This window comes from Callorhinchus milii, unplaced genomic scaffold (genome assembly GCF_018977255.1).
Source record: "Callorhinchus milii isolate IMCB2004 unplaced genomic scaffold, IMCB_Cmil_1.0 Scaffold1, whole genome shotgun sequence".
In the NCBI taxonomy this organism is placed as follows: domain Eukaryota; kingdom Metazoa; phylum Chordata; class Chondrichthyes; order Chimaeriformes; family Callorhinchidae; genus Callorhinchus; species Callorhinchus milii.
Window position 1 is genome coordinate 45,089,677 of NW_024704742.1, and position 72,089 is coordinate 45,161,765.

A 72,089-nucleotide genomic window follows, 5' to 3' on the forward strand; every position below is an offset into this window, starting at 1 on the left:
TGACATATGCCATCAGTTCCACATAGGGCTGGAATGCCCCTCTTTGAGTGCCACATTGTAACTGAAAAGGTCACTAATTGCCATGAACTTCTAAGCCATTGGGCCCTCCAAAGCTCCAGGGAATGATTTTACAGGCATCTTCCAATCAACCATGCCCAACAACATACAAGAGGTCCCAGATGCCATGTTAATGAGAGTTTCCCAATGCATTTATTCCCTGAAATCAGGAGGACATTAGATGGTCGCTTAAAATAGCTGTGATAGAGTTTTGAAGAAAACTTGGTACAGAAAGCAGATAGGTGGAGGTACACAAATCTACCCACAATCTACTTTCCTACACAACATTCTGGGATTATTTTCAATGAATACGTAGTGAATGCACAATAACATCAACCATGAACTCGTCAATTTCCTCAATTCTTAAAAGGATCCTTTTATTTTGTCTCATTCTGCTTAGCCCATAAAGTTTGAGAGAGATGACCGATTACACAGAAACTATGCATAGAATATTAAGATTTGGCTGATGACTCCATTGGATAATTTACAAACTTCTATGGTGTACAGATATAATTAAAAGCGTTAAACTATGAGTTGGGGAACTGAAAGGTAAATTTGAATTTTCAAAGCATATTTCTGATGCTATGATCAGTCAGGAGATATATCACAAAACAAAATGTTGCAAAACCTTCATGATACATTAAGTATCACATATAATTTGTCATCAGCATGGTTCTACCAATGAAAAGATGTATAGTTGTGGAATAGCTGATTCCTCTAACAATGGGCACTGTCTTTGTTGATGTCCTCTGCAATATGTATAATTGAATGTATTTGCAACTGATGTTGTACAATCTTTCTTTCAATAGGAGAAACAGAACCAATGGACCACTTGTGGTTCCACAAAAGTATTCCACACCTGAGTGTCAATAGTTCAGATACATACATTGTGGGAGAATTAGATGATCTCTAGTGGAACCGCAGGGTGAGCAAATGGGTGGTAATAGTGGGGTGATGAAGGAATGGCCTTGGCACAAGATGGAGGATCAGAAAGCTGAGAGACATGGAAATTCATACATTAATTAGCTTCTTCAAATGGACATTTGTAGAGCATGACAAAAGTACTGAGGGATAACTGTCCACATTCTCCTTCCTTTTTTTTACAGAGAGGAAGTAAAAATAGAAGACACAAACACTCTATGAATGGGGTAGATCCACAACAGGGAAGCATTGGAAGAGAACTAGGGATATTAGTTGACTTATCATTCTCCATGATGTGTGATGCAAGATAATAATAATAATAATAATATTAAGATAGTCTATCCTTAGCATACCCACAATGAATACATATCCAAATAATATACCACAACCAAGAATGAGGTGCTACGTGTGGGAAGAGTACTATATATATAAGTTTGTATTATTCTATTCACTGGGGGTTGGGAGCGCTGGATTGGCACTGGCACTGCCCAACTTGAGAACACATCCAGCTCCTCCCCTAACATACATCAGCCCAGAGGGACTTGCTTAGGAGGTAGATATTGATTATTGTATTAATCTAAGGAACGTTTTAGTTATACTTTTGATGTCTGTTTCTATATCTAGAGGGAGTACTTTGCATAACAAATAATCTGTAGCTTTTAGTTCCCTTTTGATCTTTGATCTGTACCACACCATGATAATAATGTTAGCTCTTACATTTGGTATATTGCTTTTAACATTGTGAGGACATCCCAAAATACTTCACAGGATATACTGTAAAATGGAGTGACTCTGTCCAAAGTCAATGTTACAAAAAAACCTATCTGATCCTTAGTGTTGAGGACAGTGGTTCTGATGACTTTCATAAATGTTTATGGCATCATGAGAACCGCTCAATTGAATTACTGCCATAACTCACTCCCAGTCATTTCTCCTCCGAAACATAATGAGCAAGAATTATAGATAAAACTTTTTTTAAAACATCCTCAGTTTCCTTCCTCCTCACTAGTTAAGCAAAGGTTCACTCATCAACTTGTTATCGTGAATAAAAGGCCTTCAGAATGTATTCCAGGTTCTTTTGTCAAGACCCTTTGCAATCACACTGAAGTTCTTATAATAAGGCATGGAAATGCCTTGGGGCCACCTCCAGCCTTTCCCCCATTACAATAAATGTGTAGCTAATCAAGCACAAACCACATTCAAAGAAACAAAGCTGCTCTTTTCACCTGCCGGGCACAATCTTAAATATGACTTGGCCTAGAACCTGATGGTCAGCTAACCTGACACATAAACAGCTACAATGTGACATGTTTCAGCTGCTCTGCATCTAAGATATCACATTGCTTGAATCCTTTCGTTGAGACTCTCACGTCACACTGATTTGCAATAAATTAGATGTTTAGATGAATTTTATAAAAAAACAAATTCCAAACAAACAGCAGTTTGAACTTTAAAGGTATAGAGCATACTTTTCTTTGAATAACGATGTGGGGACTGACATGTTGCCAAAATTGGCATCCAATTTATGGAAATCTGTAACCGGAATCACTGATATGCAGTTACTTTGAGTTATCGTCAGGGTTCGTAGTAATGACTGCCATTTAGTATCAGTGCAAATTTCAACTTCAATGATATAAGTAGAAACGCATAAACAGTATTGTTTATGTCTTGTTTATTTGAAGAAAACAACATGAAATGCAAAAATGTTAAAGAATAAAGTATTGAAACAGTTTCCTTTTTGCTATTTATACTTCGTAACAATGTTTAGTCAATAGCCAATTGTAACAGTGCAGCTAGTAATTATTCCATCAGGTACTTTCAATGCTCATGGTGAAACTACATCACAGAAATAACAAAAATTGCCTGACCTTATGCGACTGTTCAATCTCTACACTTTCTCAAATATAACAAAATGGTTCTGTTGTAGCTCCAGCTTGGAGGATTCTCACTCTGGCTATAGAGTTAGAGCTATCTATCCTTTCGTAAACCTTTGAATTACACTAACTTGTTTCTTATGATTCAGCTAGATCGTCAATCTATTGCTTTCTGGTACAATAAAGATATATGGGAATGCGATATCCATTCTCTAGGACCTGCATGAAGGGCACTATGTAAATGCAAGTTGTTGTTGATAGGAATTTGTGGAGTCCTGCAGCTCAGTGGTTAGAGCACTCGCGTTGCAAGCGAGAGACCTGAGTTCAATTCCAGGCGGGGCAAAACCTTGGGCAAGTTTCCTTACTCCACACGCCTAATAATAATCCCTCCAAAACCAAAAACAATAATAAATTGGTCATTTTCAATCTACGACTGTTTGTGGGACATTGCTGTGCGCAATTGGCTGCCGCATTCGCCCACAAACATACAGTCAATTCACTTTACAGTGTGTTCTGTGAAGCGCTTTGGGACATCTTCCCGACGTGAAAAGCGCTATATCAAATGCAAGGATTATTATTATTATTATCTTGCATTACTGAAGCAAGATTCTATCTGAGTACAAATGTTTCCACCTAAAAGTACTATTTCCAATTCTAAATGATCAAAATAGTCCAATTTATCCTGGAAAAGACCATCGAACCCTCTCTACCCCATTCAATGAACCTATCACATTCAAAGATTACAATTGTTCACTCTGTCAAGAACATCTTGTTGTGTTTCATAATGCCAGTCATTAATAATGGCTCAGAGTGATAAATAGTAACTCCGGCCAATAATTGGAACTGTGTCACATCGACTCTCAGGAAATATGTTCCAGAAGTAGATTGCATCAAAGGGGAGTTGTAATGGGTCAGCGAGGCACACAAATAATTATTGGAAGGAATCCTTCACTATTTACAGCTATGAATGGTTATTAATGACTCCCATTACAAATCTTTACATATGGTGGTACAGATTGCACAAACATTTTAAATGTCAGATGCTTAGAAAATGTTGTAGATAATTTGCTGCACATTCCCCGGCCCCATGCCACCATGGTGGCCAAGCCTTCAGTCATTACCCCCCAAGCCCATGGAACTATCCACCTCTATTCCTCCACTTACTTCGCCCCCACTTCAAAGCACACCTTAATGTGTACCTTTTGAACTATGCCTATGGTCACCTGAAGGGAATAGAGAAGTATTGGAAAGGGGAAAAGAGAGGGGGAGGAAAATATGAATATAAACCTCATCAGGGTTTAGTTAGACTTAATGGTCTATTTCTCAACAAATGTGATTGATCTATCTAGTCTGTGCACACATCCATATATTGCATACTTGTGGAGTCCACAAAATATACAATCTATTCACTTTACAGCGTATTCTGTGAAGTGCTTTGAGATGTCTCAACGACGTGATAAGGTGCTATATCAAATGTAAGGATTATTATTATTACCTCCAGCATTCTCTTGAACCTTTTTTTTTAGAACCATAAACATTTTGAAGCTCCCAAGGAGGCCATTGAACACCGCACCCATGCTCTTTTATCATGATTTATTTTAGATATTATTTAAATCTGTCCTAAACATTAGTATGCATTAAATTTGGTTTCAGTTTGAAAGCTGTATTTTCGTGGTTCTTTTCGAACAATTGCAATGACAAATTAGGACTCTGGCCCTTTTACAATGAAGGGTGAGGGAAGTCTGGATCGCTGATTAAATAGGTGCAGAAAGCTTCTTCTGAAGCAATACATTTTCATGGTGTATGATCCCTTTTTCATATCTAACCCTGCTCTGTGCACAATGTTACTGCACAGCTGGGGTCATCACGGTCTATATTTTCTACCTTGGAATTACTTATCTGCTTTATTTGGTCTTGTCTTCAATAAGACCAGCCTCAAACCAGCATTAATTCCATCAGTCATTTGCACAAGTCAAAAAATTGAAACATGCCACTTGTAGCAGAGATTTAGCAGCAAAAGAAATGACTAGTTTTATTCAGGATTGTAAATATTACATGGTGGGCAAAGTCGCAGTGTAGATGAAAAATGCAGCACACCCTCAGAATACTTCATGCAATAATGCTTCAAATTTTGCAATACAGTACACTTGCACAAAGGAGAACATTTTACAAGTGTGCCAGTCTGGATCAGCTGGTAGCATTGTCACCTCTGAGTCAGAAGGTTTGACTGGAAAGCACACAGGCTATCAATCCCAATTGTTCTTATTGATACCTGAGGGTTGTGGTGGACATCAACTTTTGCCAGGACATTATCCTGAAGGAGTGCGCAGAGAAGGGGTGAAGGGCATTTTGGTCATGCTCGTCTCTTCAAGTTTAGCAAGGTCTGAAAGCAGATCAGGTTTGTAGCATATAACAGCTCTGTACAAACAGTTCTCCTATAAGGATCTAAGCTTGGCAGACACCGGCCTACTTCAGTCCCCCACACTTCCCACCCCACCATTAGTGGTCGGACATTCAGCATTTCTGCCCCCACAATCTGGAACTCTATCTTGCAATCCCTCTGCCTCACCCCCTCTGTTGCTTCCTTCAAGTCCCGTCTGAAGACCGTTCTCTTCAACCGTGCCTTCAGCCACCCTCCCACTCCCACCACCTACCCTCCTGCCTTTCAGATCCCAAATCCCAGCTCAGGTCTAAAATCTCTGATTGTCCACCACCCTGGGATGTCTTTCCAACATGAAGGGCACAATACAAGTATCATTTGTTGATGTTGTTCTTGTCATAGCTCCTCGGGATGGAGTGGAGGGGCTTTTCTGGCCCATTTGCAATCTCCAGGATCAAGCATTGAGGTGGATTTGTGCAAACATGGGAAGCAGCTACAGGGAGGTAGGGCTTTGGCCTACACTGACCTGACACTGAGCACTGTTCAAGGTGGAGTCGAATTCACAGTGGACATGTCTATTTGCCAAAGCGTATAGTCATAAATTCTAACCTGATACTCCAATGCAGTGCTGGGAGAGTGGTTCATTGATGGAGATACTGTCCTTCAGATCAGATGTTAAATCAAAGCCTTGTTTTCATGTTCAGGTAGATTTAAAGATCCCATGGCACTATTCAAAAAGAGAAGGAAGTTATCTCAGTGTCCTGACCAACCATCGCCCAATCATTCACAGCAGTTAGTTGTAGGTCATTGCTATGTGAACATTGTCTGCCATGTTCACCCACAAAACACATAGTCAATCCATTTTACAGTGTGAAGCATTTTGAGACTTATTATGGTATTATGAAATTTATTATGGTAAATTATTCTTGTGTATATGCGTGCATCTAAATGTCAAGGGACAGCATTATTGGGTTCAGTAGGCCACCTATCATAGTTGGACAATATGTTGACACGACCCACCTCACTTCACACATTAACTGTGGTTATTTGAGTGAGGCACCAGAGGGACATCAATAGCATTTGTATTCAGCGTGAATCATCACTTCTGGGAGCAGAATGGAAAACAAACATAGATTTAAAGCATAGCATGAAGTTCCATTTCCATTGTAAATTATATTAATAAATCCAAAGTACAATAAACTTCCAAAGAAAACCTGGCACGCTTCTTCATTTTTCAACTGGACCTTTTATGCTATTGTTTCTGTGAACAAATAATGAACAAAGAAGGTCAATTGTTTTTCTTTAATTATTTTAGGAAAGAACATTCATTTTAAGTTATCATTCTCATTAATTTGGTTCTTCACTTAGCTGGCATGATAGGTGAAGGTAATTGACAGGCAGAATTCCATTGACTGACTGAAAGTAGACAAACATGTGACATATTGAGGACTTATATTTACAGAATGGCCTGAAGATCAGAAGAGGAAAAGTAAACACACAGTTTAGATTCAATTACTTTACACAGAGAGTAGTGAATATATGGATTGGACTACTGAGTAAGGTAGATCAATAAATCACAAGATTGGTTTGGATGAAGATGGCCCTTTGGCCCATTTGATCTCAATCTTCCAAATTACCCATCCTTCCAACTTTCCATCATTTCAATGAGTCCAGAGTCTTAGCATCAACCGGCCTTCCTCATGATCTGTTCCGGTCGTTAATAAACTTCTGGATAAAGAGAAACTTCCTTGGAACTCTAAACATATGTCCTCTTGTTGTTTTGGTATATTGGTGCTTCCTAATGTATTGTTCTGAGTTTACTTATTCAATCCCATTTAAATTTTGACATAACTCTATAAGGTTCCCTGTGAGATATCTCCTTTCAAGATGCCTACCTTGTCTAATCATTGACTGAGTCAGCTAACTGATAAGAAAACTAATTGAAGGGTATGAGAGGTGGAGCAATGTTGATTTTGTTTTACTTTGGGACAAGCCAGATGGAATCTTCATGTCGAAGGCTAGTATTGTAGATTTGTTTAAGGGAAGTGTTTGAGAGAGCAAATTGTGCAGAACTATTTCCAGTGGTGGAATAGTTGAAGACAAGAGGGCCTTAAATTAAAATGTTAACATGGAGTATGAAAGGAAAATAGCAAGAATTCCAGTTCTGTGCATTCCTATATTCCTAAATTCTAACTCATTGATGCCACAAAATAAATGCCTCTCGAGATAATATTTCTTAATTTGTAAACATTGATAGAATAACAAATATTCTATTAACAACAAATTTTAAAATACTAGTGTCTGAAATACAGTTTTTTTTAATGGTATCTCTTAACAAGAAAGCTGTGTATGTGACTGTAGGCTGGATTTTATCTGGCAGGTGCATTCCATTGTCAAGATCCATGTGAGAGTTGATGGGAGACTTATTGAGCGTATCCCTTTTGTAAGAGGCTGAAAGCCAAATTGATCTCTGTTATCCACCCAATTTCACGTTTCCATCAATGTTGAATTGGATAACATTGAGAGAAATGGATTTGGTTTGCCTGTTCCAGGCATTTACATAGAATTATGGTGCTTTTGCTATCAGATGATGTTGTACCAATGGCATGAAGTCTGCACAGCTGGTGATGTGGAATTGACATGGCTTCCCAATGGCTCACTTCACGAAGCCCCATTGGAAGTACATATGTGGAATTTGGGTGAGGACAGGATTGGACTTGGCTCTGATGACTACCACAGTTGAGTTGTTTGCCAACAATCATTTCAAAGCTCACAAAGGAAGAATAATTACTTGTGTGTGGTAGTGGAACAGACAGTGGAATCAGGATGGATGCAAGTAACAATATCCTCCAGTAAAGGGGAAAAAAGAGTCAAATACCTAATGTGAACGAGTGATGAAAATCATCAAACAAAAAAGTAATTTGGAAACTGGAATTTGACTTTTAATTACTTCAGTTAATTTTGCGATTATCTTATCTTCAGTTATGCACTATGCCATGTTGTCAGTATGGTGAACTTGAACCCTCATACCCCTTCACTGAAAATGCTGCTCCAGGATAGACAGTTGTTCAGCTGTTGAATTAATAAATTAAGCAAAGGGGGAATTTCTTCTGCATCTGACAATCGTATGCCTGGCGTTGGAGTGTACTCAATGCAGACACTGAGTGATAGAAAAAATAGATGCTGACAGCACTAAAAGGGAATGAAAATCTTTATTATGCATGTTTTTGCAGATCAGAATCAAACATAAAAAAATTCCTTTGGACAACGAACATTTTCTGTGACTCTATGAGCCATTGAAACTAAATTGGGTCAAATCATAAGGAAAGGTTCAGGATAATTCAGTTCAATCGACTCACGTTTTGTCTGAATACAAATGTGCTGCAGATCTCAAATACTGTCCTACTATAATGTTAGATCACATAAAATATAATGAAATCAATATTGATTCTTATAAGAATTCAAAATATGAAAACAACAACAAAAGAATTACAATTGTAAAGCGCCTTTCACGTCGGGAGGACGTCCTGAGGCGCTGAAAGGTCAGGGATCAGGACCCGAGTGTAGGGAGGGATGGGTTGGGATGAGGGAGGGCAGAGGGGGTAGAAGGGTGGCTCAAGGCATGGTCGAAAAAGATGGTCTTGAGTCGTGCCTTGAAGGAGGCAAGAGAGGGAGTAAAGCGAAGAGATTGTGGGATGGATTTCCAAAGGGTGGGAGCAGAGAGGGTGGGAGCAGAGAGGCTGGAAGCCTGGCCGCTGATGGTGGGGCAGGTTGGATGGGAAACATGGAGCAGGCCAGAGTCTCCTGAGCGGAGGGAGCAGACAAGTTGATAGGGTTTAGCAGGTCAGAGATGTAGGAAGTGGCAAGTGAGGGCCTTAAAGATGAGGATGAGGATTATGAATTCTATCCTCTGAGGGATTGGGAGCCAGAGGGGGAGGGTGGGGGTGATGGGGTCACCGAGCCTGGTGTAGGAGAGGACATGAGCTGCAGAGTTCTGGATAATCTGCAACTTGTGGAGGGAAGATTTGTGGAGGCTGACAAGGGGGGAGTTTCCATAGTTGAGCCTTGAAGTGACAAGGTGAAAAGAATGTTGTTCAGAACCCCTTTTTACAGGTAGTCTGTCATGTACATTTGAGTGCAGCCTTACTTGGCACACACCTTAGAGCTGGAAGAACACAACACACATCTGCTAAATTAATGCACTGGAGTCATTTTGTTGTCACTTTCAATTTGACAGCAAAAAATCAAAGCACAATAAGTAAGAAGTGACAGTAACAGCACTTTGGTCCAATATAATAGAACTTTACTTTATTATAAAATAATCAAATATAAGTAGACATATTTCAGAGTGATCTTAGTTGCTTCACATTTCCAGATTGTATTCAGCTTGGAAATGAATAAATTCAACTACATTTTTTTTTAGGGTTTATTACACAAACTTTCAAAACTTTCTGGAACAAATATCCTTCAGATGTGCAGTATGTTACATGTAAGTGCTAATAATAATAATCCTTGCATTTCATATAGCACTTTTCAAGTCTTCTAGCCGTCTCAAAGCGCTTCACAGAATATGCTGCAAAATGAATTGACTGTATATTTGTGGGCGAAACGCAGCAGCCAATTGCGCCCAGCAGTGCCCCACAAACAGTCGTGGATTGAAAATGAACAATTTATTATTGTTTTGTTTTGGAGAGATTATTATTAGGCGTGTGGGAGTAAGGAAACTTGCCCAAGGTTTCGCCCTGCCGGGAATTGAGCCCAGGTGTCTCACTTGCAAGGCGAGTACTCTAACTACTGAGTTACAGGACTCCACTATTTACAATTGTGTCATGTTTGGCAGTTTTATATTGGTTATTCACTGTATGAGGCTCACTGGACCATCAGCAATAGGAGTTGTGCCCTTCACCTTCCTTAGAATACTGGGAAAATTAAGATAATGCTGTGTGTTCTAGGAATCCCTGAACTACTAGGATGTTGGTTCACCACTGAACAATCCATAGGCATGGAAATGGTTAGACGGAAAGGAGCAGAATAAATCCAGAAGCCCATCAAGTTTGCTCCCAGGAGAAACTGTTAATCCTATCAAAACACAGAGAGGTAGACCATCACTTTATTAGATTGTTAGATATCAGTGAAAATCCCATTGGACTACCAAGCAAGATTACAATGAGCCTTGCTGTAATGGCTCCAGCTAAAAACATTGTCAGCTTTTCCATCATCCATTACAGGATTACAAAGGATATTTATTATTCGGGTAGGCATAAAACAATGTAGAATCACATTTTTGTTCTTCACACAATTGAAACACAAATAAATGAAACTGGCAATGACTTTTCAGTTCTGAGGCATGACTGGCATGAGACAAGCACTCCAGGACACTACCCAGTCTGAAGAGTGCTATATAAATGAAAGTTGTTGTTGTTCTTGTCTGATTCTAAGAGTGATGAGCTGACAATCTCCTCTGCTGTTGGACTCTGTAAGTATTCTATTTGCAGTGAGTTTCAGCAGTCTTAATTCGGTTCCCTGTGGAATGGCTACATAGGACAAAACTACCCATAATATGAATCAAAAAATCAAAGAGTGTTACAGCACAGAAACAAGCTACCAAACCATCAATGGTGTTTTCTCCACACGCTCCACCGAATCTAAGCCTTTAATCCATAATCTACACTTTAATATTCGTCTTTTTTGATCATCTTTCTAATTCCCTTATAAAAATCTTTTCATGGACTCTGATTCAACTTGTTTCAACATGCTTGGCACCAAAGAACTGCCCATTCCACCCACCCTCTGTGTAAAGACATTTTTGAATCTCTTTAATTCCTTTTGCGATTACCTCAAAGTTATGGCCTAATTCAGCACTAATCGGCATAGAATTAGAAATCTCACACCAAGAAGCCATAGATCTCTGAGGCTCGAAAAAACACATACTCAGCCTTAGAGCTGTCCACATGTTGCATTTGGCCATGAAACACACAGTTACTCACTTTTTCCTGTGCAGTGTACTGAGATGTCCTCCCAATCTAAAAGGCATTATGCCAAAAGTAAAAATAATAATTATTATCATTGAAGACTGTTGTCATTCAGATCAAAACTATGGATGCGCGCCCAAGAAACACTCACAGTCACTACACTTTACAATATATTGTCTCAACGTGAAAGGCATTATGCCAATTATAAATCCTCATCCTCATTTTCAAGACCCTCCATGGCCTTGCTCCTTTGTACCTCTGTGACCAGTTAACCCCATATCAATGTGTCCGCTCCCTCCACTCAGCATGCTTTGGCCTGCTCCACGTCCCCCGCCTGACCCCCCATCCACCATCGGCGGACAGGCCTTCAGCTCCTCTGGAACTCCATCCCAAATTACCTTCACCTCGCTTCCTCCCTTACCTCCTTCAAAACACGTCTAAAGACGCTCCACTTTGACTGCATCTTTGGCCACCCTACTACCGCTACCCTCCCTCCCGTCCACCACTCTGACCCCAACCTCTGTTTGTGTTGAAATCCCTGACTGTCCAGCGCCTTGGGACATCCTCCCGACATGAAACCTGCTTTACAAATGTAATTTGTTGTTGTTAGAAGGATTTATACTATTAAGATCTTGCAGAATTTTGGAATTGTTTTGAAATTTAACCTTAGTTTGGAAGTATTCTCAATTCTTTTTGGGCACTGTGAAAAACCAGCTTCCAAATCAAAACTAAATTTAGAATTTTTCCATTAATTGTTTACAACAACAACAACAACAACAAGATTGCACTTATAGAGTGCCTTTCACATCGGGAGGACGTCCCAAGGCGCTGGACAGTTGGGTCGGGACCCAAGCAGGGGGAAAATGGTCAGGGTGAAGGGAGGGAAGGGAGGGAGCAAGGAGGGGGTAGAGAGTCAAGAGGGGAGGTGAAGGCATGGTTGAAGAGAAAGGTCTTGAGACCGGCCTTGAAGGAGGAAAGGGAGGAGGCGGCGAAGGCACTGGGGGATGGAGTTCCAGAGCCTAGGGTCTGAGAGGCTGAAGGCCCGGCCACCGATGGTAGGGCGGTTGGGGCAGGGGATGTGGAGCAGACCGGAGCCAGAGGAATGGAGGGTACAGGCAGGTAAGTAGGGGGATAGTAGTTCGGAGAGGTAGGAGGGAGCAAAGCCGTGAATGGACGTGTAGGTGAGGATGAGGATCTTGAATTCGTTTAATAATACTTTATAAAAAATTATCATAAACATGAGGCTGTTTAGAAATACAAGCATGGTTTGGTGAATGAAAAACATCACACTGCACTGTGAGTGGTCCTTGTCTAAGGTTAGAGTTCAGGTGCATTTCAATATTACAACACAGCGGAGGAGGCAGCTGACCTGGAAGTACCTGATGCCCAAAATGGAAATTGTTCCATTATTGAGCATGAATATCTCTCACCTCGATGAGCAAGCAATTCACAAATGAAAGTAGAAAATATCAATGCACTTCTGCATTTTGAATTGGGTAAATTATAAGATTATTCTCCTTGAAGCAGAGAACATTGAGAGGAGATTAAATAGAGGTGTTCATTATGAGTGGTTTTGATAGAGCAGATAGGGAGAACCTGTTTCCAATGGCGGGTGGGTCGGTAACCGGAGGACACAGATTTAAAATAATTCGCAAAAGAACCAGAGAGGAGACGAGGTGATGAGTTGTTATATTCTGGAATGCACTGCCTGAAAGGGTTGTGGTAGCAGATTCGATAATAGCTTTCAAAAGGGAATTAAATAGGTACGTAAAAAGGAAACATTTGCAGGGCTATGGGATAAGAGCAGGAGAGTGGGACTGGTTGGTAGCTCTTTCAAAGAGCCGGCATGGCACGATAGGCCGAATGGTCTCCTTCTGTGCTGTAAAATTCCATTATTCTATGTCAATGTTATTCATTGAAATTCTTAACTAGATGCAAATTAAAAGCCAGAAACCATATTTATGAAATACCACAAATGTCCCCATATAGAATGTGAAGTATCGCATATCAGTAAATTAGAAACTTTTCACACTTCTTTTTTCTTTGTCTGCAAAATAAGAGAAGATTGACCTGAGTTCAAGTGACTCATTCTACTGTGAGTTCCATTGTCACATCTTCCTTTAATTGCAGCATCTTTACTACAATCTAAAATTAGAAGCCATCATTTCTTGCTGTTTACATTAGTAATTTTATTGTCAATCAGGCCCATGTTCATAACAAATGTGTATTTAAAAGTGGAATATAAAGGTGCAATGAGACTGTCTTTCAAAAGGAATCATTAGATTAATTGTGCTGTTTAATGATATCAATTGAATGATACTTGCTTTACATATATCAATTTTCTTTTAACATTGGTGCATTGCAGAATAATCCACAAAATGTAATAATCCCCGAAAATTATGAGAATTGGTGATTCATATAAAAATTCAGAACAAATGTCTCTTCATGATTCATCAAAAGTTTAATCCAGAATAGCTGCAAAGTGTTTACATTTCTCAAATCTGAATGGGAAGGTGCTAATGGAAAGTGCTAATAAGAAAGGGATTATTACATTAGAAAATAAATAAGACTTGAAACTTTAGTGAAATTGGCAAAATTGTGATCAAAATAAAAGGGAACAAAATTACATGCAGTCTTATTTGAATTATCTGTTTGTCTACACCCAGAATCGAATTTTGTGAAGTAAAATAGCAAATTTTAATATGAATTTTAGAATCTAAATTTTAGAGTTATTAGTTCCATGTTATTTCACATTTTAATGGATGGCATTTTGTGTTCATTTCCTTCACTTGATTGAGGAATTGCTGTAACCATGCATTCACGGGAGGGAATTGACAATGAAATGACTTAAACATGTGAATGTGGAAGGGTCAATATGGCTCATTATTGGCTTCAAAATGTAGCAAGACTGCAGTACTTCAGAAGGAGGGGCTGAGTTATGCTCCTGTGATTTGAAAGATGAATGGTATCCTCAAATCACTGTACCTGTATCTCAAAGCAGATGTCAATGCATGCCATTAACTCAGTCAGCTCTATGCTTACAGCTTGTTTGCACAATAACATTGAAATCAGCTAACAAATAAATTGGGTGTATGTATAGTTCTAACTGAAATTGAATATTCAAATTGAGTAAAACAATTCCTGTTACTTTGTGCATAGCACTGCATAACACCAGAACAATAATGAATAATAAATGAAGAGAATAATATGAATGTTAAGATGTTTAAAAGGCTTGTAAATGTATAATATAAAAAAATGCAACATTATCCGATCATTAGATACTTTTATAGATTATAGATGGAATTAAATATAAGCAAGAGGTTTAAGTTACTACTGCACACAAAATGTTTTGATATTGAACTTGCTCGCAGTGCAATGCAGAGAAAAGTATTGTTGCAAACGTTTGCATCAATCAGCACTAGCTGCAAACTAATATTAATTACAGGAACACCGTGTGGAACTCTGAATGTAACACAAAATTAAAGGTAGAAATTAGTAATCGGTTTCATGTGGAAATTGATAATATATAAGTATTCTCACTTTCTCCATTACTGGAGATACTCAATGTCTTCCTCGAAAAAATAATGAAAAACTGTAGTAACAGGTTAGACCGTGATATTAAACTAGAAGCATCAAAGTGATTGATTTAGGCTATGCAAATTGTTTAGGCTTGATCGACCTTTCGATTGAAAAACCCCACATATTCACAAAGCAACTTTAGACGATTTGTAAAGAATGGGGTCTGAAGAATAAGATTCTCTAGTATATATTGGATATCAAGCTGTATCAGTCAATGAAATATGCATTAAAGTATCATGGAATGAATATGCTTCATGAGGGACAAGTTGTTGGTCAATGAGATTTTAATGGGAGGAACACATTTAACTGAGCTTTAGCCTACAATACTAGCAGGCAGAATTTGTTTTTGGGGGGAAGCGATATGTTATAATATTATTTATCGCTTCAATAGATTAATTTGCCAATCGGCACCTATAGTTCAGAGGTTTTAAAATTCTTATAGGCTTAAGCTTGAAATCACTGCAGTAAAATTTAAGATCATAGACAATTTTGGAAAATGCTTAAATTCATTCTTGAATTTGAAGTCAGAACTTTGATCACGTTCTTAAAAAATATGTAAAACTCGCTTGCAAATTAAAACTCAATTGAAGAATTTTCCAACACTTAATGTATGATCTATAATACTAAGGCCATGCATTTTTTTGGCATCAGCAGAAGTACTGACCTCAAAGTGTAATGAGAGCCAAGAACATATGAGTTACTAAATTGTTTATAACACTCATGAGACTCTCAGTGTTGGTAGAGTGAATCTAAATATTCTTCCTCTTGACTCTGGTATCATGCAATAATATATCATACAACTACACTACAGGGAATTATAGAGTTTCATTAATATGTCTATTACAGACATAGACAGAATGGTAAAATGGGCAGACACATGGCAGATGAATTCTAATGTGGAGAAATGCGAGGTAATGCATTTTGGAAGAAAGAATGAGGGGAAGGCAATATAGGCGAGATAATACAATCTTAAGGGGGGTGAAAGAACAGAGAGACCTGGGGGTTCAGGTAAATGAATCCTTGAAGGTGGCAGGTCAGGTAGATAAAGCTGTAAAAATGGCATGTAGGATACTAGGTTTTATAAATAGGGGCATAGAGTACAAGAGTCAGGAGGTTATGATTAACCTATATAAAACACTGGTCAGGTCTCAGTCAGAATATTGCGCCCAGTTCTGGGCACCACACTATAGGAAGGATGTTAAGTCATTGGAAAGGGTGCAGAGGAGATTTACGAGGATGGAACCAGGAATGAGGGACCTTGATTATGAGGAAAGGCTGGAGAGGCTGGGATTATTCTCATTGGAGCAGAGAAGGTTATGAGGAGACCTAATAGAGGTTTTCAAAATCATGAGGGGATTTGATAGGATAAAAGGGAAAAACTGTTTCCACTGGTGGATGTGTTGGTGACTTGAGGTCACATATTTAAAATAGTTTCTAAAAGAAGCAGAGGGAAGGTGAGAAGAAATGTTTTCACGCAGTGAGTTGTTCCAATCTGGAACGCATTGCCTGAAAGGGTGGTGGAGGCCATTTGGATGACAACTTTTAAAAACGCGGGACGGGTATTTGAGGAAGATGGGTTTGCAGGGTTATGGGGAAAGGGCTGGGGAGTGAGATTGACATTACATTGCTCTTTTCAAAGAACCAGCACAGACTTGATGGGCCGAATGGCCTCTTTTTATGCTGTACGATTCTATGATTCTATGATTCATTTCAGTTTCAGTATTAAGGATAACAATGCAATTTTGATACAAAACAAGGTTAAAATAGAAAAGCAATGCTTATGTTTTACAACATATACAAAGTTGTGTTTGTATAAATTGCTACATGAATTTTCTAGTAGTCAAAGCTTAGTTCAGCATTCGGGTGTCAGTTTGGTTCAACTGGTAGCAAACGTGCCTCTGGATCAAACGTCAATGGGTTCAAGCCCCATATCAGGTCTTGAGATTCATAGATTAGGCTGAAATTCTGTTGCAATGCTTGGGAAACACTGCATGGTCAAAGGTTCCATCCTCCAGATCCGACATTAAATTGAGGACCTGTCTGTCTGTTTGGGGAGACGTTAAAGATCTCATGACATTATTTGAAAAGAGAAGGGAGTCACTTCCTGTGTCCTGGTCAACATTCCTGCAGAAAAAAAATATTATTAAATTCAGGGCTGTTTGTGGAATATTGCTGTGCACAAATTAGCTGCTGTGTTCATCTACAAATATATTGTGACTGCAACTGCAGCTTTAAGACATTATAGATGCTATAACAAATGAAAGGATTTTTCTTCATTACATTTAAAGTGATAGGGAACCTTGATGTTCATGGAGATCAGTACAACCAACACCAGAGCTTCCGGTTTGTTATTGTTAATGAAATACCCAAACACAGCATCACACTGCTAGGTACAAACCAAAACCTCAGGGAGTAAGATAACAACACATTATTTGTGTATAAGAAAATCATATGCTCTTAATTGGTGACTTAGATTCTAAGTATGTAGAATTATAACATTTGCAGCACAAAGGGGGGTCATTCAGTCCATTTTGTCTGTATGGTGCTATTTCCATCATTGGAACTTTTTATTCTCATTTTCTTTTATTCCCCACTATTTTTCTAAACCCTTTAATGCCATTACTTCTCAAATATACATATAAACCAATTCCATTTTAATTCCTGTTATAGATCCACCTTCAATAGCCATTCTGGTAAATCATTTCCACATTCCAATAAAGCTCTGTATTTCTGACCTTCCTCTTTTTCTAACTCTAATTATCAATTTATGCCTCTTGTTACTGACTTGCCAATCTGCAGAAATAATCTTTCTCTATTCATACCTTGAAAATCATTCATAATTTTGAAAATCTAATTTCCAGCCAAAAAAAATAGCCTATTTGGGTTTGCTTAAATATTCGCAGATCATCAGGTCGCAAGAGAAAGACATAGATGAAGAAAACCTTTTGGCTTTTCCTTCCAGAAAACCCCATCCCTCCCGCCTTTCCATTTCAGCATCAAACTATTTCTTAAATTAGTCGGTATTCCTGACTTTCAAACACTCTTTCTGGTAACTTGTTCCAGATGTTAACTACCTGCTGTTCTAAAGTTGGCCCTAACAAACCTGAACCCATGGAATCTTATACTTCTGCCTTGTTGTATATGAAAATATTGTTCTGGATTTACCTTCTCTAGTAAATTGAAGAAAATGAGAATAAAAAGCTCCAATGATGGAAATAGCACCATACAGACAATTGAAACTATAGAAGGTTTCCTTAGTTGTCAAGCTTGTTGGAAAGACAAATAGTAGAGGTGATAAGTTCAAGCTATGTAAAGATAAATCAAGTTGACAGGCTTTTCTATAAATTATCACTAAGGATTTAGCATTGAAGTGGAGTCAAAAGCTCAAGTTCATAAAAATTTGACCAAAATCTGTACTCAACAGGACTCCTTTTAGAAAAGCCAGCACTATTCTGCCCAAAGCATTTTCTACTATGACAGTAATTGGCAATATGTGTTATTGAAGAATTCCTTCCAAGGATGAAACCCAACTGAACAAGTGAATTACATTTTGAATCAAATTGCTCAAACATAAGACTTAATTTTTGCTGGGAATTGAAGTCATAATTTAATATGAATGTTAGTCTTTATCCTTTTCAAACATGAGAGGTGGGATTTCCCCAAATTGCATAATGGTTAAGTGTCTACCTGGAATTGAGTAATTCAGATTGGGAGGGTCTCAAGTTCAATGCTTGATATGAGCTGTGATGGCTGTAGTGTTGTCTTTGGGATAAAGAAGAGATAATCAGGAAGATCTGAATTGCTTGATCCTCTGCAGCAATCTTTGACGGCTGAGCAGGTCTGCAGTACTGATGGAGGACCTGCCTTATTGTCAAGTCTTGGAAGAGCACATCAGTTGCTGGGGTATGGATTCACCTTACATGGTTCCAGGTAACTCTGCAAGCCAAAGCCATAAGAGATCCTAGTTGATAAAATAGTGGGAATCTTATCGGTGCTCTGAAATGATAGGCTAAACAGCTTTAGCTGTTAAAACTATAGCAGTACTCAATGCACACTCTGGGTTCTCAATCCATTTGCTTCTTCCTAACTGCACCTATTTTCTCCAAGATGAGGTAAGCAGTGTGCACTCTCTGGTGAGAGAGAGACAGAAATCATACACAAGTGGAACATTTAGTTGTTTGGTTTGGAGAGTTTAAAACATGGAGAAGGGTTTCAGAGTTATTATATACCCAGCTGATCAAAAAGTATGATTTCCTCTATTTCCTTCAAACAAGCAATGAAATTCTTTCTTACTTTCAGTTCTTAAGACACTTTTTCCATGTGTCCATAAATCTGATTGACAGCTGATGACTTACTTTCAACTGCACCATTTTGAATCCTTCTTCATCATTTGATTTCTATGCCTCATGATCTTCTCTTGATGTAATTCGTACTCTTGCATTCTCTCCATCACTTAAGGTGGCTCCAAGAAATTGAGTCTTTTTTTCAGACCAAAGACACATTTCACGTCAACTGGACTTTGTGATGAAAATCAACACCCATTGTAAGTGAAGTAGCTTCAAATCATAAAAGTGCACTACATCCATTGGAGTGTACCATGATATCAGAACTAAACACAACTTGTTAATGTTAAACTGGTAATGAAGTATTTTCAAATCATCTACTGAGGATTTAACTTGATCTGTTATCATTGCTGGTGTGTGTTTTGCACAGCTAATGCAATGACAACCCATTTGTGAATGTCTCAAATAACTAGTGCTTATTACAAATTATTAATAAGAATAATCCTTACATTTGGCATAGTACATTTTACATCAGGAGGATGTAGCAAAGTGCTTCACATGATATACTGTAAAGTGCATTAACTGTGTTTGGTGGGAGAACACGGCAGGCAATGTGCACACAGCAATATCCCACAAACAGCCACAAAATGAATGACACATTTATTTGGAAAGGTTATTGGACAGGAGCTGGGAGAATCTACCTTCTGTTTTCGAGTAGTGCCACTGAATCTTTAGCATTCACCTGAATATGCAGACAGGCCCTTGGTTTAACATCTCACCCAAAGAATGGCAACTCGAACCATGCAGCACCCTCCCCACACACCCCACCACTGCATTGGAAAGTCATCTTAGACTATGTGATTCCAAGTCCTTATATGGGGCTTGAACCCACAACCTTCTGACTCGGAGCAAAAGTGGTGCCAATTGAACCAGACTGAAACAGCTAATTAATCACTAATGTTGCACAATGTTACCAAACATTTATAAATGGCTTAGAATTCTTCACTTATAGTGTTATCCAATATTAATTAATTTTGCAATTGACATAAAACATGTTAATTATTCACAGCGATATTGCTACAGTGTTAAAAAAGTAAGTATTAACATTTTATAAGACTACAGATGTTCTGAACATTAAAGGTCTAGTTTACTGCAGATGCTTACAATGAAGTGTTGCCATTGTGAATGTATTGCAAAACGTCACACAGATGTTTTGCATCTCTTGAGGTTTTGGGACTCTACTTTGTTTCCATCAGTGTTTATTTTATTTAATTGACGATTTCTCGCTCTCTTTCTCTCTATCCAGAGGGATGTATCCTGCTTACCAATCTCAGTGAATACAAGAACCTCATTCTCATTTTTAAATCACTCCACAATGTCACCCCACCTTATCTCTTTGACCTCCTTCAACCCTACCAATCCGACTGCTCCCCTCGCTCAATAAACACTAGACTGCTTCATGTCCTGCTCCTACCCACCCCACCATCAGAAGTGGCCTTTCAGTCATTTTCCCCCTGGTTTCTGGAACTCCATCCTGGATAGCCTCTGACTTTTTCCTCCCTCAATTCATTTAAGATCCACCTCAAAACATACCTCTTCGATCAAACTTTCGGTCATCTTTCTGCTCTCTAACCCCTTTGGCTTCCACCTAAAACTTCGGTTCCCAGCCAATGTGTTAAGGGCTTTGAGATATTCTTATGACATGAAAGGCGCTATATAAATGTATATGTTATTGTATTTATGTGTAGGTATGTGTAGATAGGCAAGAGCAAAAGTTACTGGAGTTACCCAGCTAAACTTGCTTGGCCTACTATTGTAGTTCATTGAAATAAACATTCTCACTACCATAGCTGATGTTCCAAACAAGCATGGTCGCAAATCTGTAACTTGAATTTCAAACAGCAGGATTAACCTTGGTGTCTTTTGCCAACCAAGTAAGTAAATGCTTGTTATTCAATCCATCACACAACTAAAGTGAATACAGTAACCTGTTATGTTTCATACAATAATCACACTGACCACACATTAAAAATAGATTCAAACATCAATGTGATCAATGGTGTAAACTCATTGGAATTCCATTCAGAAATATACCATTTGTATAACTATTTTAAATTTACCATGTGGAGAAAGTGATAAGGAGCATGAGAGAAACTCCAGGTGTCTTCTCTAGAACCCACAAAGTGCTTTGAAAATATTCTGCATTGTTATTTTGTTGTAACTTCATGTGATTGTTACATCGTTTTTCTTCCAGTTTGGGAAAACAACAACAACAACAAGATTCCATTTATAGAGCGCCTTTCACGTCGGGAGGACGTCCCAAGGCGCTGTGCAGTTGGGTCAGGAACCGAGCAAGGGGGAAATGGTCAGGGTGAGGGGAGGGAAGGGAGGGAGCGAGGAGGGGGTAGAGAGTCGAGAGGGGAGGTGAAGGCACGGTCATAGAGAAAGGTCTTGAGACCGGCCTTAAAGGAGGAAAGCGAGGAGGCGGTGAAGGCACCGGGGGATGGAGTTCCAGAGCCTAGGGGCTGAGAGGCTGAAAGCCCGGCTACCGACGGTAGGGCGGTTAGGGCGGGGGATGTGGTGCCCAAAACTGTTCGAAGAAGAATCATAGAACATTTACTATTTCCTGACATGTCAAATAGCATTGAATAAGACTAACAAATTTAAGTTTGTAGCTGTGACCTTGATTACCTCAGGGGATGAATTTTAATGAAAATCTTGCAACCATTATTTCTATATTTATTAAATATAAATTTCAAGAGACTCAAGAATAAAGACAACTGCATGGATGAATAACCACTGAATTACTTTAGTGCCAGTAGCGCATTTCAAAATTGTTTCCGCCTTACCCAATGCTGTAGGAGTGAAATTCAGTGAATAAGCAAAAAGATCTCCAAATAGAAAATATGGTCAAAAGGAAAGATATTTTTGTGTTGTTCAAAAACCCAACTGCATTAGCTTCTGCTTTTACACAGCATGGCTAAAAGCCACTAATGTTCTTTGTATATGACTGGTTGCTATTGCTGTTCTCATTCAGCTATTTCTTTGCTTTGAAAGGACCATATGTGCCTCCCCAGGCCCATTAACTGCTGACAGACTGTAGGACTAGAATGATTGAATGCTACATGGTTACTATCAAAATCACTACAATAACCTAATCCAGCCCATGGGGGATTAGGGGTGGCAGACATGTGCTGAAACACGTACTGAATACTATAAAAACAAGTAATAGAGCAGTTTATAAGGCAATTTTCTGACAATGTGAGACACCTGACAGATAGTGCCTGATACCAGTGAAGCCCTTCATTAGATTGTGGGTAGATTCTTCAGAAGCTAAATGGATGCAAGGTTGAATTACGGGATCGGAGCCTATACCTTTTGAAATGACCATGGAAACCATTAAATTGCTCAGCTGATCTCAATGTTGGGTGGTTGTGCTGAGCCAGTGATTCTTTGTGTTGCTGTTGTAAGTTCCTTGTGATCACTTTCTGCTACTAACTGTATGTGATCACTTTCTGCTAACATTTGCATGCTCTGGGGAGAGATCACAGTAGCTGTTAGTAACACAGACATGAAGGGTTATTTTGCAAGTAGCACCTTATCAGATGAAAAAACCTCAAAATACTTCACAATTAATTATTATCAACATGTACTTTGGTGCAGTTGGGAGCACTCATGCCTCTCGGCTATGAGTGTTTTGCCTACAAAATATACAGTCAATTCACTTTACAGTATATTCTGTGAAGCGCTTTGAGATGTCTCGAAGTTGTGATAAGACACTATATTAAATGGAAGGATTATTATTAGGCTAGTTTTTATGTTTTGGGATTCAACCCCGTGTCGAGACTTTGAGTTCCCAACCTAGGCTAAAGCTCCAGCACAGTACTGTGAAAACTGTATTGTATGAGATCCCATCCTTTAGTTAAGATGTTAAAACCAATTCATATAGGTGTTAAAGATCCCACTTGAGCATAATTTCTTGACTTAAAAGAATGAAGCCAAGCTGACTCATAAAATTAAGTTTGCCTACAAAATACACATTCACTACACTTTACAATAAATGCTTTGAGACATCCTCCTGACGTGTATATCAAACTGAAGGATTATTATTATAAGTGACATACAATTAGTAGTGTCACTACCCTTTTCCTTCTTCACAAATGTGATCAAATATCACCTTGCTATTCTCCTATTGAGGTGGTGGCCTGAGGTACCCCATTTAATTCTGTTCGGAGTTTGAATCATGCTTCCATGTAGACAAACCAAATTACTGTTTGAAAATCTTAACCTAATTCTAATGAATTGGATTCACACATCCAATAATGACTTTAATTGTTGTTTTCAACCTACTGACAGAAAATCATTGCCATTCTTTTAACCCGTTATTGGCATGTGTTCATTAACTTTGTTTCAGGTTGTGTACAGCAATGCAGTAATAAAAATATGCAAACATTATGTTTATAAAGTAATACAATTCTTTTTACAAAGTATTAATTATAAACTACTGACACAACAACAACAACAAAATTACATTTGTATAGCACCATTCATGTCAGGAGGATGTCCCAAAGTGCTGGACAATCAGTGTTTGGGATCCAAGCTGGGGGGCAGAATTGGGGAGGGTAGACGGCAGGAAGGGGGGGGGAAGGAGGATGGTTGAAGGCACAGTCTAAGGGGAGGGTCTTGAGACGAGTCTTGAAGGAGACATGGAAGGGGGCGAGGTGGAGAGACTGTGGGATGGAATTCCAGAGGGTGGGGGCAGAGTGGATGAAAGCCCACCCGCCAATGGTGGGGTGGGCGAGGCGGGGGAAGTGAAGCAGGCTGGAGCCCAATGAGCGGAGGCAGCAGGCAGGTTAGTAAGGGATTAGTAGGTTGCAGAGTTAGTGGGGAGTAAGCGCATGGAGGGCTTTGAAGGTGAGGACCAAGATCTTGAACTGTATCCTCTGTGTGATGGGAAGCCAATGGAGTCGGCCGAGGATGGGAGTTATATGGTTATGGAGCCCGGTGTGGGAGAGGACATGGGCTGCAGAATTCTGGATGATCTGCAGCCTATAGAGGGAGGAGTTGGGGAGGCCAACAAGCATGGAGTTTGCATAGTCGAGCCTGGATGTTATGAATGCGTGTGTGACAGTTTGGCAGCTTGTGGTGTGAGACAGTGGTGGGTTCTGGACTGGCTTAGTAAAGTGGAGTGTATCTCCTTGAATGGTGATGCTGTGAGTGCCTGAGTTGTGGAAATGCTGACTGGGGCCAGTCAGTAGGACCTTGGTCTTGTTGACATTCAACTGAAGAAAGCTAGCTCTCATCTAAGACTTGATGTCTGACAGACATTCTGTTAGGATAGCAGAGATCCTGGAGTCAAGGGTGGAGGCAGAGAGGTACAGTTAGGTGTCATTCACATACATGTGGAAGTTGACCTTGTGTTTGTGGATGATGTCACCAAGAGAAAGCATATAGATATTGAAGAGGAGGGGACCAAGGTTCAGAGTCCTGAAGAACGCTGCACAAGACGGTGCGGGGACTGGAGGAGAAACTGTTTGTGGAGATGAAGTGGAGATGCTGTGAGAGGTAGAATCTGAAACATTCAGGACAGAACCATGAAGGTTGAGGTGAGATGGGGGCGGTGGAGGAGGATAGAGTGGTCAACTGTATCAAAGGCAACAGAGAGGTCAATAAGGTTGAGGAGGCAGAAGGAGCCCTCGTCGCAGATGGACAAAATGTAATTTGTTACTTTGACCAAAGCTGTTTCTGTGCTGTTGGCATCACGGAAACCCGATTGGAGGGGTTTGTGAAGGGAATGGCAGAGGAGGAAGTAACAAAGCTGTGAAGCAATGACTCATTCCCGTACCTTGGAAAGGAAAGTGAAGTTGGAGATGGGTTGGTAGTTTGAGAGCATGGATGGATTCAGGGAGGGTTTTTTAAGGATAGGGGTGATGACGGACTTTTTAAAGGGGTGGAAATGGTGCCATTGGACAGGGAGAGGTGTATGATGTCTGTGAGTAGAGGGGCAAAGAGGTGGAGCTGGGAGATGAGGGTAGGGGTAGAAATGGGGTTGAGGCTGCAGGGATGGGGCTGAAGGGCACAAACATATACAAATAATCTTCAGTACATCTATGTATTTATAAAACTTGATTTCAGCTTTCCCACTTGTCCTCCCACTCTCCTCCCACTGAGATGCTATCCTGATCTCTGAGATGCTATCCTGCATCTCAGAGATGCTAGCCTGCGTGGGGGGGGGGGGGCACTATATAAGTGCAAGTTGTTGTTGTCGTTGCCTTCATTCCTACTAGGGTAGTAACATCTGGAACTCTCTCTCCCAAAAGGCAGTGGATGCTGGATCCATTCAAATTTTCAAGACTGAGGTGGATAGATTTTTTTTNAGGTCAAAGGCAGGTATTTGGAGGTACAGATCAGCCATAATCTAATAGAATGGCAGAACAAGCTCGAGGGGCTGAATGATCTACTCTTGTTCCTATCTTCCTACTCTTTCAGGTTTTTTTACGCCTTAAAAACAATGATATCTCCAACAAAATGTGAAAAAACTAAATCATAAACTGACCTTTCAGGACTCCTGATTAGAGTTTATTTGTCATTCTTGGTCAATCTACATAAAACATTTAAATGTACCATTCTTTTCCCCACTCCCTGATATAAGAATAATATCTAATAATAATCCTTGCAATTTTACATAGTACCTTATCACATCAACAAGATGCCTCAAAGCGTTTTGCAGGATTTTCTGGATGTGAACTGACAATATGCACTAGGTATCTCTCTAGGTCATGAAAATGTGTGTGCATGGGGGTTGGGTGGTGGGAGCGGAGGCTGGTGTAGGGGAGAGTGTGTCCAAAAGCGCAATTCCACATGATAGGATGTGGGTTTTGAAAGCAAAGAAGGAGGGCCAAAGCAGAGAAATTCTGGGATGGAGTCCCAGAGAGCAGGGTAGAATAGTTGAAAACTTGCCTAATGATGGTGGGGATGGAACAGGTGGGGGACATGAAGCATGCCAGTGTTTATGAGTAGAAAGAACGTCTGGGGCAGTAAGGTCATACAGGGTAGGGAGTCAGTTCAAAGTAATCCATTGGCGTTGGAGTGCCAGTTCAGCTGAGCAAGGATAGGCATGCTAGGTTTGTAGAGAACATGGGCTGTAGATTTCTGGATAATTTGCAGCCTGTGCAGGGAGCTGGGGAGTTCTGGTGAACAGGGTGTTCAATAATTATTTTGAAGAAGTAATTATCCCAATGCTTTGGCCGATTTTCTTCAACCATCCAAATTGACATCCCCTTCCCTAGGTATGTTGGTCATGCATCATGCTTTCAGCCATCTTTACCACTCTTACACAATGCCATTGGCCCCACTCTTAGCTCAGATGCAAACCTTGGATTATCCAGCACCTTGGGACATCCTTCTGATGTGAAAGGTACTATGTAAATTTAGATTTGTATTTTATTATATCTCTGCTGTTTTGGTGTGTTTACACTTGGAAATGTCCTAGTTTCTGGAAATAGAGTTTGCACTCTCTCCCTGGAGGGATGGATCCTACTTGACTAATCACAGAGAGCATTAGGTGCTGGTTGGCAAGAGCCAAGCATTATGAACCCTAGAGTGTGTGTTGGGGTACACCTGGATTTCAATCAACTAAAACTGCATAGGTTTGAGATGTTCTACTTGAAAAAATACACAGTCATTATGCTTAACACTAAATCTTGTGACGAGCTTTGATATCTCAAAGATATGATAAGGCACTATATCAGATGCTATAACAAGGGTAATTATTATTATTACTATCATGTCTTATTAATTATTTGTTGTCTATCTTTATCCATTTAATATGGCTGGTTAAGAGCAAGATGGTCACCCATGATGTGGCAGCTGATAAATCTGTGCATACCAATGAGTAAATGCAGGCTATGTCGTGTGCATGAGACAATAGAGAATACTTTCCCCATCAATATATCTAAGGAACCCTGCAAATTAATGACACTGTCAAATGTTACACTATATCACATTAACATCTGCAATTGTAAACACAACAGCTGAAGATGAATGAATATATGCCATTGTGCATACTTAGCAAGCCCTTTTGCTGAGCATACCAATTGTACGTAATGAAGAAAAATACCTCTTCTATGAACAGCTGGACTCATTCTCAGAAATATATTCAGATGGTATTAACCTATATCTTTTTTTTTAAAAATATTTATTTCTTATTTAAACCATGTCATGGTATTTTATGAACACGGTGAACTCCTGGTAATAAGATCCTGTCTAATACCATCACATGTCTTATATCATCGTGCTGTCAATATCCCGGCCACTTCCCACGTAAAATGTGAATAAGGGACTCTCCTTTATTTCATCACTCTCTTGTAACATATAAAGTTGCATTCTATACATATACAGTCCAGTAAGCAAAATATCAGATATATAATTGGAGCAAAGTTAACTACACTGCTTTGCCAGCCGCACCGCGATTTAGGGCCGCTCACTGAACTCTCGCAATGAGCGTCGTAGCACGAGAAATGGTTGCCTTCACCCTCAGCAAGCAACGAGATAAGCTGTGATAAGCAACGAGATTGTTGTGACAAGATCTCTGAATAGAAATTGTAGACCTGGCCTTCTGTTGGGTTCTGCCTTGTTAAAGTCTGAGTGATTCAGGTTATTAAACTGAGCAACATGAACAAAAAAAAGTTTATAGACATGTATGCCAATACATAAGTTTATTATTCTTAAATTATTCTTAAATGCAAGGGAGATTGGGTCTCTAATATGTGATATTTCTGAACAGAATTTCTTAGTAAGAAACATAATTATTGAATTTCTAAATGGTTAAATATTCTAAAAAATACCCATTTCTGTGAAATTTTACTTTTAAAAACTTGCTTTTATATAGAGCCCTTCATACTGCGTAGTGTTTCCGAGCACTTAACAGTGAGTGACGCTGAGCAGGGACACGGTAGAGGTGACTGAAAGTATGGTCAATAAGGAAGTCTTCAGGTGTGATCTGAAGATGGGGAAACAGGCAGAAACTTTGGGAACATAATGGCTGGAAACACAGGCACCAATGGTGGAGCAGAGGGGACAAGCGACGAGCAGGAGGTCAGAGCCAGCTGAGTGAAGGCAGCGGATAGTGGATTGGGGTGTAAGCAGTTCAGAAAGGTAGGGATGAAGTAATTTGTACACAAGTTTGAAGATCTTAAAATGTATCCATTCTTTAATAGGGAGCCAAAGGAGTGTGCTAAGGACTGGGGTGATGGTGAGTTTTTGCACAGGTCAAGATATGGGAGGCGGAGTTTTGAATCGTTTGGATTTTATGAATGGTGGAACTGGGGAGCCCAGCGAGGAGAGCATTAGAATAATTGGGGTTGGGGAGTGGGTGGGGGGTGAAGAATAGGTGGATAAGGGTTTTGTCCATATTGTGTGTGAGATAAGGTCAGTGGTACGCAGTGTGGCAAAGGTGGAGTAAAAGCTATCCTGGTCAGAGGTCCCGTATGTAGAGTTGAAAGGATAGCTTTTTAGTTACAGAAATCCATTAGTATTAATTGGTAAGGAATCCATTAAGCAATGTTATGAATTTGAGCCCATTCATTTTTTCAGTGTTCTCTTGACATTCAAAAACTTACTTAGCTTAAAGTAGGTGTGTTTTGTATTTGTATGAATCACATTTGACCTTATACTATTCTATGCCTGGTGTCTATTGCTGAGAATATGTCTCTGAATTACCCTGGAAATGGTGGGGGAGGGAGGCTATCAACACTACTGGCAGACTTAGGCAGAGTTCCATTTTATGAGTTGTGAGAGACTATTTATTCCTTCATCGATTTTGATCATCCATAATTTTACTGCAGTTCTGCTTTTTGTGCTATGTTCCATGCCTCTGGTACACACATTGTACAGATGACCTGAGAGATTGAATTCAGGTTTCAAGTAATTTCTCACTGAACTTGGTTGGGAGGAGGAGAATCATATCTGCTTCTTCAAGACTAACTTCATTGGGAAGTAGAACACATCTATCAGAATATTACTCTTAATTGAGATTACTCAGAAGCTATTTCCATTCTCCCTGTGGAAATATACAAACAAACAACAAACATGTTATTACCTGTGATATCACCTATGGTCAAAGTTCACAAGTGAAGAGTAACCTCTTTGGTATTTGAGGGCAGCTTTTGCCCACATAAACATAAACCATGCTGGCTGGGTAAATACCTTCAACAGAGCAGGGGTGAAACTGAAAGAAAATAAGTTGTTTGCAGAACATGGCTTATTCCAACATGAAGATAATGTTGCATACATCAGATGAATATTGTACCCTGTTATCTGAACAAGTATCATTTATCTTGGAGTGTCTCAGAGGGAAACAAATAAACCAACCCTATTCATTTCAATGGCTCTCTAATCTGTCTGAAGTGGTTTGTGTGAAACAATCAATGATGATGCTCTCACCATGAAACAAAGATATTCATGGTTCTTAGGAACAATTTGACTGAAGCTTGTAGGGAATGCCTAAGGCTTTTTGAAGCTCAATGAACTATTCCTAATAGAAATATTTCACAAATGTGAAGGGTATACATATATCACATATGTTACTGAATGCCTTAGGAGTATTATTACCCAATAACTGTTTTGACACTTGGACACTTGAACCATTGAAACAAAATCCGCTGAGTAATCAAATACCAACTCATTCAATATACCCACATAAAGCAAAGAGCACAACATCCCTTAAAAGTACAGCATAGGTTCACAAGGATGATGACAGGTATGTGGGATTATAATGATAAGCGGAAATAAATGGAATAGAGAAGATTAAGAGGGAATCTGATAAAGGTTTAAAAGGTTTTAAGCAGATGAGTATTAAAACCTTATTCCCGCTAGTTGGTAATTCAGTAATTGGATGGCATGACCTCAGAACTATCATAATAATCATAAATACAAACATGTTACAGTGACTTATCACTTCAATGAGACATCTCAAAGTGGCAGACAGGATTCACTATCAAATACAGTGTCTGGATATTTGTAGGCAAATGTGGCAGCTATTTGCACATAGCAATGTCCCACAAATAGCCATGAAGTGATTGATCTATTTTATCTGGGGAATTGTTGATCAGGACACTGGGAGAAACTTCCTTTTGACTAAACCCACGTACTCTTGTTCTACTGTTTTGGTCTTAGTGCATCCTAAAGTATTGCTCTGGGTTTACATTTTTAATACATTTAACATTTTGTTCACATCTATGAGGACCCATTTGAGTTGTCTTCTCTCAAGAATGATGAGCCCTAGCTTGTTCAATCATTGTTCGCAGCTCATTTCCTCCAACACTGGGAGTCATCCTTGTGGCTCTCTGCTACAGACCCCTTATGTTACAATAACCAGAAATCCATGCAATACTCTGCGTGTGGCCTGACCAGAGCACTATACAGTCTGAGTATGACGTCTGGGGATTTAACCTCAACTAATTTTGTAAAATTACTCAGCATCCTGTTGGCCTTGTTTATTGTTGTCTTACAATGTTTTAACAGTGAGCAATGAGCCAACTAACATCCATGATCTTGTTTAGCTTCCTCCTTGGCATCTTCTATCCCATCTGTAAAATCAGTGGATGTGTTTCTTATTCTTACTTCCAACATATAGCAACTTGAATTTATTGTTTGCCATGTGTATAACCAACCAAACTCTCTTTGTAGGATCTTTATTTTTCCATTTTTCCATATTCCACCATTAAATGTAACTATCTTATATTGGTTATGTGCATCCAGGTCATTAATATGTACAAGTAACAGAAGAGTGTTCTCTTTTCGAACAGTACTGTGGGATTTGGGATTTCCACTACAACCGTACTTGGTTTAACATCTGAAGGACAGAGGAAGAACAGTATAAAGTGTATATGAAAAGAACAGGGAATTGGCATGACAGTAGTTACCTCCATATTGCCTTGAATTTCAAGTTCCTTAATTGTAGTTAGCTATCTCTAATATGGAACTCTATCAAATGAAATGAATGAAAATCCATCTCCATCTCTTTTCAACCTTGGTAGTGTCCTGCAGTGTGAGTATTGGCAGCTCATCTACATTGCTCAATATAAAAAAAAACATTTTCTGGCAACCAAGGTTACACAATTTCCAGGTGGTTTATTTTCAGGTCATTAAGTTGATTTCATTTGTATGACTTCACTATTAATTTTAGGCGATGTCTAAACTTACCAGCACTGATGTTACTGCCACAGGCAGGGAACAATATAGAGGTGAAAAATGTCATGTTGATTATGATAATAATAATAATCATTGCATTTGATATAGCACCTTATCACGTCTTCACAGAATATACTGTTCAGTGTAATATTGTGGGTGAAACTGGGAAACTAATTGCACCCAGCAGTGATCCACAAGCAGTCGTGGATTGAAGTGACCAATGTATTATTTTCTTTGAAGGAATTATTACCCCCAGAAAAGCGATCAGCGAATTGACTAACAAATGGGTTCTACTTACCGCTAGGTGACACTCTGAAACACTGACTGTCCAGCGCCTTGGGATCTCCACCTGATGTGAAAGGCACTATACAAATGTAATTTTGTTGTTGTTGTTGTAAGTAAACAGAGTCCTGCTGGGAATCAATAATAATAATAATAATAATAATAATCCTTGCATTTGATATAGCGCTTTTCACGTCAGGAGGACGTCCCAAAGCGCTTCACAGAACACACTGTAAAGTGAATTGACTGTATATTTGTGGGCGAACGCGGCAGCCAATTGCGCACAGCAATGTCCCACAAACAGTCGTAGATTGAAAATGACCAATTTATTATTGTTTTTGTTTTTGGAGGGATTATTATTAGGCGTGTGGAGTAAGGAAACTTGCCCAAGGTTTCGCCCTGCCTGGAATCAAACTCAGGTCTCTCGCTTGTGAGGCGAGTGCTCTAACCATTCAGCTACAGGACTCCACGATAGTTTTCCCCAGTGATAATTATCACAATGTTGGACATTTTGCACTCCCCACAATTTCCCAGTAGATCACAGCTACAAGAAATGTTGGGTTAAACTGTCTCCAAAATTCTAGGATTTGCAGCGCAACAGGTTCAAAGATGTTTATTGCCTTACTGCCTTCCTGTCACTCTGACCACAAAAAAAGTGCCAAAATATTTAACTTCATCTGAACCACTTGTATTTTTGTGAAATTGCAGCCCAGAGATCATATGCAATGGTCTTGGAGCTTGTGTGGCTCTAGTGTGATCTGGGCACTGATAAACCTTGTGCGGGTGTTTTGCCAGGATTTGGAAATGCTGAGAATATCACATTTTCTTGTAAAAGAAACGTTAAATAAATTTGAAGTGAAAGACAACACCATTAAATGCCCCAAATGTCAAGTGTATAATACAGTTCCCTGAGATTGTAAAACACTTAAAACAATCCAATTTGGATAAAAAAGTCTACAGAAAAGGCATCTCCATAGCACCCCATAAACAGCTTTATCCTGAAACATTTTGAGGATCACAGTTGGCATTATTTATGTGTACTGTAGTGTTTGAGTGTTATTAAACTGTACTTGCTACACTGCAACCACAAGAGAAAACACAATCTTCAGCAAATTGCCAAAACAAACAGTTCAAAAATGTATGCAAAATCCTTCGTACACTCAGTTTTAATTAATCAAGACAATGTTATAAGTTTGGAATACATACTATTTCATGGGTCACATAAAACGTAATTTCTGCTGACGACAATCTCAGATTAATATAGGTGTGGCATTTTCTGTAGATATTAATCCTCAGTCACTGTCAACAGGAATATCAGAGGAAGCTGCAAAATAACATACAATTATTCCACATGGCTGTTCCTACAACAAGAATCATAATTATCTCCAGGTTTCTGAAATGCATGTCCTGATTGTTTTGCTGAAAGATATCCTTTTGCTTAAATTCATATACGCAAAATGTAAAACCGTGTTTCTCATTTAACAATAGTACATTTGATGTACTGGCGGTGCCATCATATGTGCAGTGGAATATTTCAGAACCAAGATCAGCAAATTAATTGCTTGACAAGATCTAGCACTATGGCAGAACCACAGCACCAACAGCATAGGTAAGAACTGGAGATAGAGAAATTAAGGAAAGGTAAAAAAAAAATCCAATAAAATATACATCAATTTAGCATCATGAGATAAAGATCACCATGTTTCTATAAAGTGTCTGAAAAATATTTTGTTCCCCTGCCTCGCCTTGTTCAAGGATTGTCTCAAGACATAATGCTTTGACACATTTTCGGTCAGCTTTCCCCTCCTCACTCCATTTGGCTCCCAATCCCAACCCAGGTGCTCAGCTAGCAGTGACAAGTGTTTTGGGACGTCCTCCTGATGTGAAAGGTGTTATATAAATGTAATTTTTATTTGTATTGTATTTGCATGCGTGAGGGAAAAGGAAGTAGAGGGGAATGAGTAAGGCTGGGGGTGTGAGGGAGAATTAGGGTGTTCGGAAGCTCATGTGGAATATCATGCAGGGAATTCATAGATTCGATGCTGACACTCCAATGCAGTGCTGGAGGTGTGCTGAATTATTGGAAATGCCTTCCTTTGGATTAGATGTTAAACAGAATTCCTATCGACCCGAGCCTCCCCCTCCACTCCAAATGTCTCTCCTTCCGCCCCCCTCTATCCGCTACTCCCAATCTGTCCTTCTCTCCCACCGCACTCTCCGCCTTCTCTCTCTCCTCGACCCCATCACCATTTCCCTCTGCTCCAGCCTGGGCATTCTCCGCCAGACCCACCGTGGCTCCCAGCACTGGCTGTCCCAGAGCAGCAACCCCAAGTGTCCAATCTTCACTTCCTCCGCACAAACCGCCTCCTTAAGGCAAACATAACCTCCCCCTCCCTCAGACGTACCCTCCCCAACTCTCCATTCACACCACTCTCCACAGCCATCTCTCCTGTACACCCTAAAATCCTCTCCGGATCACTCTCTCCTCCCTCCCCTCCCTCCAGCAAACCCACCCGCATATCCCTCCAAAACATCCGTTCCCTCTCAAACAAAGTCCTCACAATCCATGACCTCATCCTGGACGAGCACCTTGACATTCTTGGGCTCACTGAAACCTGGTTCTCCCCCAATGACCCCATCCCCCTCATGGAAGCCTCCCCTCCAGGCTACACCTTCCACCACACCCCCCGTCCAAACCAGCATGGCGGCGGGGTGGCCCTCATCTGCAAAGCCTCCCTTGGTCTTATCCCCTACTCCTCTGGCTGCTTCCCCTACTTTGAGCACCTCACCCTCTTCCACCCCTCCCACTGAAAATCCTCCTGCTCTACCACCTCCCTAAGCTGCCCGGCTCCTTCCACACAGACATCTCTACTCTCCTCTCTTCCCTGTCCCTCTGCTCTGAACGCCTGCTCATAATGGATGATTTTAAACTCCACCTAAATTCCCATTGCACCACTTCTGCCGATTTCACTGCCCTCCTCTCCTCCCTAAACCTCACCTTTCACATAAGTTCACCAACCCACAACTGTGGTCATGCCCTCGACCTTGTTGTCACCCACTGCCTTGACATTTCCCGACCTCAGTATAGTGGACAAGGCCATCTCGGACCACTTCCTCATCGCCTTCTCCTCTCACATTCCTCTCTCCTCCACCAAGCCCTCAACCATTCTCTACTACCCTTGGAAAAGGCTACCTCCTGAGACCCTCACAAAGGTCCTCACATCATCAAATATCCTATCCCTCTGGTCTTCCACCCGCGGAGATCCTGAAACAGCCGTCCAGCTGCTCCATGATTGCCTCTCCTCCAACTTCAACTCCCTTGTCCCCCTGAAATCCAGGACCATCTCTAAAACCCACCCGATCCCCCTGGTACAACAACCATCTCCGCTGCCTAAAAATCCAAACCTGAGTGCTCGAGCACAGATGGCGGAAAACTGCCCTGACAGTTCACCACCAACTGTGGCTCGAAGATCTCCACAGCCAGCATCATTCTTTGACCCGCGCATAAACGGCCTTCTACTCCAACATCATCTTGGAGGCTAAAAACAATCCTAAAATCCTTTTTTCCACCACCCACTACCTCTTCTGTGCCCCACCTCAGGCTTCCTCAATCTTCACATCCAATGCCAAGTGCGAGGAGGTCATGGACTTCTTTTCATCCAAAAATACACAACCTCTGCCAGGCAGCCTCATCCACCTGTCTCTTGTCACCCATCATCTCGCTCTTTCTGTTTCCCTCACCCTCCCCATCATCAGCTCCTACCACGACTCCCATTCTATATTCCTTCCTTCCCTTCTCTCTCTCCTCCCACTCACCCACCATCACCTCAATGAAACCCACCACCTGCTGCCTCGATCCCCTCCCCACCAACCTCTGGTCACCCAGCTCCCCCTCCTTTGCCTACTACTGGCTGATGTCATCAACCAGTTCCTCTCCTCTGGATCAGTCCCTGCCCCCCTAAAAACTGCTGTCATCACCCGCCTCCTCAAAAAACCTTCCCTAGATCCCTCAAATCCCAGCCATTACTGCCCTATTTCTAACCTGCCCTTCCTCGCAAAAGTCTGGGAATGCGTTGTTGCAAATCAACTCCGCACACACTTCTTCTCGCACTCCCTCTTCGAACCCCTCCATTACGGTTTCCGCCCTGCCCACAGTACAGAGACTGGACTTGTGAAAATCACAAATGACATCCTCTCTATCTGTGGCAAGGGCTCCCTCTGTCTCCTTGTCCTCCTGGACCTCTCCGCCGCATTCGGAACAGTCGAACAGGCCATCCTCCTTCACCGCCTTTCCTCCATCATCCACCTCAGTGGACCGCACTCACCTGGTTCAAGTCCTACCTCACGAACCACCATGGGTACATCTACACAAATGGCTTGTCCTCCCACTCTCACCCGGTTACCTGCGGGGTACCCCAAGGATCCATCCTTGGCCCTTCCTCTTTCTGATCTACGTGTTTCCTTTCTATGGATGTCATCCGCAGACGTGGGGTACACTTTCACATTATGTGGATAACATCCAACTCTATTTTTCCGCCTCACTTTGCGACCCCCAGCACCCTGATGTTCTGTCAGCCTGCCTGTCAGATCTCAGGAACTGGATGAGCGCAAATTTCCTTCAACTGAATTTTGACAAGACGGAAGCCATACTCTTTGGCTCTCATCAACGTCTAAAATCACACGGTTCTCACCTCCTCCACCTACCCGACTTCTCCCATAAAGCTCTCCGAATCCTAGGCGTCAGGTTCGACCCCCAATTATCATTCCTCCCCCACATACAGGCCCTCACCAGCACCGCTTTCTTCCACTGCCGACGCATCGCCCGTCTCAACCAATACCTCATTCAAAAGCCGCTGAAACCCTGGTCCATGCCTTTGACATCTCTCGGCTGGACTATTCAAATGCCCTCCTCACCGGTCTCCCTTCCACTACCATCCATAAAATCCAGTTCATCCAAAACTCTGCCACACGCATTCTTACCCGCACCAAACTCCGCTGCCCGATTATTCCTTGCCAGACTGCACTGGCTCCCTATCCCAGAGAGGATCGACTTCAAGATCCTCACCCTTATATTCAAGTCCCTGCACTCCTCTGAACCTCCCTACCTCTCTGACCGCCTCTCTCCTCACAACAGTGCCCGTTGCCTTCATTCCACCAGGTCTGGCCTATTTCTTGTCCCCTGAGTCCTCCGCTCCACACTCGGCAGCCGTGCCTTCAGCCACTATGCCCTGAGGCTTGGAACTCCCTTCCTCACACCCTTCACCTCGACCCTCTCTTCCTATTTTCAGTTCTCTGCTGCAGACCTTTCTTTTCGACCCCACCTTTGGTCACCTTCCTTCCACTCCCCCTGGCTCGGCCCTGGGATCCGTTACTGTGAAGCGCTCTGAGACGCAGTCCGGCATGGAGGGCGCTATATAAATCCAAGTTGTTGTTGTTGTGTTCAGATAGATGTAAAGATCCATGGCACTGATTAAAAAAAGAAGGGAGCTTTTCCAATGTCCTAGCCAACAATCCTCCAAATGTTTTCAGCAGATATACTGTAATTTCAACATATGACACTCAGACCTCTGTACAAGCAATTCTCCAGTGCAGGATTCAAAAGTCACCATATACATTGGATCCTGCTCCCCTGTTCCTTATCCTGCCATCCTTGAACTCCAGCCACTATTTGGAAAAGAAAGTAGAACCAGACATTCTTGTCTCCAGTCTCAGATAGTGTAAAGCAGCAATGTTATACTCTGCACAATGGCTTCCCTAGGTAATCCCAACCAACACCCATTCAGCTCCCACAGCAGGCATCCAACCTAACTATCTTCATCCTTTATCTTGCTCCAAACTCCCAAAAGTTCCAGCAGCTGCGAGTGCCAACACAGACAAACTTAATGCCATCAACAAGTGAAGCAAATGCTGGCAGAATTCCTCCTCCCCTTCCAAAACCCCGAAAACTCTCTCTTTACAATAACTCCACTAGGAAAACACAGAGTAAATCAACACCTCTTCCCCAACCTTCCCTACCTACCCAAGCACCCACAGGAGCCAAGCATCAAAGATCATACACTTTAACAACAACAACTTTCAAGTGCCCTTAATATTTCAGAGCTGTATAAGATCTGATTTGCGTGGATGTGTCAATACCATGTAACCAGAATGGTACCATATAACCTGTAATAATCGTCACCTCAAGGGAGCATGTGAATAACAAAAACACTTTTTATGGACGCAATCAGGATAAGTGACAGACAGTTACTTACCCCATTGCTTTCTTTGTAAAAACACTTCCCTGGTTTGTTTAAAACTACAAAGCCAAGATTTGCATCAAGTTAGCATAGATGCTTGATGCAAATTCCTGCAGATTTAAACTTAAATTGAAAGTTGGCTCCTGTATCAGGCAGATAATTAACTTGAATGTTACACCTCTTGGCGCATGATTTTACAGGGCAGCCCTCACCATAAACCTCAGGGATTTAATTCACTTCAAATCATTCAACCCAAACTTTGTGCATTCACGAGCATTCTATGAAGTGAATAAAGGCTTTCACCGCACACCCCTTCATTAACTGTTTATGAATCCTGCGTCTTTAATCTTTTGATTATGCTTTTTTCCATTTCTAATATCCTAGATATCATAAATATTACTCCTTGTAATAGGAAGAGAATAAGAAAAACATTGATAATTCATTTATAATCTATAAGATAATATAGCATATATAATAAATATAATAAACTGAAAAAAGTCTTCATTTATAAAATTCTTCAGAACAAGAGTAGGAGAAATAAAGTGGATGTGACAATCTGGTCCTGCAGATGTCCTGGTAATAACTGTTGAGGTTGAACACCTCTTCTCCACCAACCTTGTTAAAACGTTTTTGCCGAAAGCGAAAGTTCTGCAGTAATTGCAGTCATTTGTGGTTTTGATACATCCGTCATGGAGATCCTAGAATTTTAGTGCTTGTTCAGGGAATATTTAGCTTATGTCAACTTGAATAGTGTCATGGGAACTTAAAGGTGCTCAAGTATTCCTTGCCCATTCACAATTGATGAACTCCAGCCTTGTGAATGGTAAATTTATGGTTTCCATTGCTGGCATCAATCTTTTTTTAGGAGGATGTTCAGTTTTTATTTCAATTGCCAGGCACTCTACAATCTAGTCTAAACTCAAAAGCCAGCTCCTCTGCTACTGGGTGTACGGTGCAGGACTTTTGCTACTTTTAGGTCTGTCTCTATTTGTAATGTTGTTTTGAAGTAAATAGAAGCACTGTAAATATTTTTCTGTAAAGAATAATGTTGCTATATAGGTACAATTTGTGCTGAATTTGCTATATACCTCAATTTATGCCTCAATTAGGAGAATTTGAGTTATGATCCTTTGACCTTCAAAAAAAAGCTTGGTCCACAGATACACAGGACAAATAATATATTACACCTATGATACTGTATTAAATTTATAAAGGCATAATGCTTCTGTGTGATAGTATGGCTGAGATCAGTTTAAGAACAGCAAAGGATACAAGATGAAGAGCATTAGACAAAGGCCTAATTTGTAATATTTGCAAACCAGGTTCATTAACCATGTTAAAGCGTAATCAGTTTGGGACTTCAATTTAGCAATATTTGTGGTGAAATTCAAGCAGGCAAATTGGAATCCCCATGATGGCTGCATGCAAAATATATATATATCTTATTATGTATTATATATATAGGGAAATGGACATTCATTCTCATTGATCAACCAGCCTTTTTCAGTTTGTAAATTTGGGATAATCTTCAGGCAATGAATTTGTCGGAAATTTCTCAAACTAGAACACACAAGCCAAAAGTTTAAATTAACACAATAACCATAATAAATCTGGTATCACCAATTGGATGCTGCTGCCTACTTATATTATAATTATTGCTTGTGTTTTGAGCGGTTTAAACAATTCATTTTTGGGGGGTTATTTTTAGCAATTTTTGAGTTCTATAAAATCAGGGTTTTGGGGGCTTTTACTTAGCCTCAGGCATGCCCAGTGCATGCACTATGCGAAAAGAGAATGGAGTCTCTCTTAGTGTCCTGGCCAACAATCCACCAAACTGGTCATTTACGTAACGGACATTTGTGGGACATTGCTGTATGCAAATTGTCTGCCGTGTTTCCCTATAAGAATGCACACACTACACTTCCCCAAACAATTCCCCATCTAACAACAATTCCCCAAATAAAATTCACTCCATAGGACATTGCTGTTTGCAAATTGGCTCCCATGTTTACTCACAAATTACACACAATCACAGCATTTTACAGCATATCCTTGAAGTGCTTTGAGATGTTTCGACAATGCAATAAGGAGTTATATCAAAAGTAAGGATTATTATTATTATTAAACAGTTCAAGAAGTTCTAGCTAAGTGACTATATTTATGTGGTACATCAGCTGTAGATATTTAAATAATTCCCCAAAGCTGTGCTAGACATATTTCAAAGATTGGCTATATGCTGCAATTTCTTGTATTGGTCAATGATGAACTGTACTGCACCTGTTATTTATGAACAATGAGTGGATATTGCAAAATAAATACATTTTGCAGAAACAAAGTTCAATCCCATGCTACTAATAACTTGCTCCTAGCTGAACAGTTTTACACAACCACTCAGCTTTTATTAATCAAATATAATGCATTGCTTCAGTTGGTTTGGATTCAGCTCTTATAATTGGCTCAATTAGTCCTCTTAGCCGACCTGCGAAAATTATCAAATGCTGCATTAAATTACATTACATTGCATCAGCAAATGGAACTTGGCATTAACAATATATAGAAATGTTTTTATGCCAAGTCTACGATTTTCATCATAAAATGTATCAACACTTGAAAAACAGCCCTCAGAATCACTTTATTTATCACAAAAAGATACCTCCAAGGCAAACAGTAAATAAAGAAAAAAATGGGCAAAAGAACAAAACAGAATTTAGCAGACAATCTGTCATGTAACATTATAGACAAATTGTATCAACAAGAGACATCAGTTAGGACCAAACTCCATTCAAAGCCTGATAAACATGCAATGCTTAACAGTTTTGCTCAATCATTTGGATGAGGGAGTTAATAGGACAATTCAGTTGAAAGTGTGGGAAACATAATATAAAAGTCAAATAGTAAAGGGACATAAAGTAAAGGATGATACCATCAGTAAGCAACTAAAACATAAATAAAGGTATACATAGGGAATATTCGAGTGCCACAGGAATATAATACCAAACACCTACAAGGTAGTGTTCAATGGAAATTTGAAGATAAGAGTCAAAATATACATTTGCAAATCTGCTTGGGCAATTTGCAGAATTGCTTTACTAAAATATTTTATTAAGTGAAATGGACCTCAGCAAAACTGAATAACTTTACAGATTTAAATTTAACTCCTCTTTTGCCCTACACCACTGCTGATTGTAGTGTTCTGAGATTCTACCCTGGGTGAAGGGCATTATGTAATGCAAGTTGCTGTTGTTGTTGTTGGTAGGAAAAGAGCAGTACACTAAGGAGAAATGGTTGTATTCATGGTGTTAAAGGGCCATTCACGTATTTTTGTGTTCTGAGAAAAAATGTGACATGTGATATGAGAATTATCAACATTGCCAACCATCGCAGTCTTTATTTATTCACTTACTTGGATGTGACACCCTATTACCCACTATATTGGTTTGTCATCAAACCAGCCAAAGGTTCTATGCACCTTGTGATTGCCTGCAGTATACAATAACAACATCTTGTATGCAGAAAAAACAAAGATGGTAGTCAGAGGTATTGTGATAATTTTAAATGCTCCGAGATGCTAATCCGCATGAAGAGTGCTATATAAATGCATTAGAGAAGCGAGTTTCTTTTGGAACTCTCTCTCTCTGCCATTCCATCTCATCCCTTTCTTTCTGTCTTTAAGTCCTGCCTCAAATCCTATAATTTCTTAACACATCTATGACCATCTCTTCCTTCTCCCTTGCTCAATGCCCAACCCTGTCCCTATAAAGCACTACTACCCCTGAATAAATACTGTTGTGTTTGGGGGTCTCAATTTTCAGTGATTTTTAACACTAATGTTTCTTATTGATTGGCAAATGGAAATAAAATGGTAATTGTATATGACAGCCTGACTCAGTTGGTAACTCTCTTGCCTCTGAGCCAGAAGGTTGTGGGTTCAGTCTTTTTGGTGACTTGGAACTCATATCGTCTAAACTGACATTCCAATACAGTACTGGGAATGTGCTGCATCGTCGGAGGTGCTATCTTTTGGATGAGACATTAAACCAAGAACCCATCTGCCTGTTCAGGTGAACGTTAAAAATCCCATGGCACTATTCAAAAAGAGTAGGGAGTTTCTCCTGGTACTCAGGCCCACAATCCCCCGAATATAATTGGTCAGTAACATGGCCGTTTGTGGGCCATTGCTGTTCGCAAATAGGCTGCAGCATTTATCAACAAATATCCAGTGACTGCACTTTAAAATATAACCCTGAAGTGCTTTAAGACATCCTCCTGATATGAAAGGTGCTATAACAAATGTTAGCTTAAAAATACATGAATAATGGGAAAGAACTACCATTACACTAATGCTAATGAGCAGAAGATATCCAGAAAATCTTTTGATATCGAGTTGCTATCAGTTCTGAATACCTCTAATGGGTGTCATTTGTCCCAACTCATCATGATTGTACAAGGTTTGAAACATTAGCACTGCTGATACTGGGAGAGATAAAATGTTTTGTTGTCTGCAGCTAAATTACACAGCAGTCCAAGTATTTTCCTTAAGGTATAAACACAAGATGGAAGTGATGATAATAATGCTAATAATGCTTACATTTGATATATCACCTTTCACATTAGGAGGATGTCTTTAAGTGCCTCACAGAATATACTATAAATTGGAATTACTTATATTTTGTGGGCAAACATTGCAGCCAATTTGTGCACAGCAATGTCCCTCAAATAGCCATGAACCAATATTATTTGGACATTTTTGACCAGGACACTGGGAGATACTCCCTTCGCTCTTCAAATAATACCATGGCTTCTTTGATATTCACCTGAACAGGCAGACAGGACATCAGTGAAATCTTTTAACCAAAAGGACAGCACCTCCAACAATGCAGAATACTCCCCCAATACTTTATTGGAGTATCAGCATAATAATAAGACAATAGTTTAGAAAATATGAGTTCCATGTCTCAGTATAATAACTTTGAAATAGGCATACACTAAGCAAATCATAAGTAGATCATAAATATTTAATATTGCATTTAATGGACCAGGTAGATTGTAAAGATTAATACTTCAAATAATGTAATATTTTAATATTTCATGTTTTGCAGAGTTAATTGCTTGAAAAGGGAAATCTCAGTGGACAAGGTATTAAATGTAATACTTTAGTTTAAGATATGAAAGGTTTTGATAAGGTACATGTGGAAAGGCTGTTTCCACTTGTTGGTGAGTCGAAAACGAGGGTGGATAAATATTGCTGGATGCTCATCAGGCAATAAGGACTAATTGACCAATGGAAGGAGATTAGGAGGCAGAACAGCAGGAAGCAGGGAGAACTGAGTAGAGGGTTTGGGGATTTTGTTACTGATGAGTTGAAATAAACGAGTACTCTACACATAGTTTGTTGAGAGATAACAAATATAAGATAGGAAGCAGTAGATCTAAAAGAGAGGTTAATAGGAATGTCTTCACACAGAGGATGGTGAAGAGCCCCAGGGCTCAGTCCTTGGCCCTCTCCTCTTTAATATCTACATGCTCCCCCTTGGTGACATCATCCACAGACATGGGGTCAACTTACACATGTATGTGGATGACACCCAACTCTATCTTTCTGCCTCCACCCTCAACTCCAGGACCACTGCTGTCCTGACAGACTGTCTGTCGGACATCAAGTCCTGGATGAGGGCAAATTTTCTACAGTTGAATGTGGACAAAACTGAGACCCTCCTGATTGGCTCACGCCAGCGCCTCAGCACCTCAGGCTCTGGCAGCATCAACCTCCATGGTTGCTCACTACAACTCACCAAGCCAGTCAGGAACCTGGGTGTCTTATTCGACCCTCAACTGTCTTTTCTTCCCCACATCTAAGCCATGACCCGCTCTGCCTCCACTCACCTCCGTAATATCGCCCGACTCTGCCACTACCTCACCCCTCAGGCCGCTGAACCTCTTGTTCATGCCTTCATCACCTCCAGGCTTGACTATGCAAATGCTCTACTTGTCGGTCTTCCCAACTTCTCCCTCCACAGGTTACAGATAATCCAGAACTCTGCAGCCCGTGTCCTCTCCTGCACCAAACTCCATGACCCCATCTCCCCCATTCTCGCCCAACTCCATTGGCTCTCTATCCTTCAGAGGATCCAGTTCAAGATCCTGGTCCTCACCTACAAAGCCTTCCATGGCCTCACCCCACCCTACCTCTACAACCTCCTAAACCCTACCAACCCGCCCGCTCCCTCCGCTCAGCCGGCTCTGGCCTGCTCCACGTCCCCCAACCCACCCGCCCCACCATTGGCGGGAGAGCCTTCAGCCACTCTGCCCCCAACCTCTGGAATTCCATCCCCCAATCACTCCGCCTCGCCTCCTCCTTAGCCTCCTTCAAGTCCCACATCAAAACCCTCCTCTTCGACCGTGCCATCCATCACCCACATCCCTTCCCCTCCCTTCTCCCCCCCCCCGACCCCAGCTCGGGTCTAAAATGCTGTACACTGTCCAGCTTGGATGTCCTCCCGACGTGAAATGGGCTATACCAATGTAAGCTTGTTCTTGTTGTTGTTGAGAATATTGAACTCACTGCAGGAAGCTGCGGTTCAAGCAAAAAATATCAATATATTTAAATGGAAACTTGATGCAGATGCCGCCTCCTATGCACTGCTATCCAACATTTATTTCCACCAATTAACTGTGACTGTTGCAAGGGAATTTGCTAAAAATGTGGCTTAAATTAATATATTTTAAATATTTTAGTCATAAAACTAAGTAATAATCCATACATTTGAAATAGTGCCTTGTCATGTCATTGGAATGTTTCAAATCACTTCACAAGATTTCCTGTAAATGCAGTAAACATACATGTAGCCAATCTGCACACAACAATATCCACAACAGCCATGAAGTGATCAGATTCCATATAGCAACTAACATTAAAGGAAAAAAGTGAATAACTTTGGCACAACATAATAATAGGGGATGGCAAAATACATATTACCAGAGAAAGGCATTAAACTGTTTTTAAATAATTCTTGAAAGAAACTGGTATCCAAACAAAAAATTCAAGCCTTAAAGTGTTTCTGGAGAAGATTGAGCAATAATGATGGGAAGATAATAGTAAGGGATTGAAATGAATTAAAACAAAGCAGGCATATTAGGCCACATGGTGCTAACATTTTCTATGTTCCTGCATTGTAAATCTATCTGGAACAGTTTTGGGGTAAAACTAAATATTATTGGAAGCAAGATATCTTTCTTCCACATTTCAAGGAGGAGGTGCTCAATATAAACATAAACTACTTGTGAATAGGGTGAACTACAGGGGAACTTGAACACGCACAACAGTGCATGAACTTGTGCCAGCAAACAATGCTTCAAACTGTAGTGTCAATTCATGGTTGTAAATCACTGATATTTAAGGTCAAATTGATATATGTTTTTTCACCTATTGAAGAAAGGTACACTCTAATGTCTCTCCTGATCAAGACAGATTTTTATATTTTGTTCTTTATTTTGTTCTTTATCTGTTTACGAATGTATACCAATGTGTATTTTTCCTTGTAGAAAGCAAATGTTATTGAGCAGCTTTTATATCCATTACATGTGAAAACAGTTCAGTTTAGATGAATAGAACCCAGTACAAAATAAAGAATAATAACAGCCAAATACATAAGAAAAATGAATGAACTGAGAAATAAAAAGCAAATGAATAAGAGATAAAAAAAAATGAGCAAGGAGGCAGAGAAAATGAAATTCATAAGAGAGATTGGGATAAAGACGTCCATTTGATCTCACCTTTTCAGAAGCCCAACTATCTCCCCATAATATCAAGCTGCTTCTTAAATGCGTCTAGCTGCCTTCACCATTCCAAGAAATATTTACATTGGAGAAGAAATGAGAAGAAGTGACTTAATTAATATTTTTGTTGTGTTAAACATCCCTGGATCTGAAAAAGAAAAAGAGAGAGAAAGAGAAAAAAAGATTTGCATATCAACAACAAATTATATTTGTATGGTGCCTTTCACATCGGGAGGACGTCTCAAGTCACTGGACAGCCAGAGTTTCAGAAACATACAGTATTTATAAAATATGTATTTTATAAGTAATGTATTTTTCCTGCTTAGAGAATGAGAAGGAAACTCATATGAACTAGATTAATTATGAATTGCCTTTAATCACACTTGTTTAATTCATAATTGCCCTTTTTCCTCTAACCCAGTAAAGATGGGTGAGATACATAAAAGAGCTACTTGTTGCAGGCTGCGTTGGATTTTTCACAGGGAGAGATGTTACAGTTTAGTTTAAACTCAGATTCTCATGGTTTATGCACATGTGCCATTTTTAATGGGTAAGAGCTTGTATGTACTTAGTGGTATTTTGAGTTTCAAAGAACATTGAAAGCCTCAAAGCTTATATAGTGTGCTCTATAGAACCTAGATATGTATGAACATCAAAGCAATACCACAAGTTTTCAAAGCTCATCTTTTGATTCCATGTTATACATAGGACTCTAAAACACTTTCCTTGCTATCATGTAACAGCTGGAGCCCACACAATGCTGAGAAACTGTTCTGTGGTTTTCAGTGGAAATCATGCAGCTAAACGAGAATGAGATTAACCTTCTTGTGCTATGATTTTAACTCTGGATTTACACTGCTATAAATGTAAATTTGCTTCAAAAATTGAACTATAACAAGAGCATAAAGAATTTATGAAAGAATTAAGATTATCTGCATCAAATTTGCATTGGTGGTAAATATGCTACAGAGAAAGGAGATTACAGGAATGACACTACATTTTGTTAATGAGGATGCACATGAGGTGCCTGAAGGATTGTTATATGTCTCTGAGTTAATAAAACAGTAATGTATTTTGATGTAATGTTATCCATAATGTAGGCTGATTTAGTTCCTTATTTTATTCCCTTTGATTTAACTCTTTGAGAATTGTAGCACTGGAATTACAAAAAAAAATTCAATTTAATTATTTTCCTGAGTGAGGTGAATTATTTCTCAGAGTGCTGAATGCAAACTGGCTTCTAGATCACCTACATACACACAGTTTAACAGTAATTACTGAAAGGCCCTTTGAGACTTTTAATGCTATAGATGCTACACTTTTTATAATTAACTCCATGATGCATACAGTATTTAATATCAGAATCAAGATTACAGCCATCAACTTGTCAATATATTGAGGTACATAAGAACATAAAAAGGTCCATCAAGTTTGCCTTCTACCGTCCAAGAAGTTGTGACCCAAATAATATACTGTATATAGTCAGAAAATGTTATATATATTTGTAGAATCCTGTAGCTTAGTGATAGAGCACTCACCTCGCAAGTGAGAGTACCTGGGTTTGATTCCCAGGCAGGGCGAAACATTGGGCATGTTTCCTTACTCCGTACACTTCTGTTTACTTAGCAGTAAGTAGCAACCTGGTTGTTAGTCGATTGTTAGATCACTTTTCTAGGAGTAAAAATCCCTTCAAAAAAATAAAATAAATAATTAACAATGTGGTCATTTAATCCATGACTGTTTGTGGCACGCTGCTTTGTGCAACTGGCTGCCGCGTTTTGCCCACAAAATATGCAGTGAATTCACTTTACAGTATATTCTGTGAAGTGCTTTGAGATGTCTAGAAGACATGATAAGATGCTATATCGAATGCAAGGATTATTATTATTATATGGTTGTATATAGGTACAACATAAGTTGTATTCTAATCATTTAAACTTATATATAAACAATAATATCTGTTAGTATTATTATGATATTTATATTTGATAGAGCAACGTACCATGCTGAAACTGTAATATTAATCCATGCATTTGGTATAATAATAATAATTCTTGCATTTGATATAGCGCTTTTCACGTCTTCCAGACGTTTCAAAGCGCTTCACAGAATATATTCTAAAGTGAATTGACCGTATATTTGTGGGCGAAACATGGCAGCCAATTGCGCACAGCAGTGTCCCACAAACAGTCATGGATTCAAAATGACCAATTTATTATTGTTTTGTTTTTTGAAGGGATTATTATTAGACGTGTGGAGTAAGGGAACTTGCCCAAGGTTTCGCCCTGCCTGGAATTGAACCCAGGTCTCTCGTTTGCAAGGCGAGCGCTCTAACCACTGAGCTACAGGACTCCACTGAGCTACTTCGCAGGATATATTGCAAACTCGTGTAACTATTACTTTTGCCAAATGTGGAAATTAGAACTGGCGGTTGGCACTTTTAAATGTTTAAAAAGTGAATTTGGAATTGATAAAATAGTCAAAAGGACATCTTTCAGCTTCAAGTTGTGAATTCACAAACCAAGTAATGTAAGTAAAGCCCTTATATTTACCAAATAAAGCCCTCCGCGGCCTTGTTCCTCCCTACCTCTGTGACTTCTTAAACCTCTACCAACTTGTCCATTCCCTTCACTCAGCAAGCTTCGGCCTGCTTCACATCCACCGCCTTCAGCCTCACCCTCTGAAACTCCATCCCACAGTCCCCTCACCCCGTTCAAGACCTGTCTCAAGACCCTCCTCTTCGAACCGTACTTTTGGTCACCCTCCTCCCCCTATCCCCCACCTCGCTGTCCTCCACCCCACCTGATCCAACCAGCTCAGGTGTGGATCCCTGATTGTTCAGCGCCTTGGGACGTCCTCCTGACGTGAAAACCTATACTAATATCATTTGTTGTTGTTCTGTAGTGTTCTCCATTTCTACTTTGTAATGACTGCTGCATGAAAGAAACATGTCAGTTTAAAAAGTTGGAAAGATTGCCAAGTACTCAAAGGTTCTCATGTTCAGTGTGCTTGAAGTGTTTCAGTTTTGTGAATGCATCAAATTGGCACCCAGTTTTTAAAACGACACAGAGAATTTGCGTCATTTTATTTTCAAACACAACACCCAGGTAAATCAAAACCAATTTTGATCATATTACCCCAATTAAAGATTAAATGGATTACACCTGTCAAACTTTGGTGTTAATGAGGCGCAAACGCTAGATTAAGAGAATCTGTGCATTGGGCTTCTTGATCTAACATTTATCTTCCTGCTTAGACTTTGCCAAAAATTGTTGCTATGCTCTGGGTTCCAGCTCACACTTAGTAAATGCTATGTTTTGCAGCTGCTATGCTTTTTTTCATCAGTTTTTGCTGACCATGAATAGGTACTAACCCACAGCGCCTTCAATATAATCTGTTTTTGGACATTTGGGTATCTATGGAATAATTATGGAGGAAATACGTCCATGCCTCATTGCACATCTGCTGAGTGCCATGCTGTAATTTAAATACAGTACAAGAAAAAAGGGAGTATTTCTACCCAAAATAATGCATGGCAAAATGTCAACACAATTGGAAATTAAAGTGAATATGTAGGATTACTTTGAATCAAAGCTTCCTTTTGAGTTGAAATTGTTTTTGCCATTGATAAATACAGTATAACATTTTGTTTGTCACCTACTGAATGATAAACTTCAATTATGAAATGGATATTTTGAGAGAAATCATAATTTCAAGGAGATAAAAGTGAAAAACATCAGCACTGTTCTTGATGAATGTGAATGTTTGAATTTCCGATGAGAAGCAAACAGAAAAGCAAATCCCTTTAAGATTAATAGATATTGCCCAATGAGAAAATATGTGATGCATGTTTTGGTACATTGCTAGAAATTCCTTTCCAATAAGGGAATTAAAAGCATGAGATCTTCTATACATTTTAGTCTAGATTTATTCTATTTTCTTATCATTTCAGAGCAGAGAGTTTGGCAAATTGTGGAATTCAGTTTTAACTTTGAAGGTGGTTTTCTGTAACTACATTAAATGTTGCAACAAAATGCATTGAAAGAACTTGCAGAAAACTGGCTTCAAAGTCAAGCTAATATTTAGGATTTTGCCAAATTCTGCATGCTCTAAATACAAAGAAATGCAGCAAATCTAGATCCAGGTGACATTTTTACCTCTAAGTGAGTAACTGCAAAATGATAGATTATTTTTGAAACGGGCCACAGAGCTTCACTTTATTTTTGCTGCGATATCCCAGTTTTCCCTCAATTGCTCTGAGATTAGGAGCAACGTCATAGCAAGTTTTGTCTTGGCAATGTTTTATCTTGTGATTATTTTCATCGTTCAGAAAATTAAATGAATCATGAAGAAAAGATGGCAGTGCAAATTGTACAATGACCATTCAATTGAATAATACTCTGTTGGAAATAAAAACAAAGAGAGCTGGGAAAACTCAGCAGGTCAGGCAGCATCTATGGAGAAAGGAAAGTGAGTCAATGTTTCGGGTCCACGACCCTTCGTCGGAACTCCAATGCTCTGTCAGATCCATGCTGTTTCTTATCCCATACTTTGTTGTGTCTGTCTGTGGACGCTATAGCTTCCAAAGAATTATCACCAGTGAATTCAGTTGATGGTTCACTTCCAACATTAGTATTGACACATGTAATCTTAAAAAATTGGTGATGTGATCTATGCTCTCTTGTGAGCTGTGAGCTTGGTGCTAATATTGATGTCATATATTATGTTATGATTACAGGGGTGAAATTTGTAGCATTTCACAATGCATGCGATATCACGTCAAATATGGAAATTGAAATCATTGCCAAATCATCGCTGAGTACTACAGTTGTGCGATGCATCACACTTGGCATCAGTGCTTGACCTGATGCAATTAGAATAAATAACAATTGCTCATGAAGCCAATGCAAAATTCAGTAATGTGGGCTGTGGTATTAATTATTAATTTATGACAAGATTGTTGACCACCATCCTTATTAAGAAAGAATAGGTTTTGCCCCCAGGCCATGTGCGATTTGTTAAATTCTGATAACAGCAATTAGAATAGTGGTGTTTCTCAAGTATTTTCTAGTTTTATGAGTATTCTTGTAAGCTGCATGCCTGAGTGCAGACTTTCCTAAGGGAGAGTACTGTAAAATTCTGGAAAATAATGCCTATGATTCACTATCCATGATCCCAAAGAACATTCTTACAGCATTCGGAATGCGTGTAGAGACAAGACTTTGATTTTGGTTACATTGGTTTGTATTGTAGCTAGGGACCTTAGGCATACTGGTTCTGCATAGACTAACACAAACAAACAAACCGTAAACAATACCCTATGCACACTCGGCAAACAAGTCCCAAAGCTAGTAAACTTGAGAATGCTCGTTCAGGCTTGTCTCAAGAAACTACAGTACCAATTCCCTAGATCTAACAATCCTGGAATCTATTGTGAATGCACAAGTTGTATTCTTTACCTGAGCTTGAAGGCTAATCTCCAAAACAGTACACGTCAATGTCACAAATGATGTTCTCTCTCTCTCTCTCTCTCTCTCTCTCGCTCACTGTGACCAGGGCTCCCTCTGCCTCCTTGTTTTCCGGAACTTCTCCATTGCCTTCAACGCAGTCGATCATGCCATCGTCCTCCACACCTCTTCTCCCTTATCCACACTTGTCGGACTTCATTCTGCTGGTTCGGGTCATTAACTTAACCAACCGCCATCTCTTTGTCTCCCTAGCTGGATTTTTTTTTCCTGCCCCTGCCCGGGCTCCTGTGGGTACCCGAAGATGCCATCCTTGGCCCCTTCTTTTTCTTATTTGCATGCTGCCTCTTGATGATATCATCTGCAATCATGAGGGGCAACTTCCACATGTATGAGAATAACACTCAAATCCACTTTTCATCCTCCAGCTGCAACTCCATGTTCACTGATATTCTGATCGGTTGCATGTTAGATACCAAAGACCGGATGAGTGCAAATTTTCTGTGACTAAATGTTGACAAGATGGAAGCCATACTCCTTGACTCCGGTCAACATCTTCTTTCCTATGGCTCTGACTCCTTAACCTCCCCAGCCTTACTGAACATGTGCGTAACTGAGGCATTAGGTTCAATCCCCAAGTATCCTTCTTACGCCACATCCGGGGCATGACCAAGATAGCTTTCACCCTTCTCTTTCAAAAAAATACCATGGAATCTTGAACATCCACTAGAACAGGCAAACATTGCCTGTTTACTATCTCATCCTATGGACAGCACTTACACCTACAACTATACAGCGCACCATATTGGAGTGCCAGCCTAGTTTTGGAGTCCTGCAGTATAATGGTTAGAGCACTCACCTCGCAAGCGAGAGGACCTGGATTCGATTTCTGGGCAGGACAAAACATTGGCCAAGTTTCCTTACTCCACACACCTCTGTTTACCTAGCAGTAAGTAGAAATCCGGTTGTTAGTTGATTGGAGGATTGCTTTTCTGGGGGTAATAATCCCTTAAAAAAAATCAATAATAATTTGGTCTCTCAATCCACGACTGTTTGTGGGACACTGCTTTGCGTAATTGGCTGCTGCGTTTCACCAACAAAATATACAGTCAATTGACTTTACAAAATATTTTTTGAAGTGCTTTGAGAAGACATGATAAGGCGCTGTATCAAATGCAAGGATTATTATTATTTATGACTTACTTTAATTTATGAATTTAGGTTTTAGAAACCAAGTCATTACATTCCATTATGAGAACAAGTGTTTCTTTACATATTCGTTCCTTGTTGCTCTTCTCGTAAGCTTGCTTTTGACATAAACATTAAAATGGTTCAGTAAACTGATTTCTTCTCTGCATCGATAATAAAATAGAGAATCCAAGTGTCAATGTTTCTTTTTGTTTGATGGTGTTTGCTAATTCATGGTTGTGGATGAAATTCAAATCATCTGCGCGTCCAAATAATGATTTTTCTGGTTATCTACTTTCAATGTTAAGAGTAAAACAATATTTGGAATGAATGTTGTGCACAAATTTGTTGTGCCACATTTGCCTTCAAATACACAGTTGTTAATGTAAGATGCTGTGAAGTGTTTGAGGTGTCTTGATGACATGATAAAGCACTATATCAAAATGCAAGGACTATCATTATTGCAATTTGTACACATTAAATTTATATTCTCAAATTCTAGGAAAGATAAGTAATAAGATGAAAACAAAAGACTGAAACACATGTGGTGCTGCATTGGATAAAACATACACATTTACAAATCCTTAAGGCCAAAAGCAAATATTGAATAAACACAACCTCCTTTCCTGGTCTATGTTCTACACACTAATCTTAACTTCTTGGTTCAAAGACTAGATAATTGGATCTAATATGTGATAATTTTGAACAGGATGGCTTGATAAGGAATTGAAGTGAGGATTGCTTTTGGAAACCAGAAGTATATAATGCTGACCAATAGGAGCTTGAAATGCAAGCTACATCAGAGCGTGGTGTGACTTACTTTGGGTTTCCTTGTAAAGCGATTGATGCGTTTTAGATCACAAGGTCACAAGATTGGTTTGGATGAAGAAAGCCCTTCGGCCCATCCGATCCTATCCTTCTAATACACCCACCCTACCATATAGTAAATTAGCATCAACTGAAGAAATATAATATATTTCTATTTGGAGCTTTTGCTTTCAGGGCAAAGACGACAGCTGACAGCTGTCAAAGTGGCAGTCTTTCTGCAAAAGACATTCAGTTCAGAATGGATGCTTCTTACAGATGTAATGTACCAACTAGAAATAACCCCAGGTTAGCTATCTCTGCAGATGTATTCGGAAATAAAAAAAAACACAACAGCCAGCTTGGAGGAACACAGCAGCACCAAATCAGTGCAGAAAATCACAACAGCTTGTTCAGAAGAACACAGCTTCAAGACAGTGCAGAGTTTGAAATGAATGAGCCCATGTACTGCAAGGCTATTCGTGTCTATCCTCTTACTAAATTATTTTGTGTACATACCACCATTGCAAGTGACAGACTAAATTTTAAGCTCTTCACTAGAATAATAAATTGCAGCCCTGTGTAATTTTCAGAAGAACTTTCAAACAGTGGGCACAAATAATTTAGAACTAGGGGCCATACAACTGTAGAGAATAAAATACAACACATCTGATTGGTATTAGCAAATGAAACAGGATTTCATGTTTAATAAATTAAAATTGCCATCAATAATTTACATTACTTTTACAATGAATTTTCATTTTACATTTGGTCAAAGTTGGTTTGATAGGTTCAGCAATTCCATTGAAATTCTAACTGCTGCTTTGATGGTCTATTTAACTGTAAAGCCATTGCATGACAGGATACCTTGTTTTATTCAAAGAATATTACTGTTGATTTGGATGTATTTCTGAATTGTCCTACAGGCCACATTCATTGCAACATGGCATTCAAGTGGACCAGCCTGTTACACTGAGACTCATGAATTTACTGTGATTTCTAGGGAAAAAGCTTGCTTGTGGCTCAGAGTGGTAAGCAGATTGACGAGGAAACCAACCTTCTTTGGCACCTGTGCCCAGCCAACTTGCCTAACAAGATGGAATGGGAACACCTGCCAGATGTGCCTAATGTTTCCCTGATCACCTGTCGTTCCATAGTAGACCCTGGAACTTGGATGGGTCAATGTATGCATGGAACTGCAAATAATTTTGCCACAGATATGAGATCCTCCATCAGTTCAACAAGACACAGTCACTAACGTCTTGGGGCTTGTTGTGTTGTCCCTTTTGTGCATTCTCTTCACTAAGTTTGACTTCTGCTTGGCTATACTAACTAGCTCTTGGAGTGATTCAGTAGAACTGAATTTCGTAAAGTTTAAAAATTGAACCGCAAACAGACAGTTCTGAGTTCCAGTTCTTGTCCATAAATATAAACTCTAGATGGTCTTAGCATTACCAACTAAAGAAATTGATGCACAACATTTTTGGCTTGCATCGCTTCATTGAGAGTAAGATTTGTTGGATTTGTCAGCCACATCAGTGGTCTCCTCAGCCAAAAAGTAATATTTTAATCAGTCTGCAGGTTACTGGCCTAGTTTGATCAATAAAAAATTCCATTTCTGCCACAAATAACATAAAATGTAGCCGTCCTCAACAGATGAATGCTGCAACATTAATATCTAATAAAACAATACGTTAGAACTTGATATAGAGTTTAAAATGTATAAAATGAAAAGTTAATTTTCATAATATTTTAGAAAAATAGTGATGCTGGCAGCTGTAAAGGACACAACCACTTACCTGAGGGGATGTGCATGACAGTTTCTACTAGCAAATAAGAATCTATTATTGACCTGCGTTCGATTCTCGGCGGGGTGAAACCTTGGGCAAGTTTCCTTACTCTACATGCTTGATAATAATCCCTCAAGAATAAAAAACAATAACAATTTGGTCACTCAATCCATGACTGTTTGTGGGACAATGCTGTGAGCAATTGGCTGCTGCGTTTCACCCACAAATATACAGTCAATTTGCTTTACAGTATATTCTGTCAAGCGCTTTGAGACGTCTAGAAGAAGTGAAAAGTGCTATATCAAATGCAACGATTCTTCTTATTATTATCTCCACCAACTTTAACCTATAAAGTGATGCAGTGTTAATTCATCCATACTTGTAGTGTTCTTTAACTTGACATTCGAGACTCTATCCTGAAGGGAGCCAAGTAAATGCAAGTTGTTGTTGCTCCTTCCCTGGTGCAATGAACTAGCTGATGCAGGTTGGAGCAGTGCTGGGCGAACTTCAATCGGCCTCCATGTTCCTAAATTCAAAATCATTGAGTGTCCTCACGGCTGATTATTCCGCAGTGACTCCAGCCAGAAAGTGTACATGTTTGGCATTTGTAAAGCCAGGAACTGAGATCAATAGTGATTCCACCCCCCCCCCCCCCCCCCCCCCACACACACACAGTGGAAATAGCCAGCTGACTCTCACTGCCCAAGCTCATCCATGGAAAATAGCTATTTGTGTGAGGCACTAAAGCACTGTTGGAACCATAGATGTATAAGAGTCACTGCCTTCGGGGAAGTGGTGTGTGAGAGTGAAGGTTGGAAAGAGGGCAGGAAAAAAATTGGTGAGTTTTGCTAATGTGGATATTAAAGAAGACTTTGCGCACACTTGGAACAAATATTCGATGATTAGTAGCAGGAATCGCTGACAGCGACTCTTGTTGGTAACTGGACGTATATCACATTGGAGCAGAATTTCCGCAGGTCAGTGGGACGTAATTCTATTTTTTGGCAAAGTTTTTATTTGTGGCTAGATTACTGCCTCCTGTTATGGATTGATGCACATTACAATTTGGTGATATGCCAGTACTATTTATTCCTGAATAAAGCATTACCAGACCTCACCGGAGGCTTTGATTTCCTGCTCGCAAAAGTTGAGTTGTCATTTTTTCAAACTGTGAAAGATATTTAAATATGCCCCACTCTCCTCTGTATATAATTAGAATTTTATCTTGTGCTGTGCTTTAGATCTTTAAAGTTTGACAATAGTGACTCATGTCTTGGCAGCCTTCTATTGCTGTATGTTGTGTATTGAAGTTTAAAAAATGCATCCTTTATTTTTCTGCACAGCGTGTGACTAATATGAAAAGTACCAATCCTCCAATGCATGGATTCCACTTTACTAATCAACTTGTTGTACTTAACTCCCCACTATTGGCAAGTCAACGTTGAATGAACATAAATGGAGTTTGTTCAACATTTTAATAATTGCATATGCCTATAAAGTACTTTTTACAACTGACAGTCCAAACATATGCTACCAGGTACTGATGTAATCCAGGTATTTATCTCAGGACCACTGCATCAACTCTTTTGTGAGAGATACATTTAAATACTGACTGATATATTCACATTAAAATGGCACAAGACTAAATATAGCAGCTACTTAACACTAATCGTTTACAATAAATGTGTTAAAATAGTAAATTACTGCCATTATACAATAATAATCCTTGCATTTGATATAATCGGCCTATCACCTCACCGAGACAGCTTAAAGTGATTGCAGTATATACTGTAAAATGAATTGATTAAGTATTTTGTCAGTGAAACATGGCTGCCAGTTTGCACACAGCAATGTCCCACAAACAGCCATGGAGTGAGTGACCAATTTTATTTGTGGGATTGTTAGCTGGGACACCAGGAGAAACTGCCTTCTCTTTTGAATAGCGCCTTAGGATCTTTAACGGACCTTAGTTATCATCTCATCCAAAGGACAGAACCTATCACAATGCAACACACCCCTAGCACTGCATTGGAGTGTCAGTTTAGACAATGTGATTCCAAGTCCGGACGTGGGGCTTCAAGCCGCAAACTTCTGACTCAGAGGCAAGAGCCCTGCTACTGAGCCAATGCACCAAATTGAGGACAGAATATTATAAACAACAGAGGATCAGTTTTCTGTAATAAGTGGAGCACAATAACAGACACTGAACTCACTTCTGCCTTGGGCAATACTACATAGTATTCTACACATCATTAATTTTGCAAGGCATCTGGGACAAAGTATAAATATTCAAATAATATAACTAAATACCTCCATGTTCTGCAAAACATATTCATTTTCTAAATCAGTACAAATGTATGTATTTTAGAGTAATACTGCAAATTTCAATTCTAATTTACTCTTCACATTGTATAAAGTAAGAAAACACATTGACAAGTGTCATTGATTATAATTAGGCTATTGACTTATTCACTGACAATGATGCATGCACCTATTTTCTGTCGTAATGTTCTGGCACTTGACTTTTATCTATGAAAATGTATTTGAGTAGAAGAAAGAAAATTGATCTCAAATTTAAGATGGGGGGAGGGGGACACGTAAAGCACTATGTAATCACACAGAGGAGTCATACAGAATGGTATCAGTACAGTATTGGAAGGAAAGACAAATACAAACACACAAAGGTAGTTAGAGAGAGGTCTATGTGCACAAACAAACACCTAATATCCATTGTTTTTGTTATGTCCACAATGGGTGTTAATTAGTGCAAATATTGGGCTTTCTATTGAAAGGTAAATCAGGACTCTCTGTTTTAATAGGCTCTAAACTCACAGAATATGTCATTGAATGTTTTATGCACAAGTTGACAGCAGGTAAAACAATGTAGTCTATCATTAGTAAACAAGAAGGTATTTTAGGAACAACATTCTGGCTGTGATGGAAATTATTAACAGGTAAAGTGGCAAACCAATCTCAATGCAGAAGCTAGTTGATTTTGTTAATTTAATGATATAACGTTTAAGGCCAGGCAATGCCTTTCGTTCTGAGTATTTTGCACACTGAAATTTTATTCTTGATGCGTGAATATACATAGGAATCATGACATTATTAACCCATTCTCCACAATGCATATTACAGAGAGAGAGCAAAGGGAGATGTGAGTTTGAACTTGTATAGTTTCGGCTGGCACTCCAAAGCAGGTCTTGGGACACCCTGCATTGTTGGTGGTGCTGTCCTTTGGATGAGACACTAAACCAAGGTTCTGTCTATCTGTTCAGATGGACATTAAAGATCACATGAAACTATCCAAAAAGAAAAGAGAGGTTTTTCTCAGTGTCCTGGACAACAGTCTGCCAGATCAAATTTGTTTTTCACTTCATGGCTGCCTTGGGACATTGATGTGCCCAAATTGGTGGCCATGTTTGCCAACAGAATTTACACTCACTTCACAATGAATTCTGTGAAATACTGTACTTTGAGACATCCCTCAGATGGGGAAGCCACTATAACAAATACAACGATTATTATTCTATTAATATTATGTATGGGATGTGATAATTACCATTGGAATTAACTCCAACATTGTTTGATTGATAGTCCTGATGACTGGACAAACAGCCCTTTCCCCAATTTTGTGAAATTTGGGTAGCCATTAAATGTGCTATCCCAAGAATCATGAGAATTCTGTATTGGTTTACAGAATATTGATTTAAATCAACTCCTAATGTTTATCTTCAGCCCAATCAGCACTAGGAGCAGACAATGTGATGACCAGACATGGAATTGGATAGGTACTTACAAAGAAAAAATATGCAGAGCTATGGGGTAAGAGTGAGGTTGTGGATCTAGTTGATAGTTCTTTCAAAGAGTCGTCACGATGTGCCAAGTGGTCTCCTTCTGTGCTGTGCTGTAAGATTCTATGAAGACAATTATCACAAAGTATAACAAACAACAACAGTAACATGCAATTATAGAACACCTTTCGAATAGATTATAGGTCCTCAGCGTGTCGAACATTACCATCACCGACAAAGCCACCTCGGACCATTACTTCATCTCCTTTAACTGCTCCACCCCTCTCCGCGCCACCCAACCCACTTCCATCAACTACCGCTCCTGATGACAGTGCAGCCAGCTTCTCCCTGGAGGGACTCATCCTGCTTCCCCATTTCTGGAAAGTGTTAGGTGCAGGTTAGCAGGAGTCAATGTTTGATACCCCACAGTGCCTGACCCTAGTGACTGCTCTGCCTTTTCATGGTCCTATTGATGAGCAAGGCCGGCTGTGCTGCCATCAGCAATGCCATGGAATACAGCAGACCTGCCTGGTTTAGAAACTGGACTAGCAAGACTGCCACAGTAGGTGGGCTGACATTTCATTGTTAAACATGTCACCTTGGAACCGGTTCAGCTCCAAGGAGATTCCTCTTACCTTTCCCTCAAAACTCCACAATCCTGAGAGCCAGTGAATTCAACATTTTGAATGTTTCAACATTTTGAAAACTCAACCATTAAACATGACACATGTGGAAACTCATTACCATGCTGAACAATATCGAAACTAGACTTGGAATTCCACATATGTTTGCCACTTACTCATGGAAATTTCCCTGTGTCTGGAATGAAATGAGCACTATTATGGAGAGATACAATCTGTTTATCCAACTCCAGAGAGTATTAGGTGGAGGTTGGCAGGAACCAAGGTTTGGAATCTCAGAGTGCTTGTTGACGTCCTCCCGACATGCTCTATAAATGTAATATTGTTGTTGTTGTTGTTAAGGTATGAATTGAGGCCAACTAAAACCACAAAGTTTGCTGTTGTCTGGCAAGCTTCTGTGTTGCTTGGAATACCTTACCTGTTAAAGCTTTGTCTTGCACGGATGTAGGAGCTAATTGGGTAGAATCTCTGCCCCCAATGACCGATCTGCCCTTCCATGTCTTGTCAATGAACCAGGCTGGCTGATCTATCATCATCAGTGCCCTGGAGTATTGCAGGCCCGCTTGGCTCAGGAATCAACTACTGAGACTGCCGCAGAGGATTGACTTAATTCCAACATTCTGTTGCCTAGTATGTCATCTTGGATGCAGTTCAAAATAAACCCACTTATGACTTTTGCCACCTCTCCCCCCACCCCCTCCCCCCCAATTGGAGGGTGGATCGCTTCATTCAGGGTCCAACTACTAGTATTTTCTTGGACATTGAGATGATCAGTTCTATTTTGTTCATATACAGCCCTATATTGGGCTCCAGATATTTTGTTTGCTTAATATTACTTTGTCAGGTTTTATCTGACTAGGCAAACCAAAATGCCCCTCTCCTAGTCCAAAATGAACTTCACCTATCATCCCATAGGCTTACAGTTCAGCCTTCTCAATCTGTAAAAGTTAATTTTTTGATCTAGGAATATGGGGTTTCGACTGTCCTATGTAAATAAACTTCAGAAACTAATATTAAGCAAAACGAAGCAGATACCAATGTAGGGACAAAAAGTTACTAAAATAACAAGGTCTGAGAAAATGGTAGTGTGACCATGAGGGGAGGAAATCACTTGCTTGATAAGGGGCACCACCTGCTGGTGGTCCTAATCAAGTTCCTAGAAATGATTTGGGAGCCCATTTAGGAATCCCACAAATTTATTTGTTATTTTTATACAATGCTGTATGCTGCTGAAATATCCCCATAAATGCTTGACTCCATTCTTGCATCAAAAAAAACTTGATTTGGCCACAAGGTCACCCCCTATTAGTTTAATGTTGTATTTTGTTCATCTTAATAATGATGCTGGTGAAGGAAGTATGATTCAGCTTGACCAGGTTTGTAAAAATCAAACTGGCTCCATGTTGCTTTGTTATTGTGACGTGAGTGTGTTCACAGGGGACAGGAACTTCCTTCTGAAAGCATTGTCTGACTGCAAATCTTGTTGCAAAGGTATTATCTATTTCTTTATGTCAAACAAAATAAATACTTCAAAGGTTCAAAATACTCCCAGCTTTGCTCAGTTCTCACAGAGCATATTTGTAATAGCAATGTTCTGGTCTCAGATGTATTATTGTCATTAGCTAAGAACAAGGTACAAGACACAACAGTGACAGCCTTGAGTTTAAAATTCACAACTTAGCCACATGAAGTTTCTGTTGCCAGAAGCCACTGTTCAGTTCAGTGCATATTAGTAAATGACCTTTTGGCCATCTACAATTATATTCCGAGTTTGGACTCTAAAAAAAATGTATAGCTTTGTGCATTTATGTGAAAACAATCTCTGTTTTATCGGGTTCATTTACTGATTTCTAACATATGACTAAAATGTTTTTCACAGTAATGGGCAAAGGCTTTCTTGCTGTGAGAACACCACTAGCTGCAGGCAGCTGAGAGTAACTGGAGGCAAGAGCCCAATCATTTCCCTTCTATAGCTCATTGCAACGAATTTAGAAACAATCAGAATTGCTGCTTAGAAATGTCACATTGTTAAACTGTAACACTCCTTTATATTTAATTATCTACATCATGAGTTCCTAATGTTTTTTGAACCATTATACTGTGCTATCTGTTGCCAAGTCTTATTATTATTTTCCCCTAATATAACCAAGAATCTATTCCCAAGCATATTTCCCAGTTAGACTGTGCACATACTCATCACTATCACACCCCATACCCCACACTATCTATAATATCTTTCCCCAATGTGCTGTATTCTGGTTCTTCAAGGAAAACATCCACCCTCTGTTTTCTCAACCGAATTACTATTTTTCATATCAATGTCAAAATCCTTTTTCCTCATAGGATAATATCTCAGAGCATTTCACAATGTCGGTGTTGGAGGTTGAGCAAGAAAGGAAGGGGAGGGAAGAGAGTATAATATAATAATATTAATAATCCTTGCATTTGATATAGCGCTTTTCATGTCTTCTAGACGTCTCAAAGCGCTTCACAGAATATACTGTAAAGTGAATTGACTGTATATTTGTGGGTGAAATGCGACAGCCAATTGCGAACAGCAGTGTCCCACAAACAGTCGTGGATTGAAATGACCGATTTATTATTGTTTTCTTTTGGGGGATTATTATCTGCAACAGATTGAATGTTCCTTTGCTACAATGCAGTAGATTCCATGAGAATCATACATTAGCTAATGCATAACTGTGAGAACTCCAGGGTTGGGTGGGGGGAAGAGAAGAGAACCTGAATCCCCTTCTGCATTTCTTAAAAGCCGATTAATTACAGGGGAATAGAGCCAGAGTCCTGGAACAGGCGAGCTGATGATGGTACTTGGCACAAGGGGAATACGGGACAGACAGTAAAAAAAAACACAAAAACAAATCAGTAGCTGTGATGTAGTCCAAAGCATTAAAAGGAAATTCCAACATTTCATATCGGAACAATTTGGAACACTTAAAGCATGAATTTGGCTCTTAATTGACCTGAAAATCATTATTTATAATAAATCAACAGATGGTGCACACATGCCTCAGTTTACAGTTGTTTACAGTTTGCAGGTGACCATAGGCTTTGGAACTTTCACAATTGTTATGATTTAATACATTTTTATATAGAAGTTGAGAAACTAATGTTTCATATCTGTTCCATTGTAGCACTGAATCACTGACAAAGCATCCTGACAATAATCAGCATCACCCCACAGCTGACTCACAAGACTCATTTTGAAGTTGGTCTGAAAATTAAATAGTGGGACACCTGAAAGTCAATGATTGACAGAATTCAATGTTCCAATGTCACAATGGAAACAGGAGCAACATCCACTGACCAGTTTCACTTCTCACTTTGGAAACAGGAGCAAGTGACTCTCAAAACAATTCTGCAAAAAAATTCCAAAGCTCACAATACTTTTAATGTAGAATCATCTCTGCTGTTTCTGTATCTCCGTGAGACTCAATGCAGTCATAAGATTGCTTGCAGCCAAAAATGATGAAAATTCTGGAGTTAACTTGATTTAAAATAGAACTGAAGAACTATTTTACAGATCATATTTATAAGCTGAAATGTTCCTTTGACATTCCGGTGATAACATTTTGAAAACATGTTAAACGATATATATTAAAATGCAATGGTATTCTTTGTCCCTTCCAGATAATTAATCTCAACAGTTGGGATGCACAGTGAATCAAGAGGCTATTCACACGTTCTTACTAATTAAACCGCTCACGGGCTTTAACATGGGATTTCAATTCCAAAATTCCTAAAAACTGAACTTTAATTATGCATGTTGAGGATTTCTCCATTAGAATAAGTGAAGCAGTTATCCCATGAAGAACACTGAAATGCTGTGTTCAATGGGGGTAAGAACATTGCAAGCCCAACCACTGTATTCAAAAGAGGGGATTGGGGATACATTGACAGATGGTCTGCAGTTATCATCTGCTAATGAAGGGCCAAATGAATGAAATGCTCATCTCAAGACCCTCCACTTCGATGGTGCCTTCAATCACCTTCATATCGCTACCCTCCCTGCCCTCTACTCCTCCTGATCCCAACTCCCTGCTTGGGTACAAATGTCTGGCTGTCCAGCACCTTGGGATGTCCTCTCAACGTGAAAGGCACTATATAAATATAATTTGTTGTTGTTGGCTTGTGTTGTTCCAATTTTCACTGATATAAGAAATATTACCAGTTATTACATCACATGACGCTTTTACCCCTTTCCCCCCTCACACCTTGTGTAGTAACTACTACTTGAGTTAAGAGAAATGAAGATTGATTCCTGTTCTGTGCAACATTTGTTGATCTCTGCTGGAGTATAATAATAATAATCCTTACATTTGGGAGGATGTCCCAAAGCATCTCACAGAACGCACTATAAAATGCAGTGAATGTGTTTCTGTGGGCGAATGCAGCAGCCAATTGCTCACAGTAATACCTCTCAAACAGCCAGAAAGTAAATAAACAATATTATTTGGGGATTGCTGGTGGGGACACTGGGAGAAACTCATATCTCCTTTTTAAATGACTCCATGAGATCTTTGACATCCACCTAAACATGACAGAAGAGGCCTCAGTTTAACATCTCAACTGAAAGACAGTACCTCCAAAAATACAGCACAGCCCCAGCACTACACTGGAGTGTCAGTGTTCTGAGGACCGACATGGGGCTTAAACCATTAACCTTATGACTCAACATCAAGAACAATACAATTACATTTGTATAGTGCTTTTCATGTTGGGAGGGCATCCCAAGGCACTGGAAAGTCAGAATTTAGGAGCCGAGCTGGGGGTCAGGATTGGGGAGGGTGAAGGGCAGGGGAGGAAGCAGGGTGATCAAAAGCACGGCTGAAGAGGAGGATCTTGAGATGTGTTTTGAAGAAGGCAAGGGAGGGGCAAGGTGGAGGGTCTGCAGGACGGAGTACCAGAGGAAGGGTGGTAAAGTGGCAGAAGGCTTAGCCATCAATTGTGGGGCGGGTGAAGCAGGGGACGTGAAGCAGGCCGGAGATCACTGAGTGGAAGGAGCGGACAGGATGGTAATGGGTTAGCAGGTTGCAGAGATAGGGGGAACAAGACCATGTAGGGCCTTGAAAGTGAGGAATAGGATCTTGAACTGTATCCTCTGTGTGATGGGAAGCCAGTGGAGTCAGGCGCAGATGCGAGTGATAGGGTCATGGAGCCTGCTGCGGAAGAGAGGACACAGACTGCAGAGTTCTGGATGATCTGCAGCCTATGCAGGGAGGAGATGGGGAGGCCGACAAGCAAGGAGTTTGCATAGTCAAGCCTTGATGTAATGAATGTGTGTATGAAGGTTTTGGTGGCCTGCAGTGTGAAACAGTGGTGGAGCAGGGCGATGTTACGGAGGTGGGTAAGGCAGAATGGGTCAAGGCACGGATGTGGGTAGAAAGGATAGTTGAGGGTCAAACAAGATGCCAAGGTTCCAAACTGGCTTAGTAAGGTGGAGTGTGTATCCATGGATGGTGATGAAGTCAGTGCCTGAGGTGAGGAGGCGCTGACAGGAGCCAATCAGGAGAGCGTCATCTTGTTGATGTTCAACAGAAGAAAGTTAGCTCTCCTCCAAGACTTAATTTCTGACAGATATTCTGTAAGGACAGCCAGCAGTGGTCCTGGAGTGAAGGGTGGAGGCAGAGTGGTACAGTTGGGTATCATCTGCATACATGTGGAAGTTGACCACATGTCTGCGGATTATGTCACCAAGAGGGAGAATATAGATATTGAAGAGAAGGGGACCAAGGATGGAGGACTGAGGAACACCACATGAGATGGTGCAGGGATTAGAGGAGAAACTGTTTTTGGAGATGAAGTGGAGGCAGTGTGAGAGATACGATCTGAACCAGTCAAGGACAGAGCCATGAGGGTTGAGGTGAGAGGAAAGGTGGTGGATGTGGATAGAGTGGTTGATGGTGTTGAAGGCAACAGGAGGTCAAGGAGGATGAGGAGGCAAAGGGAGCCCTGTTCACAGATGGATAGAATGTCATTTCTCACTTTGACCAGGGCTGTTTCTGTATTTTGGGCAGCACGGAAACCCAATTGGAGGGGTTTTGAAGGGAGTGGAGGGAGAGGAAGCTGGGAAGCAACATCTCATTCCAGTAGCTTGGAGAGGAAAGGGAGGTTGGAGATGGGGTAGTAGTTTGAGACTAGAGATAGGTCCGGGGAGAGTTTTTTAAGGACAGTTGTGATGATGGCCATTTTTAACAGGGTGGGAACAGTACCAGTGGACAGGGAGATGTTTATTATTTCTGTGAGTAGAGGGGCAAGGAGGTGGATCTGGGTGGTAAGAAGAGGGGTAGGGATTGGGTCGAAGGAGCAGGTAGTCAGTTTCATGCAGGTTATAGTGGTGGTGAGAGAGGAATGCGAGACAGGTTCGAAGGTGTGGAGGGAGGGATGGGTAGTGTCCGGGGTGGGAGGGGTAGATGGGGAGGGTGTAGTAGATGGAAGAGTAGAGGCAGCTGAGCAGATCCCCTTGACTTTGCATTCAAGGAAGTCCAGCAATGCCTTCCAGTTGGCATTGGAGGTGAGGATGGGTGAGGCACGAGAGGATAGGCGGAGGAGCAGGTTGGTGATGGAGAAGAAGAGCTGCGGGTTGTCCTTGGCTTCCAAGATTGTCTTAGAGTAGAACAATGATTTAGCGGAGATGAGGGCAGAGCAGTTGGATTTGATATGGTTCAGCCAGATCTGCTGATGTACCGTTAGGTTCAATTTAAGCCAGGTGCGTTCAGTGGCATGGATCTGTGCTTTAAGGGAGCGGAGGTGGCTGGTGTATCAAAGTAACTTATGCGAATAGGAGATGGTTCGGGAAGATAATCGAGAATGGAGGAGAGGGAGCTGTGGAGAAGAGTCACTGAGGAGGGTTGTTCATTGCGGGAGGAAGCCCAGAGGGGAAGGAGTTCAGATGATTCCAAGGCAGCCAGGAGAGAGATGAGAATGCTACCAACAGAGCCAGACTAACAGGTGTAGGTATGGAAGCGAACTTGGTACTCCTGAACTAATGATAGGATCATTACTTAAAGTACCCTGCTCTGATGTTATCTAATGAATCTTGCTAAAATGTCAGATTATTTGGACATCAGTTAAGGACAGGATCAGGCTTCGCTTCGATGTCCTCCCGCTTAGTTGAATATTCTGCTGACACTCACTATATAGGCTCAGACATGAAAAAGGGCCATGAGTGAAATGCTGGTAGATAGCCAGTGCCTTAATGAGCACAAAGGAGAAAAATGTGTTAAACAAAACCAAAAACTGGATACCTTCTAACCTATCTTTTTAAACAACTCTCATTGAAACTGATGTTAATTAAAAGTTTTCATGAAAAAGTCAAATAAAATGACAAACCACTCTATCTGCGTGTTTTGCACTTACTTTTAGCAGATCATAAGTAACTCAAATGCTAACATTACATGCAAACATGAGCAACAACAAGGAAACACGATATAATGACTGATATTACATTTAATAATCCTTGCATTTGACATAGCGCCTTCTCATGTCTTCGAGACAACTCAAAGCGCTTTGCAGAATATACTGTCAAGTGAATTGACTATTTTGTGAGCAATGTTGCAGCCAATTATGCACAGTAGTGTCCAACAAAAGTCGTGGATTGAATGAACAATTTATTATTATTATTAATAATTTTTGAAGGAATTATTATCCCTGGGAATACGATCTACCAATCAGCTAACAAGTGGGTTCCTACTTACCGCTAGGTAAACAGAGGTGTGTGGAGTGAGGAAACTTGCCCAACATTTTGCCTTGACTCGAAATCGTACCCAGGTCCTCTCGCCTACGAGGTGAGTGCTCTAATCACTGAGCTGCAGGACTCTGTGTACGAGTACTATCATGCTCAATAAAACCATTTTGTTTTTTTTAAAATCTATATATATATATGTGTGTGGTAATATTGTTTATCACAATTTTACATTTTTCTTGTGTGGAGTAAAGAAACTTACCTAACATTTCGCCATGCCTGGATTCAAACCCAGGTCCTCTCGTTTGCAAGGCGAGTGCTCAAACAACTGAGCTACAGGACACCATTTGATGTGAGTATGGAGGAATCTTGGAGAGGGGCAGTGCATGGAGGAGGTAATGAATGGCAGAGAGCAAAGCCTTTGGATTGTTTGGGGCCTCTGAAGTGGTTATGGAGTAGAAGGCAATTTTGGTCTGTGAGAGGGAGAGGCGATAGGTGCAGAGATTCCAAATATAAAAGGATACAACTTCTGAGGTCTGAATTGCTCCCACAGAGATCACAAAATGAATCTGCAGTATATGACGCATACTAAGTTTAAGAATGAACAGATGTGACCGTTCATGTCCCCACTGTGGTTCAATTACATGATGATTGACATGTTGGAGTGTCAGCAGCACCAATATAAAAAACACTTTGGATTCAGTACAGCAAACTTTGCAATTTGTAGCTTAAAGTACATGTGGATTCAACCATAGTTGAACAGACTGCAGGACCCAGTTACAGTATTTTGTCGAATGGTACAAAATTGACTTTAACCAATCTGACGAACATGGATTTTAAGTCTCTCAATGATTCCAGTTGTGAAGATGAAACAGATTTGGGGATGTTCCAACTGCACTCGCCTGGAGCTACAAAGGTAGAAGCCACTCTGATAACTAAAATAGAAGAAACATGAATCCTTAAGCAATTTTTAATCTGTGATCCTGGAACTTTGAAACATTGCAATTTTAAATATTGCAAAGGATGTATTGCCTTCAAAAAAAGAGAATTTGTATACTTGCTGCTATTGGACTTGATGTTAGATTGCTTTGCAATGCTTCTACTAAATAATGTTGTGCAACAACTGTGCTGAAGTGCCATCTTTAGCACTGTATTGTACTTACCATTTATTTTTTGTTTTTTTATAATAATAAACATTACAAATATAAACATTATAAAAATGAAAAAATATTTGTTGTTAGCGCATTTCATGTCAAAGCCCTTCACGCGATATACTATAAAATGGAGTTTTTAAAATGAACTATATTTTGGGGGGCAAAAGCAGCAGCCAATTTGCACACAGCAATGTCACAATGCTACTTTTTCATGCAATGGTGATGAGCAAATTTGCAGCTTTGTAAATGGCCCACAAAATCACTATTAGCACTGATCCTAATTATTTAGAGATCAATTAAGTTGGGTAATCAAGAACTCTGTATATGATTATTACAGTAATGTTTTTGTGGTTTTATTTATAGAAGTAGCAGACAAAAAAATCATACAGCAGGACTTAGAAAGGGAAACTTCCTAATTCTACTATGGATCTCTGCAGCACAATATATACAATTATAGGAATGAATAATGCCATTTGTATTAGAAATGCTCAATACCAGATTAGATGATGATAATTTGATTATCAAGTTGAATTACTTGACTGTCATCAATAACTATCAAGTAATTAGTAACCACAATCTCAAAGCGTTTAGATCAATAGCAGGTAAGCAATTTATGGGGGAGACACAATGAGTGATCATAATTTATCATGTTCTCCACAGTTCATACGCAATACCGCACAATACCGCAGTTACTGAACATCAATTCATAGCATTATCCATGGTTATTTGCTATTATGATTACTGACCGGTCAGTGTAATGATGTGTGGAAATCTGTAAAGATCTGAACTTTATAGACATATAAACACATGGGCTGAGATTTTGATGGCAATTATACACGAGCAGCCCATATTTAGTGTTATATCATTTATGCCCCTTCAAATTAGACAGAATTTATTCGCAGGACATAGTTACTTAAAAGCCAGTTGAAATGGTAACATGACACATGCCTCTTATTTCAATCTGATAATGGTAGAAACCACGGACAGACACAGGAGCAGCTCATTCAGTCTGTGGAGCTTGTCCTCCCAGCTTCTAGATCACGGCAGATATTTCATTCCAAATTCCCTGTCCCTGATTAAAGATATTCCTTTAATAAAAGGAAAACAGTCCTGTAAAAGAACCACCTGTCCCTTCTCTCTCTTGTCTCTAGGGAGACTCACAATCCAAGGAATGACCCATTATAATAGTAAAAGTTAAGAGAGGAAACATTGGCCTTTCTGGCAATTCTGATTAATGGACTCCATTAATACACTTAAGATGTCTTTTGGGAGTAAAGAACAATTCTCCAACTCTGTGTGACTTTCCAACTCTCCCTCACGAGCAGGATATAAATGTTATGTGTCACATGCTAATTTTGTTCAAAGTTTCAGTTCACCCACTGGAATGCTGAAATAAATGATGATATTACACGAATAAGCAAAGCTAATACTGTTTATATCAAAGTAAAGCAGTTATAATCCACCTGAAGGTAATTGTAATATCCATTGACTACAAAGGCTGCCATAAAAAAGCAGTTTGATGGTAATAATGTTGGTTTGCATTCCCAGTCAGTGCCAGTGAAATTTTAACATCCATGGAATAAAATCATGAATAAAGACAGCTGTTTAGGAGGGAATATGGGGCGGATCTGGTGTAAATTAGCTATCAAGTAGCAATTATTGAATCACTAAATAGTGGACTAACCTGCAGTTTTAGCTGTGCTGAGCCTCGGGTTTAATTTAACACAGGTCAATGTGATGAGGAACAATTTTTATTTGCATGCACAAACACAATAATGAAACTAGCTAACTGCTGTACTGATGTATGGGGAGGTATCATTATTCAACAAGGGAAGATGGACACATGCCTTTTGAACAATGCTTTCAATTCTATGAATATATTTTCATTGCATTCTAATACAGTATGCGTTATTTTGGATATCTCTCTGTTGAGGTGGATGTTAAAGATCCCATGGCACTATTCAGAGAGGAGGAAATTTCTCCCTTTGTGCTGACCAACAATCCTCCAGATAAAATTGTTTATTCACTTCAAGACTGTTTGTGGGTCATTGTTGTGCCTGAATTGACTGCTGCATATAAATACAGAATCAGTATGTACCAACAATCCAGTGAAGTGCTTTCAGAAGTTTTGATGACTTCATAAGGTGCTAAATTAAATACAACAACAATAACTTACATTTATTTAGCGCCCCTCACGCAGGGTAGTGTCACAGAGCACTTGACAGTGGTGGAGCACGACCCCAAGCTGAGGGGAGGAGGAGATGACTGTGGGCATGGTCGAATAGGAAGGTCTTCAGGCGTGACCTGAAGATGAGAAAGGAAGGGGCAAGGCAGATTGTTCTGGAGTTTCGGGCATAGTGGCTAAAAGCGTGGCCACCAATAGTGGAATGGAGGGAACGAGGTACATGCAGACGGCCAGAGTCAGCGGGTAATGGGTTGGGGAGTAAGCAAGTCGGAGAGGTAGGGATTTGAAAACGAGTGTGTGGATCTTGAAATCGTATTGAGGGCATACTCAATATGAATAATGAAAAGTTGTTAGACTCCCCCAGAACTGAACGTTTTCCAATGAAAAGGGTGACTATCCACCATGGTGACAGGTCTCCTCCACACTTCAACTGGGTAACATGAAGAACAAAAAGAACAAATAGAGAGAAGTCAAAAATTAAACATCATATGAAATGGCAACTCATAAAATGCTGCTGGTAAATAAAATATTTATTGCTCTGTGAAACAGTAAAACACATGTAATGGTAGCTATCACCACAGCAGTTTAGATAGTTTATTTAACATTAAATAATATATAAATTTATCTAGATCTCAGATTAATGTCTGCAACTCTGCTGTTTTACTGAGCAAAAATAATAATTCTTGCAATAGATATAGCACCTTATCATGTCTTTGAGATGTCTCAAAATGCTTTACAGGACACACTATAAAGTGTAGTGACTGTGTGTTTTGTGGATGAAACACGCCAGCCAATTGTGTACATTGGCGTCCCACAAACAGTCGTGGATTGAGTGACCAAATTATTATTATTAGTGTTATTGTAATATTTAGATTTTTTCCAGTGTTGTTTTAACGGTCCACTGTAAAGTGAATTGGCTGTATATTTTGTAGGCAAAACGTTAATCTTAAAGATAAACAGTGCTCCTCAACAACAACAACAAAATTACATTTGTATACCGCCTTCCACATTGGGAGGACATCCCAAGGCGCTGGACAATCAGTGATTCGGACCGGAGCTGGGGGTCAGGATCGGGGAGGGTGGAGGGCCAGGGGGGAAGGAGGGTGATCAAAGGCACGGTCGAAGAAGACGGTCTTGACATGGATCCTGAAAGAGGCAAGGGAGGGGGCGAGGCGGAGGGACTGCAGGATGGAGTTCCAGAGGGTGGGGAAAAGAGGCTGGAGACATGAAGCAGGCCAGATCCCACTGTTAGCAAACAGTAACATAGTATAGCACAAAATCTATGGTATTTCTGATCCTTAGAATGGAGTAAGGAATAATGTAATATCTTGTCAAACGTACCACAATTATGTAACAAAATCTAAGAATGAGAAGTTACGATGAAGGCTATTTCCCGAAAAAGCTTCAAAATATGTTTTTAGGCAAGGCAATAATTATTATTTCAGAAAAAACAAACAGAGAAAAAATATTTACCTTAAACCTGAGTTTGAATGCTACAGCTATGACAGCGAAGCCTGAGGCCTGGTATCACATCTAATCCCCATGCTAGATTACAATTCTTTACATTTCTGTTCTCACAAACATACAGATGTAATACAGAATTTTATCTGTAGGCAATGTGACAAAGCAGATGAAAAAAAATCTCAACTGAGCTATTACAACAGGATCAAGCCATTTTTTCTGTAACAAAAATAACTTTCACACTGCAGATGAAAGGCAGCTGGCAACATTTCCTAGCAGCAGGGATGCATGTTTAATTTGTGTTATATTGTGTTACATACAACTATGCTTAAGCTAACATTTGGGCTTTGTAA